The 72089-nt window shown below is 35.0% G+C and overlaps 4 protein-coding genes across 15 annotated transcripts in view; 1 reads left to right on the forward strand and 3 right to left on the reverse strand.

The window, feature by feature from the left end:
• The window catches only part of tmc2b (transmembrane channel-like 2b), a gene marked incomplete in the record, with an annotated part of 24412 nt that extends 23712 nt beyond the window's left edge, over positions 1-700 (reverse strand). For both annotated transcript variants that reach the window (NM_001442202.1, NM_001442201.1), the window contains 1 exon segment: positions 588-700. In NM_001442202.1, the coding sequence (NP_001429131.1) occupies positions 588-630 (43 nt within the window).
• Positions 701-5405: 4705 nt separating this feature from the next.
• tmc1 (transmembrane channel-like 1) lies at positions 5406-36206 on the reverse strand. 6 transcript variants are annotated; one of them, NM_001441498.2, is given in 26 exon segments: positions 5406-6065; positions 6288-6727; positions 6924-7035; positions 9824-9902; positions 9978-10103; positions 11661-11900; positions 12002-12069; positions 12143-12271; positions 14128-14280; positions 14421-14600; positions 14678-14872; positions 15606-15750; positions 16135-16277; positions 16742-16801; positions 17481-17587; positions 17679-17760; positions 17837-17927; positions 18700-18897; positions 20069-20534; positions 20609-20629; positions 22102-22174; positions 22177-22184; positions 22186-22255; positions 26090-26120; positions 34524-34733; positions 36043-36206. In NM_001441498.2, coding segments are annotated over 24 exon segments (2931 nt in total). In that variant the 5' UTR covers positions 34541-34733; positions 36043-36206; the 3' UTR covers positions 5406-6065; positions 6288-6590.
• On the forward strand, positions 34763-48281 carry zfand5a (zinc finger, AN1-type domain 5a). 6 transcript variants are annotated; one of them, XM_087251609.1, is made up of 6 exons: positions 34763-35240; positions 37746-37904; positions 40973-41075; positions 41177-41280; positions 42174-42305; positions 46903-48279. In XM_087251609.1, the coding sequence occupies exons 2-6, from the start codon at positions 37748-37750 to the stop codon at positions 47049-47051; spliced, it is 645 nt and encodes a 214-aa protein (XP_087107735.1). In that variant the 5' UTR covers positions 34763-35240; positions 37746-37747; the 3' UTR covers positions 47052-48279.
• A 14009-nt stretch (positions 48282-62290) lies between these two features.
• The window catches only part of gda (guanine deaminase), a 14691-nt gene continuing 4892 nt past the window's right edge, over positions 62291-72089 (reverse strand). The window contains 7 exon segments of the mRNA NM_001020674.1: positions 62291-62907; positions 63009-63036; positions 65399-65517; positions 67562-67708; positions 67986-68053; positions 68168-68265; positions 71602-71709. Of these exon segments, the coding sequence (NP_001018510.1) occupies positions 62840-62907; positions 63009-63036; positions 65399-65517; positions 67562-67708; positions 67986-68053; positions 68168-68265; positions 71602-71709 (636 nt within the window). The 3' untranslated portion in view covers positions 62291-62839.

The following is a 72089-nucleotide window of genomic DNA, read 5'->3' on the forward strand; positions in this document are numbered from 1 at the left end:
ATATTGTTTTTTTATAAATATTTTTTTTATTTTTACAACTGTGACATTCAACATTTCTTAATAAATAACCTACTATATATTAAAAGCATTAAAAGTAATTAAAGTTATGCTATATTTTTTTTGTTTTCACAAGCTTTGCAGACGTAACAAAGCCTTAATTTTACTGTTAAATAATATTGTTAAATAATATTATTTAATATAGTTAAATAATAACATATAGCTTTCGTCATGAGCCACACTGTGGTCAAAATGACATAAACGTTTTCAAAGTGTAAATCCCTGTAAAAATGCTGGGTGCCATACACATATTTTTCATGTTGTCCCAACACAAAATGATAAAATTAACTTGAGTGTTTTTTTACAAATGTAAGTGGATTGAAAATAAAACCACTAAGTTGTCCCCCCAAAAAAGAATGGTGTTTATTCAGCACTTTTTAAGTAAGTAGTTTTAACATGCAAATAATTTAGCAAAAAAAAAAAAAAAACACACATGTAAGAGTCTGAAAGTAGCTCTGCACGCTCACTCAAAATTATTCAACAAACCAAGAAAATTATTCAACATCCTTCAGAAACATAAATATACTTACCATCATCCATGGTTATCTCAATATCACTTTTTCTGCGGGGCATCTTGCCAGTATAAGATGTGCTACTGAGACTCGCGGAGCATCTAGTGCTGATGGCACAGCTGACTGTCAGTGGGTCTCTGTTAACAGGTGCTTTGCTTCTACAGGAGGAATCAAATGACTCCTTGACTACAGTAAATGGTAGTCAAGGTCTAAAGCCGAGCTGCGAAAGCCAGGAAACAAAACGCCAGGATACAGGGCAGATCAAAGATTACAATAATCAAAGTGGCTCTCATGATATCTAAACACAAGGATTGAAGATGAGATGTCCTGTTCTGGTATCTGCATCAAATAAAATGTATAAAACTGATTTTATATATAAAAATGTACATTAAATGCGAGCAAAGTGTATGTCATAATGTTTCAAATAATGTTTGTCAAAGCAAAATATCAAAGTGTGGGTGAAATAGTGTGCCTTCATTCATTGTAACAGATGTGTTCATGTTGAAGAATCTGAAGGATCTGAGAATCCTTGTAATCCTTCTTGTGTTTCAAGAAAAAACATGTATTTGCGTAGTGTTTTATTTTCATTTGCTTACATTAATTTATTCCTCATTTAATTATTTTATTTAATCATGAGTTTATCAGTCATTTATATAATTAACGTTACATAATTTTATTGATTATTAGTTAATGATTTGATTATTATTATTTATTTTATAATGTTTTTATATTTTATTATTACTACTTGTTGCAGGACGATGGCAGGGGGTCCATTGGTGACTTCCAAAAGTCAAATAAATGTAATTGAAGTATTAGAATTACCATATTTAATCCAATACTTACAGAATATAAAAAATTGTAGTTAATAGTTACATTAAAAAAAAAAAACATGCAAATGAAAAGCCTATAACTTTTCATTTGTTTTTGTTTTTTTCACAGAATTGTGTGTTTACATTAGATTAACAACATAGCAATAGTGTCAGATGCAGAAGATTGATTTTATAGCACCAGGTTAAACTTTCTGACACCGTTATGGCAATTAAATATTAAATATAGGCCGCAACTGAACATTGAGAATGATCTCTGATTGGCGAACTAAATCAAGAATAGACTTGTGCTGAAAGCATTGTGCCCACCTGTCTCTTTAGGTGAGGTTATTATTAAATTAAACTAATCAATAAATGACTCTAAAACATTATATGATTGTTGTATTGTCAATATGCTCATGTTTATATAAGCCTATTGTTGTGTGCACAACGTTTGTATATTTATAACCGCGTATATACAGTTGAAGTCAGAATTATTAGCCCCTCCTTTGATTTTTTAAAAATATTTCCTAAATGATGTTTAACAGAGCAAGGAAATTTTCACAGTATGTCAGATAATATTTTTTCTTATGGAGAAAGTCTTATTTGTTTTATTTCGGCAAGAATGAAAACATTTTAAGGTCAAAATTATTAGCCCCTTTAAGCGATATGTTTTTTCCATAGTCCACAGAACAAACCATCATTATACAATAACTTGCCTAATTAACCTAGTTGAGCATTCAAATGTCACTTTAAGCTGTATAGAAGTGTCTTAAAAAAATATCTAGTAAAATATTATTTACAGTCATTATGGCAAAGATAAAATAAATCAGCAATTAGAAATGAGTTATTAAAACTATTATGTGTAGAAATGTGTTAAACAAAATCTGCCCTCTGTTAAATTAGGGAAAAAATAAACAGGGGGTCTAACAATTCTGACTTCAACTGTATATATATATATGTATATATATATAGTCGCAAGCCATTGGCATTGTTATTTTGGGGGTCGTGGGCTAACATTTTGGCAGCCCCTGCTCTTGAGTATATCTGAATGCTGCAATCTAGAAAATCACTCTAGACTTCAAATAACTGACTAAGACTTCAAATAACTGCCTAAGATTTCTGAATAAGTCTTCAGAAATTGAACATGAATATAATCACATTTTCTGAATTTTGTAAGCATCAATTACTTAAATCTAATGTGAAAAGCTTATTATTTTTCCTTAAATAAAATTCATTATTAAATAAGGCAATAAATGTTTAATAACTCTTTTGAGTTTAGTATGAGTTGTTTTTCTGGTTCTGATTCAAGTTTTTTCAATTCATTCATTCAGAGAGCTATACTTACATTTTAGTTTTTAAGACATGTTGAAATGCTTCTTTAAAAAGTGTGTAAATACAACAGGAATGTAATGAAATGTAAAGTTCAGGCACATTTAAGGACAGTAACCTTCTTGTTTAGACACAGTGGCCAAATACTATTCATTGTTTTGAGTTAATTATGTAGGAAGGTCTACTACTACTATAACATCCGATAACAGAACTACATTCAAACAGATCAAATGTCCAGCATATAAAAGTAGTTGTGCAGTCCTCATCAAGGTTCACCAGAAGTTTCATAATACACACCGAAGGTACAACTAATGACTAACTGAATAATTCAATAGAATAAATCATTTGTTAATACTGTTATGAGTCTAATAGACTCCCTATTTATTGATGTATTCAATTTACCTCACACAAAAACATAATATAGAGAAGCATCTTAAATTAACAATGGCTCCCTAAATGAACAAATAAACAAAATCTAAAATTACTCCCATTAATACTTAACGAAGTCTGTCCATGCATTATGCATGACCATTTGCAATGTTAATGAAACTTATTTGCCTTTTATCTAATACATAATGGTAGTGATTTGATAGGATTATCTTAAGGTTTTTAAGACAGTAAGACGTCTTCGATTTATTCACTAAGCTCGTGCTCAAATAGTATTTTGTTATCCTCTGGTGGGTTTAAAACAAGTGTCCTCCCATAAATGGTACACAGCGTAACCCCAAACAGAGCAGCGTGGGCCGTGCAATAAGTGAATGACACGCATCTTAGCTGCCAAGTTTGTGGTTGCTGGAAAAGAATCCAGGACATCAGACACCCCTAGAGCTGAGAGCTGATTTCAGAATACTGTACAGCGCATGGAAATGTGTGGGACACCTGACACATTGATCAAGATAAAAGCGGCATGATTTGACAATGAGGAAATAATGAAATGGTGACAACATCTCCATCTGTCAACACAGTCAGTCAGCTCAAAAGAGATTTAGTTCTCAGATCTATGGAGGTTTTGGTTAAAGGTTTCAGTAAAAGCTGAAATATGCAAGCAAATGATTTTAGAACTAGTTTTGCTTTTGTGATGACTTTTACACAGCTGTAAAGCAGCATGTTTGTCTTTTTATATAAGAGATATTGAGATTGGTTTGGCTTTAACTTATTTTTGTGAATCGTTTTGATAGTGTTTCAGCTGTTTTTCTTAAGTAAATGCTGTTTGTTTGGTCATTTGTTATGTAATGCATTGACATTCATGCATTTTTAAGTGCAGCACAGATGCCTAAACACTTTCCACTGTAAATAAGAGCCACGTGGTCTTCTTTTGTGTGTTATGTTTCAAGTCAATTTGTCAAATGTTAATACATTTTTTTCATTTAGGATCACAACAATGCATACAAAGCCAATGCTTCAAAATAGATGTCTTAAATTTCTATTACATCCATGATAAAATGTACAAAAGCATGCACATCACTTTTAACTGGGTGCTCAGCCAAAACGCAAAAAGTGCAAATTATATATTCAAAAAGCTCCAAAAATGCTAATTTATTAAATTAAAAAGGCTGACACAAAGCGTGTAATGTTTCGAGCACACGGCTCTTCATTAGACAGTGTTCATCACAGTAAGGTGCTCCTTTTTGTACACTTCCGGATCACATGATCTCCTATTATCTCACAACAAGAAAAAACAGGGAAAAAATAAAAATAAATAAAATCGACAAAATATAGCCAAAAAATCTTTACCCAAACACCTAATTTAACACTAAAGAATTATTAAAGAAAAGGATGAATGTCAATTTTGTTGTTTATGTTGTTATATTATTTTTTTCTATTTCCTTGTTATATTCTGTTTTCTATAATTTGTGATGCAATATTATGGTTTGTTACTATATTTTCGCTTTGAATGTCTAAGGGGTGTCCACACTCGGTCCTGGAGGGCCAGTGTCCTGGAGAGTTTAGCTCCAACCCTAATCAAACACACCTGAACAAGCTAATCAAGCTCTTACTAAGTATACTAGAAACTTCCAGGCAGGTGTGTTGAATCAAGTTGAGCTAAAGTCAGCAGGACACCAGCCCTCCAGGACCGACTTCGGACACCCCTGATCCAAGTTGTATAATTTTTAAATGTGTATTTTTTTTTTTTTCTTGTGAGATAATAGGAGATCATGTGATCCGAAAATGTACAAAACGCAGCACCTTACTGTGATGAACACTGTCTGATGAAGAGCTGTGTGCTTGAAACGTTACATGCTTTGTGTCAGCCTTTTTAATATTGTCAATTGTTTCAATAAATGTAAAAATATGACTTATGTTTTAAAGCAGTTGCATACAAAAGAAATAGTATTATATAAACATAAACATTATTATTATTACAGTATTTTCATTGACACTTGTGTGGCATTTTGGCATAACATTAATCTTAACTTGATAGTGCCATGCTGAATTTTAGAAGAGCACACAGAATAAGGTTAAATTGATAAGTTGTTTTACATACATACATACATACATACATACATACATACATACATATATACATATATATATATACAACAATTTGTTTTCCTGAAAATAACAAAAATGTTATCTGACAACCAGTGTTGGGGGTAATGCATAACAAGTAACGCATGTTACGTAATAAAATTACTTTTCTAAGTAACGAGTAAAGTAATACATTGTTTTCTAAAATTAAGTAATAATATTTTAGTTATTATTTAGTTCAGTTTATTAGCTTATTAAAATAATAGCTGAATTAAAATGAACACAGTCACGTTGAATCCCACACTCAATAAGAGAATACATGAACAGCCAGAAACTAAGATGGCAGAGCCTTACATGTCTGCGATGGAAGTATTCTCATTATTCTGAGATCATCCAAAAGGAAAAGGGGATTGTCTCAATGAACAGTGATTTTACTTCACTAATAAGACAAAACGTACAAAAGTAGTGAACACATTGCTTTACACTTTCATTAATCTATATGTAATGCATGTACAGCTTGAGGCTCAGAAGATAAGATCATCCTACATTATTATTTTTATGAGTTTTTTTTTAAGTAGATTGAGGTTATACAGTGTGTTGTTAATTGCAGAGGTCTTATTTTTTAAAAACACTTCTGACAACTGGCTGACAAAATGTTTACAATGTAATATGAATAAAAAGTACTTTATATTAAAATATGTTTTATAATTATTTTATTTGAACTATATGCCAAAAATATGAAAATGAAAACTAAAATATCTGATTCAAACGACGAATAGTTATTTAATGATAATAATGAACAAATGCTCACTTTAGCTGCTGTAGTTTAATGTCTGCTTGCACCTGGCACATAAAACAGCAGTCAAGAAAATCTAAAACTAAAAAAAAATCATATATATATATATATATGTGTATATATATATATATATATATATATATATATATATATATATATATATATATTTATATGTATATATATATATATATATATATATATATATATATATATATATATATATGTATATATTTATATATATATATATATATATATATTTTTTTTTTTTTTTTTTTTTAATTTTATTTATATATATATATATATATATATATATATATATATATATAAAAGACCTTAAGTCAATTTAAGGAACAAATCAAGAGCCTCGTAGCTTGACCCTGCATTTGGCTTGTGTGTAACAAGAGCAGTCATTTCTGTTCCGCAGTGACAGAGATAAGACTTATCATTCTAGGGTTACATAGCCAAGAAGATCTGGAGCTTCACTGACAAATGCTTGACATGCTGTAGGCTTGCCCGAAGGATTTACACCATAATACAGCATCAGCCAGGCATATGCTCATGTAAATAAGTGCTAAATGTTGTGATTGTGACAAACACACTGAAATCTATGTGTGATTTTTATCTCTTCTTCGAATTTTTCTGTGGCTGCTGCGGGTGACCTGGAAGATGTCCAGATGATGTGTGGCCACGGGACGCAGGGGGTCTGGATGTGTGGGATGAGGAAACGTGAGATTCAGGATTCTCTTCATTCACTCCTGAGAAAGAGTAGACACAAAGAGACCTTTAACTTATATAAAGAAACAGGGGCATGTTGATTTAAGACTGTGGCCCGTTGTCTAAGCAAAGCACATTGACACTTCAACATTAACGGAAAGTTTCCCTGCATCGGTTCCAAGCTGCTGTCTAGTGCATTGACTGATGGGAGCTGTGACCCATCCTGTGTGCTCTCACCCAAATCTGAGATGCTGTTTCTGCGTTGCTCTCCAGCTTTTCTTGCCTGCTCCAAGTCACTGGCTGCTTTTAAGGCTGCAAGTTTGTTCTTTTTCTTGTTTTCCTCATTTTGCTGTCAATACAAAATTGGATATATGACTAAACATGACCTGTTGATTTTTTTAACAGTAGCAAAGAGATCAAAGTTCAGCGCTGCAATTTATTTATTTATATATTAGTGCTGGGTCAAGATTAATTAGTTTGTTTTGTCATAATATGTGTGTGTGTGTGTGTGTGTGTGTGTGTGTGTGTGTGTGTGTGTGTGTGTGTGTGTGTGTGTGTGTGTGTGTGTGTGTGTGTGTGTGTGTGTGTGTGTGTGTGTGTTTTTGTGTGTTTTTGTGTGTGTGTGTGTGTGTGTGTGTGTTTTAAATATTTTGAGGTCAGAATTACAAGTCCCCCTGTTTATTTTTCCCTTATTTCTGTTTAACGGAGAGAAGATTTTTTCAACATATTTTTAAACATGATAGTTTTAATAACCGATTTATTTTTTTTTTTTTTGCCATGATGACAGTACATAATATTTTACTAGATTCCATAGGCCTGTGACCATCAACAATCAAACCATCACACAGGTCACTTCATATAAATATCTTGATGTCTTCTTTGATAATTCACTGAAATGGAATACACATGTAAACAACCTCTGCACTAAGCATTAGCAACATCTGTATTTCTTACGACGTCTGAGAATTCATGGAGTAGATCAAAAATGTATGATCATATTTTAGCAGCCTGTTTTTGAGAGCTTAATAAGACGTTTGGCAACTTGTCTGTGCAGCTGAGAATCAAAGTAGTCAGTTTGATTCACACTGCTTGGAAAATTATTGGTGTATCAGAACAGATGTCACTACAGCATATTTATCAACATGACACATTAAAACATGCTAAACAAATCTATATGGACTTATCACATGTTCTGCATAAAGAGTATTAGTTGTTACATTCGGGGAAAAGGTTCAAAGTACCTTGCTGTGGAATAAACAGATATAAAAGCTCTTTGTATCCTGTGAGTGTAAAGCTATTAAATAGTGGTAGCTTAGACTGAGAGTATCTCTGTTTTTCTTTATTTATGTGTATGTATGGAGGTGGGTATCCAACTTTTTGGGGGTGGGGGTAAAGATTTATTTATTTATATACTTATCTGTTTTTTGTAAGTTTGTATTAGTTTTCTATTTACAGTTGCAGTCAGAATGATTAGCCCCCCTGTATTATTAGCCCCCCTGTTTATTTTTTCCCCAATTTCTGTTTAACGGAGAGAAGATTTTTTTCAACACATTTCTAAACTTAATACTTTTAATAACTCATCTCAAATAACTGATTTATTTTATCTTTGCCATGATTACAGTAAATAATATACTAGGTTTATTAGGTTAACTAGGCAGGTTAGGGTAAAACAATGGTTTGTTCTGTAGCCTTACTAGCCGATCAAAGCATTTATTGCTTAAAGGGGCTAATATATTTGACCTTAAAATGGTTTTTAAAAAAATTTAAAACTGCTTTTATTCTAGCCAACATAAAACAAATAAGACCTTCTCCAGAAGAAAAAATATTATCAGACATACTGTGAAAATTTCCTTGCTCTGTTAAACATCATTTGGGAAATATTCATTCATTCATTTTCTTTTCGGCTCAGTCCCTTAATAATGGGTATAAGTGTATGTCCTTGGAATGTGGCGGAAACCGGAGCACCAGTAGAAAAAACACGCCAACACTGGGAGAACATGCAAACTCCAAAAAGAAATGGCAACTGATCCAGTGACCTTCTTGTTGTGAGGCGATCGAGCTACCCACTGCGCCACCATGATGCCCAATTGGGAAATAATTAAAAGAGAAAATTCAAAGGGAGGCTAATAATTCTGACTTCAACTGTATGTGTGATACAGAAACATACATATAAATAAAGCAATACAAAAGATTTTTACATAGATATTTAAATTGATATATAACTTGTATCCTATACATATTTCCATATATTTTATATCTGAATATAAAACAGTTCTCAAATATATGCATGCATGTGTATTTATCTATACAAAATGAATTAACACAGCACACACACACATATGTTATGTCAAAACAAACTTTTACTTTGGATGCGATTAATCATGATTGATTTTTTCCCAGCACTTACATAAATCTGTATTTAGATCAGAGAGGCCCAAAGTAGGGCCCACGGGCCAAAGTTGGCCCATTGTAACCTTTGACTTGGCCCACCATTCCATTTGAAAACAGAGTGAGAAGGATGGAGAGGGATGGGGCCAACGCCTTTAAAAGAGACCATCATTTCTAATTTGACGTAACCTCTTTTTGTATGTTTGTTTGTTTTATTACTTAACTACAATAAAAGCAAACTGAAATAAAATGTTTTAATTAAATTATGTATTTATATATTTATTTTTAAAAATGTAAATAATGTCACTCGACTGATAGAGGACTATGCAGAAGACATCAGTGGGCAAACCAAGACAAAATAGTGTAACTCCATTCTGTCATAAATTAGATTGTTTTTGTTTTTACAGCAATAAGTTCATTATATAATGTAAAAAATGTGCTGTATTGGTTAATATAAAGCAACGTTTTCAAGTTATTTTTAAATGTTATTTAATAAATTAGGAAATTACAGAGGAGAACTATAGTTAAATTCGGCCCACCACCCTCAATCAAGTTTGGTTTCAGGCTCTTCATAATAAAAAGTTTGGGCACCCCTGATTTAGATAATAAATTATAATAAATATCGTTCAACAAAAAATGTGTTTGAGATCAGAATTTGCATCTTAATGTTAGTGCTTCCACCTAGTGGTGCGTTTACAAAAGTTCATCTTCTAATATTTTCCCGTTTGAAATCTAAGGTTTGAACTTACTGCTTGAAGTTTCTTTTTCAGCTCCATGTTTACTCTTTTATACGTTTTCGAAGTGGACTGCAGGTAATATATTGCGAGACTAAAATGAGAGAAAAAAGTACATATTCAATGGCACATTTTTACAGAAGTATACGGGTGTAATTATTTCACTTACACCAAAAGAAGAAGGAACGGCAGCACCAGACCGGGGTTTGAGGCATAACTGAACACTTTACTGAACCAGGCAGGGAAATCTGTCTCCAGAGTCTCCTGGATCACATCAAACATGCGGGGTTTCCCACTGCAAGAACATACAAAATCAGTTTGCCCAAAAAACCTTTAAAGAACAACTAACCCTAATCCATTTGAATTATGTAAATGGACACCATTTTATACTATTATTGTTATTATTATTATTAAGGCACTTCTAATAACGCTAATAATAAATAATTATTACATTAACCTCTTCTTTTAGCTAATTAATTGAATACAAAAATCTAATTTTGCCATTGATTTTCATAGCCTACCCCAAAAAAGTAAACAAAAAATCAATTGAAAGATTTAAGGGAATGAAATATATATATATATATATATATATATATATATATATATATATATATATATATATATATATATATATATATATATATATATATATATAATCTACTAAATGATTTAGTGATGGTTTTATGTGTTTTAAATGAGCGAAAACTGAATAGCTTAAAATGAAAGGGAATTTTTTGTAATCCAGTCTAAATCCAAAGCACAAAATCCTAAATTTAGCAAGGGGGAAAACTATCATTCATCCATTCTCCTTCAGCTTAGTCCCTTTATTAATGTGGGGTGACCAAAACGAAATGAACCGCCAACTTATAGCATCTTTTTTAAACAGCGGATGCTCTTCCAGCTGCTACCCAGCACTGGGAAACACTCACATGCACACATATAGCACGTCTTTGGGCTAGGTGGGAATTCGGGGCACCCGGAGGAAACCCATGCAAACATGGGGAGAACGTGCAAACTTCACACAGAAATGCAAACTGAGCCAGCTAGGAACCAGCAACTTTCTTGCTATGAGACAACGGCGCTAACCACTGAGCCACCATGACACCCGAAAAAAGATCATTTAAAATGAAAATCTTTCTCTTTTGTAATAACTCATTTCAAACTATTACTAAAACCTAAAATTACTTAAAACAAAAAAAAAAAACACTTCTCAGAAGAGCATAGATCAACGTCAAAAATGTTCACTTCTGCTGCTGTTTATAACTAGCATGAAAACCAACAATCATGCAAGTCTATAAAATCTATCTTCAATCTATCTAACCTTAAATATATATATATATATATATATATATATATATATATATATATATATATATATATATATATATATATATATATATATACATACATATAAAGCATGAGTTAACGCGACAAATATGTAACATACCCATTATAATTATTTCTTTCTTTATATTTAAATATTTTTTCCTGTTCTCCATGCTACACATGTATTTGTAAATCATAAAATAATTTTAAAAACTATATAATAATAATTAATATAAAAAACAATAGTTAATAGTTATATATATGTAATAGTTATATAATAATATTTATTATATAAAATAACTAACAATTATGAGCAGAAATAAGGATGTGAGAACCTCTAACACTTGCCCTCTACTGCACCCTAGTGTTAAGATTTACCGATTGCAAAACTTGGAATTGGAAACATCCCTCAACTTCTTTTTCATCACCTCTGTTACTCCATACTTTAAAATAATTGACATGTTTGAAATGACCAATATGTCAAACACTACTTTCCTAATGCATATAAACTAATTGATTTCAGAACCTGAAGGGCCCGCAGTCGAAGGAGGGAGGAATGGAGACAATGGTGTATATGGCTGGTAATGTAGAGAGAAAAAGAATGACCAGCAGCATGGCCATGTAGAAGTTATTGGAGCCTGAAGCTTTGAAGACGCGTTCCTGAGGCACATTACAGCACATCACTGCCCAACACTGCAGGTACATAGACACGTGAAGACGAAGAAGATTTAGTGCTGGAAGACATGGAGCGTAGAATGCACCCATCCTGAAACAAACACACAGATTAACAAAGATTTGATTATATGCTGGTTTTCATTTCTGAAAAAGGAGAAAGCAAATGCAACATAATATGGAGATAATTCTTACCAGATCATTCCCTGGTTAAAGATCAGCCCCAGAACATTCCCACTAACATCAAACTCTGAGTAGGATGGCTAATGAAGAAAGCAAATGTAATTATGGAAGTCGTGATGCATATGTTGCTATGTGTGGTGGACACTCACTCACAAAGCCATACTCCAGATCCCAGCACCAGCAGTTGTTCAGGAATCGCACCAGTACGGCACGCATAAAATCCCCAATCAGCAGAGTGATGTAAGTCGTCATTGTGTCAGAAATGATAAGACGAACAAACTCCTGTAGAAATAAGAGATGTTAATGTAAATGGATAGTTCACCCAAAAATTAAAAGGTACTCACCATTTACTCACCATCAAAACCTTGTGAATTTTTTTATTCTGTTGTTAAACACAAAAGAAGATATTTTGAAGATTGTTAGAATGCTTTTTTTACATCACATGAACAAAAAATACTATGAAAGTCAAAGGCAGTTTTGAAAACTGGTTATCTTCTTTTGTGTTCAACAGATGAAGAAAACTCAAACAGGTTTGGAACAATTGGAGGGTCAAAGGTTTTTATTTGTTTTAATTTTAAAATTTTATTTTTGCCTGTTTTCAAACTTGTATTATTTGGTAAAATGTAGACTCAACGCTTGATCAGTTTAAAAATGCTTTAAATTAGATTTGAATGTCCCTAAATTTGTGAATATAAACACAATCACTAATTTATTTTTAAAATAGCATGATTTTGCTAAACAAAAACAATTTGCTGTTCAATTTTGGGGAGAGTTTCTGAAACCTCTTTGTTCAGACATTATTTTTGCAATTACATTCAGTGACACTAGATGTGCAGTAAGGTCCCATGGCCAACCTAAAGGTTTACCCTTCAGAGTGACAGCTTCTAATGGATTTTTGCAAAGGGATAATCATTTCTGAATGAAACACAATTTGCGACACCAAACAACTTCCCTGCACAAAGGTTCATGGGGGCCCGAAGTGTCTATCAGTTGTGCCCTTAGAAATCTTTAATCCTCAGTTTTAAGTCATAATTGTTTTCACTCCTAATGCCGAGTTCAGACTGCATGATTTTAGCCCTGATTTTGACTTGCCAACAGGTTTTGAGAAATTGCCGACAAATGCCTGAAAATACAGGCTCATTCACAGTATGATCTATCAAGGACGTGATATGAGAGAATCACAGATGAGTCGTCGACACCCGTGAGATATATAGCCAGCGTAATATCTGGAGCTGTTGGCGATTCAAATCAGGCTGTGTGAAATCAGTTTTGACTGAAAATAACATCCGCGATCACCTACAGCAAATGAGAGAGCAGCATTCACTAGTGTGGGTGCCTGCAGGTCAGCGGGAGAATGGGAGAGAAGTTAAAAGCGCTCATTTTCAGTTTATTTGGACCCAAGAAATGGAGAAAAAACTTGTGTAAAAGTCAACGCGATCCGCTGAGGTTTAAACCGGGCATCAGAATGTGGAAGAAGGGCTATCTGAGTGACTTGGTGGGTTTGCTGGGGTCAAACAGACTGATCTGAGTATTTCAGAAACTGGTGGGATTCATACTGTACAACCATCTACAACGTTTTCAAAGCTAGTAATCATCGTCTGTTAACATACAACACATAAAACCTTGAAGCAGATGAGCTACAGCAGCAGAGAAGAGCACAGTGGTGACATCCTGTCAGATAAAAACAGCAAAATAGGACAATAATTCTCTTAAGCTCTCAAAAAATGGACAGGAAAAAGACTGTAAAAAATATCATCTGGTCTGATGAGTCTCAATTTCCAGCAGGATTCACATGAGGAAATGTAACTACTTTACGCACATATCAGAAAAGTGGCTAATTTGCACAAAATCATACAATTTTATTTGTATGAAAAAACATATACGTTTTTTAGAGAGGCACGCCCCCAAACCACTGGAGGATGAACATAGAGATCATAGAAAGTAACATGAATTAGTCACAAAAAATCAAAATATTTTAAAATTCACCAACATCTCTTTGAGTTATGCCTTGCCAAGTTTTGCTTTGTTGCTTGTTATTTGGTACTTTTCAAAGCTGCTTCGGGACATATTGTGTTCAAGTTTTTGAAAAGAGCAATACAATTAAATCTGAACTGAACTGAAGCACTCTTCTCAAGTACCTGTCCCACCATGGTCTCCCAGCAAGGCCCTCTGGGAACATCAGCAGGGTGCACAGTGAGCGGAGGAGCAGTCGAGTTGTCTGGCACAGTCCCATTGTACAAGTTGGCCTGCCAGATTGTCATATTCTTCTTCACAATCTCCTCTTCTGCCCTCTTGAAAATTGACAGTTAGGAGGATAAATCACCCTCATAAGAAGATGATTCATTTAACACAGATTCTGTAGGATCTAGTATTCTGTACAAAAGACAGACTGAAGATGAGACTGTGAGTGCTTTGTTAAATGAAGGTGTACCTTTAGTTGGATGGCATCCATGAGGGCGATGATAAATGTGTACAGGTTCCCCAAAAAAAGAGCAAAGATGCGTCCCAGCTGCCACTGGAGGGCAATGCGTGGGTGATAGTTCTCCAAAGTGCTGATCACATCGAACAGCATCGGGCAGAACATTCCCAACAGAGACATCACCATGTTGACCTGAGGGTTAATGCACTAGTTATTTCTTTGCCGTTGAAGCAGAGGATTACCATCGTGCTCTGCTTCATGGGTCTCACCTCATTCCTCTCCCACCAGCCGTAGTTCTCCAGGCCCTCCAGTGCAAACTTCTGAGACCTGCGTACTACAAAGTAGATCAAGTACCCGCTCCCTGCCAGACAGCAGAGCACCAGGAAGTTGGCCAGCACTCTGAGGAATCTTGTCAGGTGGATGTTGTCATCTTTTCTGCTCTCTTGCTCCTCCACAATAGCCTCCTGTTAAATTGCTGAATTTATTATGAAGCCAAGAGAGGCGAAATTAAAGTGGCTGCCTCAGTTCTTGTATTATCAACACAGGCTCAATGGGAAAATGTGCCATGGTGTACATTCATGGGAACCAAGAAATATGTGCTTGCGGTAACATATACCAGTATTTTATGTAAAAAAACAAACACCAAAGGGCAGTGACTGCTTACCTCCATATGGACACCTTTTCTGATGTGACTGGTTTGCTCAGTAGCTCATTGCGAATGGTGCTCGACTTGGGAGGCGGAAAAGTGCAGATCAGATGGATTGTTCCAGAAACCAGGAAAAAAGAAACCCAAAAACCCAGAAAACTCTTGGGTTTAGGGAAGGAGTGTTCTGGTCAGTTATGATTGAGAAGGATGTTAATATGTGCAGAAATATATACAGTGGCCTCTGGTGGATTTACGAGAAATGGCACATATAAAAAACATGCACCAGTAACATTTTTGAGACTGTCAAAAATGTACATGGCGCCCTCTATTGGACTTCTGAAAACAAAAACTGCAAGAAAAAGTGGTCCAGGGTAAAATATTTGTCAGTTCTCAAAAATGTACTCCTGGGCACATATTTCCAATAGAGCTATTTCTGCCAGTGCTTTTTTGATTGTATATATTTTTTAGAGCTTTATTTCAAATAATAAGACTTGTTCATTATTCGCCGAATGGACCTCTAGAAAGCATGAAGAAAATTAAGAAAACCAGACCTTAAAGCTGGTGGTGATAGAAGCAAACTTGTTGTCTGCTGTCTCAGGGTTTCCAATAAGGTAATCCCAGCTTGTGAATGTCTTCCAGCTGAAATTAAAGCTGGTATCATCTCCGCCACCTTCTTCATTTGCGTTGCGAGCCATGCTGTTGGGCAAGAATTTGCTTTTACATTCATGTACTAAGAGGTAAAAAGTATGCTTATGGACATATCTGGACATGAAAAGTAGAAACACTGAATCCATAAAACAACAGAAAAAAGTAGTGGCAATTCATTATCATAGTTTTGTACTGTAATTTACATACCTGACCTAGACAATATATTATTTTAATTAGGTTGCATAAAAAGTACCAAAAGCACCAAAAGTTGATGGACCAGACATCAAGGTTCCATAAACCAATCCAATAGTGTAAATACACCAAAAAAACACAAGCTTTACATGCTTAATGTTCAAATATACCCATACAACTGTTAATTAACAGATACATTTACAATGAAGGTTAAACATAGAGCAGACTGTCCTCACTCACGTCCTGATCACCACCATGTAGCTGTAGGCCACTGTGCCCACTCCAACCAGGAAGTAGGACAGTGGCATGCGAAACTTCAGCCACCCAATGGCCCGCTGGCTGTTATAGTAGCCATAGAAGAGGACAGAGTACTTAGCATAGCCCTATAAAAAAAAAAAAAAATAAAAAAAACAGACTTAGAGTATGATCCAAGATCTACTGTTTTATTTATTATGTGTAGTATCTATAATCTGCATGATTTTGTCATTTTAATAAAGTCTCTTATGCTTTTATGGCTACATTTTTTAATTCAAAAATAATACATTTTTATAAAAATCCTCAAATAACAGATAAATATTGTTATTATCAATGTTAAAATTCAGTATTTTTTGAGTAACTGTAATATTTGTATTTGTCTGGATTCTTTGATTAATTTAACTTTCAAAAGGATAGGATTTATTTATTTTTATTCATTTGTAACCGTTTTTCATGTAACATTTGATCAATTTAATCAATCCTTGCTAACTTTATAGTAATATACCATTTTTACAGTTTGAATTGTATCATAATATATAATCGATTTCTTTACCCCAAAATCCCATAAGACTGCAAAATTCATAGCACTGGCCTCTTCCTCTCTGGGCACTGTTTTCCTTGGTAAACTGCCATATGGTTTTCCCATAAGAGCCTAGACAGCAAATAAAAAAAAAAAAATAAAGACATCCAAGAAAGTTTGGTTGTATTATGCATATGGAAATAAATAAAGTGGTGTAAATTACTATTATTATTATTATTTTTTTTAATATTGTAGTAGTAGTAGTTGTTGTTGTTGTTGTTATTATTAATAATAATAATAAGAAGAAGAAGAAGAAGAATTTTTATTTATGATGCACTTTTCCTAAACTCCAAGCGCTACAAGAGACACAATAACAAAGAAAAATGCAGAGAATTACAAGCTTGCCTAAGATCCCAGTGACAAGACAGAAGTAGATAAACACCAAAATAATAAAACAATAAAAAAATAAATTAACAACATGCTACAAACTGCATAAAAGTGACAGTGATGATCACAAATTAAATGCTTTGCTAAAAAGATGTGTCTTAAGAAGCTTCTTAAAACAATTTAAAGAAACGGCATTCCTGATGATTATGGCTAATGTATTCCATAATTTAGGTGCACAGTAAGAAAAAACCCTACCTCCCATTTATCTACAGCACAGCGTTGATAGAGTCCACATGCAGAACGAAGACAGTGAGTAGGTGTAGAAAAACTCATCAGATCACAAATGTAATCTGGAGTTAACCCATGAATTGCTATTCATATATTATGTAATTTAAACCTTTGCAGAATCTGATATATTTCTCACCTCTGGAACCATGACCAGCCCAAATGTCAGTCCAAACAAAATCATATTGATGCCATACATCCACCTCAAGAATATGAAGTATGAAGCCACCGAAGAGCCAAAATGGCCTAAAAGAAGATTTTCAAAAATGTTAACGTAGAGTTTAAAAAAATAACACAGAAAGAAAAAGAAGGAAGCTAAAACTGAGAATTGTCATACTTTCGATTTCTTTTATCTTCATCTCCCACGGGATGCAGGCAGTCTTGAAGTTCTCAAAATCACGCTGAAACTTCATCCATTTCTTAGAGTACAAAAAGATAAATAATGATCCCTCTGAAGCTGTCAGACCAATTCATACTCGGATTCATACTCCTCACCTTCATCATCATGACCTTGTAGGCATAAAGTTTCCTGCCTTTGCCTTTCCCCAAAGCACCTTCATATTTCTCCACAAACTCCTGCGACTCCCTGAGACAGACAAAAAACTAATAATTACTACTTATAACACCTTCACAATCTTTAACTGAACATGAAAGAAGATATTTTGAAGAATGCTGGAAAACTATATGTTAGTCATTGGCTAACCATTATTCTTCCAAATATATTTATGTTCTTTAAACTACAAAACTCAAGCCAAATGTCAAATATTCCTGAATTCTCCCTGAATTTCAAGGACTAGAAAGCTGAATTTTCATGGCCTACTATAAGAAAGTTTTTACATCGCATCAGATTGGGACACAATGATAAAGACTGCATGTTAGTTAAATTGCCTAAGCCCTTTAACTCTATTGATTTGCCTTTACTGTAACAGTAGTCAGCTATATTAATTGTTTAAACAAACTATAGCAAAAGTTTGCTATATTTTCCATTTTCTATACTTGCTGATTATATTTGCTATATCTTCTATTTTGTTCCACCTAAAATATGCTATACAGCAAACATTATATAATGCAATAAAAGCATGCAACAAAAATGACATTTTGATAAATGGAAAGTCAAATTTAAAATTGAAACATTTGGAATTTAACTCACTGGAACCCTGCAGGTTTAGAACAAGTGAGGTAAATGAGTAAATTATGACAGAATTTCCATTTTTGTGTGTCATCCAGGGTCGAATTTACTTTCTTTTGTAACTTAGGCAAAGAACATATTTACACTTGCTAAAAATGCCACAACACAAATGCAGCCCTGGTGGCATGTCTATAAGGCAGGTATACACATGTGTATCAGCAAGACGTACCTGAGGACCACTAGTTTCCTTCTCATGGGCCAGGGTTTTCCTTTTAGTTGTGTGATGAGCTTTTTTCTTTCCTCCACAGCTTCTTTTAAATTTTCCAGCTCCTCTGGAGTCAGAGAACCCAAAACTCCCACTGCCGGACTGTTCTTTGACTCAGATTCAGAAGCAGATTCAGACTCAGATTTAGACTCCGACTCTGAGCTGGGAGGGACAATTTTTATTATAACTTCAAGATTACTTTTCAAGATATAATGTTTAATTAAGTGTTACTTTATGTTTCTTTGTAATAATTTGTGAAATGTACAAGGAGTGATAGTATTTTTTTACTTATTTTTTTCAGTTTACTAACTGCAAATACAAATTTTTCAACAAATTACATTAACAAAACTTTCAGAAAAAAAAATGTATTGACAAATGTACATAAACTTACTCAACTTAATTTATTTCTAGAGCGCTTTTAACCAACCACAATGGGTACCAAACTGCTGTACATAAAAACACATAATACATGCAAACATGCAAGAAGCCAAAATACATAAACTCACAACACATGATGAAAAGATAAAGAAAATAAGTGTGTTTTCAGCGACCTCTGAAGTGACTCCAAAGTAGAAGATGTTCTTATAGGGAAATGAAACCCCCCTCTTTTGGTTCAAGTCTACCTCCGAATTTTATTTTAAATGCTCCGAGATGGGCGTGGACGGTAGAGCAGGGGAAAATAAGGTAAGCAAACAACTGTCAGCTGGCACAAACCGCGAGGAGAACCAAGATTTTATAGTTTACAAAGTTAAAATGCAAAGAAATAAACAGTAAGTAAACTAATTCCCTGCTACATTTGCTATTCAAAATTTCATATACACAAACTACAATTTGTTCTATCATTATAAAGATAATCATGTTTATATAAACACTATAAATGAGGAGGACTTCTCTCCTCCTGAATCCCAGGGCTGAATGCAGACACAGTGGATAGCAGTGCAGCAGGTCTCTTTCCCTTTCGATTCCAACCATTAACCCTGCCGGGAATCTGCAGGATTTTAAACATATGACGAACACAGCAGCACACATGTAGGCGATATTTCTGAATGGTAACGAACTTAACTAATAACTGTGTGGTAAACCGGAGCACCTGTAGGAAACCCACACCAACATGGAAAGTACATGCAAACTCCACACGAAATGCCAACTAAGCCAGCCGGGACTTGAACCAACGACCTTTTTGCTGTGAAGCAACAGTGCTAACCACTGAGCTACTGTGTTGCCCAACTTAAATAAGTTTAAAATTATATTTATAGAGTTTTTTGGGTGGTTTGATAGCAGTTGATAACATAATTAGAACTTCGCTTAAAAACTGGAAATGTAACAAACTTACGTAGTCTCTGGCTTCTTTCTTTTCTTTCTTCTCTTTTCTTCCTTCAAATGCTGTTTTGTCTTTTCATGATTTGTCTCGTCCTCTTCATTTTTAACATGTTTCCTTTTCTTTTTCCTCACATCCTTCTCCTTCTCCTCCTCCAGTTTTAAAGTCTTGTTTTTTTCATTTTTCATGTTCTTTTTCTCTTTGCTGGATTTATCCTCAGCATCCTCTTCTCCTGCATTCTTTCGTCTTTGCCTTTTTCCATGTTTCTCTCCTGCTTTCCTTGCAGTTCTGTGGCCTTTCTCATGTTTCTTTTCTGCTTTTTTACTTTCCCCCTCGTTTGTTCTTTTCTCTGAAGCTTTTCTCCTAGTTTCACCATTTCTCTCCCTCCTTCGTTTGCCATCTCGACTAGCCTGCTTTATCTTGCCTCTCTCACAATTTTCCTCCACTTCCACATAATAAACACAGGATTCTTTGTCCTTTCCTTAAAGAAGATATTTCTTAACTCACCGTATATAAATACATGAAAAACGATCGCAGAAAATAAAATCTTCCTACCTTCATCCACCTCAATGCTCACTGTAAATGTAAACGAAATGAAAAAAGTGAGACAAAATAAAACAGTAACAGTTTTATGATAAGACATCATGAAGTCCTCAAAGGTCAAACATGTAGGGTTCCCAGCAGCTGTTGAGCGTCTCCTGTATTGTTTGTGTCCACAGTGTAACCAGACCGGTAAGTGCTGACCGGGTCATTACATGCTTAGTTGTGTTGTACAATAGACACAATACAGGCTCTTTATCTTTAGTGTCAGTGCAAACTATCCTCTCAAAGGGGTCAAAGGGCAAGAGAATGAAAGCAATGTTCATAAGTTTGCATGCATAGACTTAAAGTTCATATGTGATGATGACTAGTACAGCGTAGTAAGTTGAATTGAGAATTATTAGCCCCCAGTTTATTTTTTTCCCGATTTCGGTTTAACAGAGAAAACATTTTTTATCATTTCTAAACATAATAGTTTTAATAATGCATTTCTAATAACTGACTTCCTTTATCTTTGCCATGATGACAGTACATAATATTTTACTAGACATTTTTCAAGACACTAGTATTTTGCTTAAAATGAATATTAAAAGCTTAAGGTTAATTCGGTTAACTATGCAGGTTAGGGTCATTAGGCAAAATATAACAATGGTTTGTTCTGTAGACTATCAAAAATATAATAATATTGAACTTAAAATGGTTTCTAAAAAATTAAAAACTGCTTTTATTCTAGCCGAAATAAAAAACAAAGAAGACTTTCTCTAGAACAAAAAAAAAATTATCAGACATACAGTGAACATTTCCTTGCTCTGTTAAACATAATTTGGGAAATATATCTTTTAAAAAAAGAAATCAAAGGGTGGCTAATAATTCTGACTTCAACTGTATTTGAAGTAGGTTTGCATTAAAATGATATTATGATTACTTTCCGGCATGAAGTGACTATTCAAAATAGGCAATTTGATCAGAGCCAACATTCAGATTTGAAATACTGAGTCTGAGGACAACAAAGAGCTTTCGCTTTATTGCAGATGCCTATAATATCAAAACTTATAATGTTGAAATTATTATTTTTAATCAATCATGGCTTAAAGCAAGACACTGCAGTTGGATAGGATAAAAAAATAACTAATATATCGCCATGCGTCCCGGGGTTATTGCTTACTTCAAGAATTGCAAAAAATTTTTTAAATGTTGTTTACATATGCAAATGATTCCATTTCATGCATTTCTGTATAACACGAAAAAAATCTGAACAGCGGATTAAGTCATCGTCAAAATTGTTGTTTAAGTTGTTTTTTTAAATATTAGAATAAAATGTTATTACAAAGAGGATTTTGGGTATTTCTATACCAATTCAAAAAGCCTAATATCTCACAGAGGTGCATGAACAAACATGCAGTGCTTTGCATTTACATTTTAAATAAAATGAATTGAACATATCATCAGCATTTTGTTTTTACAATATATATTAAATGCACATAGACAATAATAACAATAATCTTTACCGTCACTTTCAGATGCGATGAGTTTATGCCGTGGCATCCTTCTCCTGAGTAGCCTTGCATGTGGTTGACCGTGTGTGTGCGTGATGATGATGATGATGATGATGATGATGATGATGATGTCGCAGCAGTAGACCATGGCCTGACTGAACAGAGCCTGCCGGTGATGAGTAGCGTGCATGAAGAGTTCACTTTTTACTAGCATTCAGGGACCTCAACCAGGAACAATAACCATTCGAAACTCTAGAGCCTCTCCATTTCACCCCTTTGAATTATTGAACAGAATTATGACTCTTTTTTTCAAAAAGAATGGGGGTCACACAAAACCATGCCAAAATAGAGGATGATAGTCTAATGAGCGGCTATAGAAAGAACGAAGAGACGATAATAGATTAGTGGCGCAGGGAAAGCAGAGTCATTGTCAGCTGAACTTTCACTTAAACAAACAATACACTGCAATACACTGTAAAATGCTGGGTTGCTAAATTTTTGCTCTAACACAACTAGGTTAAGTTTTAAATAAGGACACGGTGGCTCAGTGGTTAGTACTGTCACCTCACAGCAAGAAGGTCACTGATTCGAGCCCTGGCTGGGTCAACAAGCATTTTTGTGTGGAGTTTGCATGTTCTCCCCATGTTTGCGTGGGTTTCCTCCGAGTGCTCCGGTTTCCCCCAAAATCCAAAGACATGCGCTAAAGGTGAATTGAATAAACTAAATTAAATTTTTTGGTCAAAGTGTATGTGTGTGAATGAGAGTGTATGGATGTTTCCCATTACTGGGTTGCAGCTGGAAGGGCATCCACTGTGTAAAACATATGCTGGATAAGCACTGCTGGCCGTGTGTTCACTTGAGGCCGCGTGGTTAGGCCATGGGACCCATAATATAGTCATTAAGCTGTGAAACATTTTTTCTGCTCTTTTATGCTTTATTGAACATAAATAATCATACACTGAAAGAACACAAAGACTGATGACCATTAAATAGCATTCCAAAGCATTTTAATTGGGATTAGATTAGTGATATGAGCCAGAACAGCTGTTTAAAAATAAATTGCATGCTTGTAATAGCCTATCTTTTGCCGTTTATAATGACGTGATGTACAAATATTTTTCCTTTGGTGAGTGACAATTCATTTTATAACACATAGCTAGTAAGTTAACGTTTATAGGTAATTTCAAAGGAAAATTACTAATAGTTTGATTTTTATCTCACAGTACAGCTAATATTTTACCTGCAACTGATAGCCAAGATGCAGAGACATTTACGGTATGCATTTTTTTATTCCATTAACTTTTAGGGTTAAATAAAAACACAATATAGCCTAAAAATAAACAAAGTTAACGTGTGTTGCTATTAATGCATAAACTTGTTAATTTCAACCTAAGTGATCGTGTTTCAAAAACATTTAAAGTTAAACAGCCCTATTTTACACTGTCGGCCGGTTTGTAACCTACACGGTAATAGTGTGGTGAATCTCCTAAGGGAGATATAAGAAAGAAGGTGAATTTATCTTTGGATCATCTCCGGTTACAAGATTTTTTTTATATAGTTAATTAAATTATCCATTTATTGAATTTTATTAACGTCTGCCCCAACCCTAAAACCAACCCTCGCACTGGCAGTGATGTAAAGTCAGTACTTATTGTAAGGTAGTTGTATTTTTGGAATAATATACATATAAAAATATATAAATTAAATATTAACATACGTTAACTTCCGGCCTCAGTCAGGGACGTCGAGAACCAAAGATTCGATTCTGATTCTAAACAATCGACTGAAAAAAATTCTAAACATTCGATTTGGGCTGTTATGAGGCGCTGAATTTTCTCTTGAGCTCAGACAGCTGATGTGAGAGCAGTTGGCCGTGAAAGTCATGTGCATCATTGCAGCGTGTCTAGGTCTTCGCGGGTTTTTGCGTACAACAGCGGTTCCCGCCTTGGGCTTTACGTGTCTGCTGCTCCGTTATGCTGCGGAATGGCATCCGGTAGTCAGTACTGGCCTGGCTGGCACCCGGTTTACTCGCTGCACTCCCTGGGAAGAGGCGCCCGTGTACACTTTGACAGTGATTACTAAAGGCTCCAGTGACTCTCATGGAAACACTGGAAGCCGCGATCGACAAATGCAGATAACAATCCCTGCAAATTGATATCTCGGAAATCATGGAGGCAATAGAGAAAAAGCAATCGCAAGAGGAAAGGGGACCAATGGAGAAAACCAAAGGGTAACGCTTTACAATAATAGTACATGAATAACTAATATAATAATATATCAATTCAACATTACATCATTTTGAACCAATGATGAGGTGTGCCACTTATGCCCTAATCATAAACTTTAACTACAACACAAGTCACATGAGTTCATGTGTGAATAATAGCTACCTCAATTACTTGTTAGTTTATGTTTGTTAATTATAGTATCGGTTAGCATTGTAGTTTTAGGTAAATGTAACTAACATGAACTTGTGACGTGACCTGTTAATGTATCTTTTTCATCACTTTACTTGGAGGGGCACATTATCATTTTCTTGAACTGTTGTGTTTATAGTTGAGCACATCCTTCTAGTGCAGGGGTGGCCAACCCTGTTCTTGGAGAGCCACCTTCCTGCAGACTTCAGTTGCAACCCATATCAAACACACCTGCCTGTAATTATCACGTGGTGTTCAGGTCCTAATTAATTGGTTCAGGTGTGTTTGATATGGGTAGCAACTGAAATCTGCAGGAAGGTGGCTCTCCAGGAACAGGGTTGGCCCTGTTCTAGTGCATGTTTACATTGAAAAACAATAGAAAAGTGTTCTGTCTACACCAAACAGAACAGTTAAAACTAGGTTAGTGCATGCCTTAACTCATCGTTAGTTCATAAAAAGTAATAGTAGTTTACATTTTAGTACATAAATATTCAGGCACTGTTATTGTAAAGTGTTACCCATGTCATATACAGTAAGCATTAAATAGGTGACATGATGGCACTTGGTGAGCACTCATGAACATCATGAGTCCTGGTTGGGCCAGGAGACCTTTCTGTGCAGAATTTTCTGACTGTGGGTGCTTCGGTTTCTTCAACAGTCCAAAGATATGCAGTGTGTGTTCTAGAGAGTGTGTGTAATCATATATATATATATATATATATATATATATATATATATATATATATATATATATATATATATATATATATATATATATATATATATATATATATATATATATATATATATATATATATATATGCCATCACTCTGTCAGGCTTTTCAGGACTTCAACAAAAAATCATACATGCTTACTTGTCAGGAATAGCCACTCAATTCAGCCACACTTATTATTAGATACACTTTTGTGTTGTCAGATGATACAGTCTAATACAGGGTCATGAAAACAGCCTGGAATTTAAAAATTGAATAATAATAAATAATACTAATGGTAGAGGGTGGAAGTTGGTGATGTCTGCAAATGAGCCCCCTCTGTGGTAGGAGGTGGGAGGGCACAGAGGGCCTACATTGTGCAGACTTTTAAAATCAATTAGTAGAATGAACAAACATTTTAATTTTATATCAGTTCTTCGCCACCATGACTTTATTTAATCAACATAATCTAAGTGTACATTACATAAGAGAAGCAATGCAAAAATAAAAAGCAAAGCAGACAATGTCACTCTGCTTCATATTTAAAGCAGCTATTATACTAATTGCCTTTGTAATGATATTCTGGTCTCAAAAAATGAATGTTTCAAGACTGTTGAAATCTGTCTTCTTTCCATTCAAGATTTTTAACAGTTCCTAAACTGTTTTCTGCAAAAAGAGACTCTGCATTTTGACTGTATAAATCATCCTAAACAAAAATGGACGTCCATTTCTTCAAAGATATCAAAATATTTCTTCAATGATTCTTCACCCGAAAATGTTAAAATTTTACAAAGAAAGCTTTACTTTTATGAATGCTGAGTTAATGCACTTGTGAATGTCAACTAAGTCAGGGAAAGATATAACCTTACCAGGAACAAGTCTTCTTGATGATTCTCTTTCCTACAAAAGATTAAAAAAATATCATATAAATAAAAATGCATAGTGAGACCATGTTGTTGTTTTTTTATCAGTTATTATTATTATTTACAGTGACCTAAGACTGCTATCTAAAATGGAGCAAAATATATTTATGAGGAGTATTTCAGATATTTTCAATTCATTATTTTTAGTTACAACTGCATTATTAATCTACAATTTCCAAATTATTCCTAATTTTCAGGGATTTGACTGTCTATAAAAACTTTCACATGCAGGTACAGTTTGAATATCATTACTATGAGGTACTATAATATTTAGCATATACTTGATATTGTGTGGAACAAAAGAATATTGCTACAATAATAATTAATAAAAAACATTACATTATGTAACAGACTAAATATGATGAAATGTATATATTTACTTATATTTCTATTAATATTAATCTAATTAGTTAAATTAAAAATGTCCCTAAATTATTTCTTTTGCCTGATTTTGAAACAACCAACTGTCGTGTGCTAAACCTCCCTAATTTGGGACCAAATGGTAACTGCTCAAATAAAATGGCCTTGAACTTTAAACTAGCTTAATCTGCCCTGCAATGTGACTGGGTAGATTATTATACTACTTAAGAGCTATACAGTGCCAACAATGTACAGTATGTAGCAGAGCAAATGCTCCCATATGATAAAAACAGAATTTCTAGAGGCATCTCCGGAGAAATTCATTTGAAGAAGATAGATTTTACTCGTATATGCCTGAGGTGTCCTTAGGGAGTGAGCTGCACTGAATGGAAGAAGCATAGAAATAGAGGTATTAGAGTTGTGGAAAAAGAGTGTATAGCCTCTATAAAAAGATCTTTATATGCGGCCATATTTATAGTGAATCTCATTAAGAATTTTTATTATTATCTTTGTCGTGTTGTGCCTAAATTATCCCAGCTGTATCTAATAATGGGTATTAAAGCCCATTCACACCAAGGATGATAATGTTACCCCTACAGATGTGCAGTGGAGATCAAAATTAGAGAACAACCTATACTTCCTGAATTTTGAGGTAACTTTTAGTTCTGTTTGAAGCTGTCCAAACAGGAGTAAAGGAGTTTTATTAATGTTGAGAGTTAACTTCTGAATATCCTGAAGCACAGTATAAAAACTTAAAGGGATGGTTCACCCAAAAATTTTAATTCTGTCACCATTCACTCAAAATTCACTTGTTCTCAAACCTGAGTTGTTTCTTCTGCTGACCACAAAGAAAAAGTGATGGGAGTAATGAGTTAGAAAAGTAAAGCATTACAGAAATTATGTTTTCTCTGATGTAACGCATGCAGTTAATGATCATTTTTTTCGGTAATATTTGTCTCGTTACATGTCAAAGGAAAAAACAGTAAGACCACAAGCTCTATGTTTGCCACTTATGTGGACATACCTACAGCAGAAATTATAAGATTACAGGATGTAAAACTGATGATTTTGCTGAAATGTTTATTTCTGATAGATGGATTTTTCTGATAGATCATGGACCGCATAAGCTTAATCAGTATGGGTTTATGAATTCAATTGGCCAAAGTACATTTTCCAAATTCCAAAATGCAAAACAAGCAATCTAGGCTCTGCAAACTAGGTTCAGTCACACAATGCCAAAAAGACATTGAATTAAATATAGCTAAATATCATTACAAAAAAAACTGAGATATATCCCATTCCACTTTTTTAATCAGAACTATTTATCACTGCAAGATGTCCTTTTAAAGTTCTAATGATTTTAGTACCTTATATTTCAGCATGTGGATATTTCTCAGGCAACACTAAAAGGGCACTTTTTAAGTGGTGAAGCACATAAGAGGTATGGGAAAATTAATTTCATAATTACATATGCATGTAATTACATTTTTACTTTTTAGTAGCTAAGTTATGTCACAAATTTTAGGTCCACGATTGTTTATAATTTACTTTAACAGTATGTGTAAGATATCAGAGTTGTTTTATATGCAGATGAGTATCTTTTGTTTTGGAAAAATTTACCAAAACCTATGTGGTTGATTAAAACAGAAATCAATCAATTGAAATTGTGGTGTGATGTAAACAAATTGTCATTGAATATAAATAAAACAAAGGTTATGTTATTTGGGAAATTAAAAAGTAGTCATAATTTTTATATTATATAATTAATTTATATTTAAAAATTGAAAATGAAATAATAGAAAGAGTATATGCAATTAAGTTTCTTAGTGTTGTATTGGACCATAAAATTAGTTGGAAACCGCAAATAAGTAATGTGATATCAAAATTAGTGAAAACTGTAGCAATAGTGTATAAAACAAAATTTATCATGGACAATATATCATTGTATGTATTATATAACACACTTATGTTGCCATATATGTATTATTGTGTTGAAATTTAGGGGAATACATGTATAACTCACGACCCTTATGTACAGTGCAGAATGCAAAAGTAATTAGACTGATGAAAAATGTGGGGTATTTGGAGCATACAAATCTTTTATTTTTTAAACTGTAGATACTTAAGTTCAATGCTTTGGTTAAATGTAAAACAGCACAATTTATGTTTAAAGCTAGGAATAAATTATTTCTGAAGTACATACAAAAGTTTTTTGAATAATGGCAAGTGGGATATAATCTGAGAGAAAAACTCAATTTTAGGAGGTTGAAAACAAGGACCACTTTAGAAAGTTTGTGTATGTCTATAAGTGGTGTAACAGTATGGAACAGTCAAGAAAAGACTCTCAAACAATGTCAGAATATTAATCAATTTAAAAAGTTGTGTGTATATATATATATATATATATATATATATATATATATATATATACTTACACAACTTTTTAAATTGATTAATATTCTAATTAATAAAATAAGAAATAGGTTTAGGTAATAGCCGAATGATGTGTGTGGTAATAGGGTGGGAAAATAATAAGCTTGTGCTTCATCCTGCTCCATTTTCGACCATGTTGAAATGTATTTTATGTTAAAGAATGTTTATGTATGAAATTCCTGTTCGAAAATAAATAAATCAAATCAAATGTATAAGAGACTGAAAGACTGGACTACATCTCATTGAAATTATTGTAAGAAGGGGTAGATTACAAGTGATGGTTAACAAAGAAATGTGAAAGACTCTCCAAACCACTAAATAAAAAACCAAAAGCGTTTGTATTCATTGCCATTCACATCCTGACCACCCGATGCCACTAAAGATACACATTTGAGCTTGTTCTACTGAAATGAATGAGCAATCTAGGGGAATTCAAATGATGTCAGGCTACATTCATTGCTTGACCCAGTTCTTCGGCACATTACTCAGTCAGTCAGCAGATATTCATGTTTATAGAGTGTATATGCAGAAAATGTGCCACTAGTGTCCTGTTAGTGTCATTCTGTTGGCCTACAGTCTATATCTGTACTTGTACGAGAGCTGAATTGTTTTTCTCGGCTAAGTTTAGCAGCACCGTTAGGGGATTCCTTCTTCTGAGAATCGACAACAGCCTTAACTGTATTCTGAGCATGTATACTTCACTCATACACTGACACACCTTTGATCAGAGGAACATGAAACGTTACCATTTTTCCACTCGTGTCTCATAAAAATGGATATTCAAGTTTGCTTAAACAGTAGAGCACTACTTTGGACTTTATGATCAGTGCAAGTACAATACAGATTTCAATGAGAACAAAAAGTGCTGTTTAGCGTCAACAGACGTGACTAAAACTATGAGCTGGCAGCTTTGTTTTGATTTGTGATTGTTGTGAGTCACAGTCTAACCACATTACAACGTCCTTTATGTTGTCATCATTCTTAGCCACCCTCAGGTAATCATGTGATCTGAACTATTAGCTGCATTCCATTACTCTGAAGAATCCCCAGTCAGGATATTTAATACACTCTGAGTAGATGAAGGTGTATATTTATAGAAGGGCTGGTGCCCTGTAACTCTCACAATTTCATTCAGGCTGTATTCTTGGTACTGGAAAGTATTTTTGGATGATTCATTTATGTTGTGCAGTCCTCCGTGTCAGTTTGCTTAAACTCTTGTGACAGGGCATGTTAATACTAAGCCTATGATTATATGTAGATGAGTGTACGTCTAAAATGTGAAGACAGCTTTTTAGTGTCACATTGTTCATGTTTGTGTACATCACGTTTCTGGTAGAGGATTACATATCTTCACACTCAAGAACGCTGCTGGACAACTTTCCTCTGAATTTGACTTACAGAACCAAAATGTGAAAACAACTGTAGCTACAGTTTGTAATAATAAGAGGATTTAGTCGCCTTTAAAAGGATAAATTCAATATATTGTCATATTATACTACCTTAATGTGATTGCTGAAGTCATGTTTAAAAATATCTTTATGAAAGAGCAAACTGAAAACAGTGTCAGAATGCTGGGTACTTTTGAGCTAATTTTCCCTTTAAAGAGGCAGTAGGTTTTAAAAAAAGAAAGCATGCTTGAAACAACTACAAGGGCAGGAAGAAGCTGTCAAACTAAAGCTGGGCAGTTGCAGTATAACGGTTTTGATCAAAATAGGTTAAAATAGCTCATCTTAAGTAATTAAAATATGTTCTGTCAGCCTAAAATGCTACTAATCTGGCATTGCTTTACTGGTAGTAGTATCACCTCCCTTCTGTGTTATTTTGGTATCACTAAGATACAACAACAAAAATGGTTGCTGGTTTGAGCCTTGGCTGGGTCATTTGGCATTTCTAAGTGGAATTATGTTTTCATAGTAAGTTCATTATAAAATGCTATATATATATATATATATATATATATATATATATATATATATATATATATATATATATATATATATATATGTGTGTGTGTGTGTGTGTGTATGTATATATATATATGTGTGTATACACACACACACACACACACATATATATATATATATATATATATATATATATATATATATATATATATATATATATATATATACATACATACATACATACATACACACACACACACACACACACACACACACACACACACACACACACACATATATATATATATATATATATATACACATATATATATATTTATATATATATATATATATATATATATATACACACACACACACATATATATATATATATATATATATATATATATATATATATATATATATATATATATATATATATATATATATATACACACATATACATATATATATATATATATATATATATATATATATATATATATATATATATATATATATATATATATATATATATATATATATACATACATACATACAATTTACCATGGGAAACTATATTGTAATACAGTCTGGTATATTTCCTTTGGCCCACCGATCAAGTTTAGTTTTTGGCCCTTCACAAGAAAAAGTTTGGGCACCCCTGGCCTAAACAAAGCAATATAATATTCAGTCACTTCTGTGTATTTCAGTCACTTCTGTGTATATATGTGTATTTATGTGTATGTCGTGTATGATGTGTATGTTGTGTGTATGACTTGTGTGTATCACTGTGGACGGCAAAACAAGAATCTCATTGTAGAGGGAAACATGTTTCCTTACTGTGCACATGACAATAAACAGTTGAATTGAATTGTTGAATTGAATATATTTCTGTTCACTATGTTCCATTAACGATGAAACAAAGGCACATATAACTGAACCATTTTCCAAGAACAGTATCCAAATCACATGCAAAATGCCTAACTGGTCCATAAAGAGCTGTTATATGTATAAGAAAATCATATTGTATTAGATATCACAAAACAGATATCCTTAGAGTTTCTGCAAAATGCATAATAAATGCATAAGCTTCTGTGTGCTCAAGGATCAATACAGATAAGGCAACATTTATTGCACATATTTACTTTGGGGATGCTCTACTGTTATCTATGCAGTGTAATAAAAATGCAAAAATCACATGGTGTTTCTTTGCTTTGTTCTCTGGGCTGGGATCTCTACTTAAGCCCTGACACAACAAAAACACTAGTTTCAAGGTGAAACGTGCCATAGATTAAGCTTGTACGTCATGTTTGCTCACACACATCACATGTATAAGAACACACACACACACACACACACAAATACAGTGCGACTAACCCAAACTCAAACTAGTTCAGGCAGATTTATTTTCCCTAAAATTTGCTGTTTTTAAACTCGTCCCCCTCCTCCACCTCTTTGAACTCTTCTTCTCGAAAACAACCAGGCGGTGTCTGCCTCTGCTCATGTGCGAAGCCACCCTCAGGACACACAGAGTTGAGTTACACCACCGAAAGGAATCTCTCTCTCTCACATAAGCTTGAAGACTCACGGTCGGTACAGTTCACGTGAGCTGACACTGTAAGTTATGAATACAGTGAAAAACACATGAGCTGTCAACCTCTCCATGCACAGAGGTGAGGAGGATATGAATGACTTCCTAGAAAAAGTTAAAGCCTACAGCAGTTTTTGTTCACAACAGCAAAGGGTTCGGTCACACTTAGTTCTGATTTTCTTAGCATTGCCTTTTTAAAATCCATGTGAAATCCAATTTAAAGCAATTATTTTGCTAGCACACATTGTTATTCTTTAGGCAAACAACTCATCTGTATAAGTTAATCCACTAAAAAACATGCATACTTTTTTTTTGGTAATTTTAAATCAAAGTCTGATCATTTGCTTCCACATTTGACAGCTTCAGCCACAATATACTAATCCCCACCCCTCTTACTTTAGTTTGCTTCAAGAGAATGATGGACAAAAAGAAAGCTCCGTCCCCTACTCAATATTCAGTTTTAGTTGGAAGCACATAACATATTAAGGTAAAGTTGGTTTTATATTCACACATTCGTTCAGTGACAACTTGTGACATGCACCATATTTTGTTTACCATGTTACTTTGATTATTTGGTCTGAAATAACATGCAAGTATGACTTAAAAACAATATCAGCACTAATTGACTATGGATATTGTTGTACTCTGATAGTCATTGGCTGTCAATATGATTTAACTATTTAGAATTTTCAAAGAATACATTAATGAAAATATATTATTAAGGAGAAAGTGCGAATGTGCGAATATAAAACCAACTTTTCCTCAATCAATAACATACTGAAATAAAAGTCTCAGTGACTTCCAATTCACACAGACTTCAAGGTCAAACCTGAAGGTACAAAAAAAAAACTTGTATGTTTTATCTTTTTTTGGAACTTATCAAACAGCCAAAATAATGTGGTGGGTGATGTGGCTAAATCTGCATGCTGTAATTGAGTTGAAGTTGGTTTTATATTTGTACATTCATTAATTTTAACAGTCCCTATATTGTTTACTATGTAATGTTATAATTTTGTACTAAGTCATAGATTGTAGATAGTTGTTGGCTGCTAATATGATTTTACTATTTAGAATTTTCAAATAAAACTTTTGTGAAAATATATTATCATTGAGAAAGTCCAAATGTATAAATATTTAACCAACTTTACCTCAATCATGCTGCATGTGCATACATTATGGTACTTTGTTTAAGTTAAAACTAGTAAAAAGCTTAGAAATTGTGTAAAGGAGACGTAACAGTGCTAATAGGAACTCCATCTCACATACAAATGAAGATCTGCTGTAAACAAACACGTCTCATTTGGTTTGAATGTGAGAGCTCAATGTTCTCATTCAAGTCCCAAATCTAACACAAACCCACAGTATTCGCCATAGTTTTGTGGCTCTCATTTTCTGTTTAACTCCTTTCATGTTTAAGCATATTAATGCGAATTTAAATTGAAAACCAAAGCCAAACATACTGTTGGCCAACACATAGAGCGTCCTCTAAGATAGTGGTCAAACAGGAGACAAAATAAATGACTTCCTTTTCTTTTTGTTATAGATCACTTCAGTGTGGTCATGTCATTGGCCCATGAACATTACCTGCTTGTTATTAAACTATTTCATAACTGTAACAAGAGGCAATTCAATCGTAATCTAATGTTATAACAGCTATCATGACATTATGTATCAATATGCAGCTCTTTTTGGATTTTCTGAAGCTATAGAATTAAAAATGTAAAACAGGAAATTCTCAAATACGCTGGGACCATTGTTTTTGTTTATATGCCTCAAAATGGTCTATATGACTGACCAAAACATTTTGTATGCATTATTACCAAGTGTAAAGAGGGCTTGTCAATTGTAAACACACCCTAACATGCATCACTGTGTAAATGCACCATTTGAGATGCAGTTCTCTTGCCACCTTTGTAGTGTAAAGATGGCATTAGAGTGTCAACAACGCATGCCAAATGTTGTGGTGTCAAAAGCAAAAAAAAGAGCTGTGAAATGTAAAAACAAATGAAGGATAACAAATTGATCATTGTTAGCCACATTAAAGGAGGCTAATAAAGTTAGTGTATCATTCATATCACACAATAAATACCTATTAAACGTCTCCATTTCATGAACCTGTTTACTTTGTGGGTGCCTTCAGTCTTCGGAGACTTTTATCAAGAAGGTATGATTTCGTCATCGTGTAGGTGGCAATCCTTTAAAGAGGATTGTTTCTTTGACGAGCACACCCCGCCCCGATAGTCGACTGACCAATGAACAGCTCCCAATATGTGATGACATCATCAGCAACTCCCCTTTACTAAAGAAGGAAACAAACAGAGTGAAAGAAGAGAGAGCTCAGCAGCGAAGGGGAAAGGAATTCACTTATTTACATCACCGACACAAAGCCTCGAGAGGACGACAATCTCCCTTTCGAAGAGTTCCTGTTCGTTAACCGACCGATTAGATTATAAAAGCCTCCAAGGTAAGCGCAACGACGTTTGTTTGAGTTTTATTTTTGCTGTAACCGCGAGAGATTTGACGCTGTGATCACGAAAAGACTGGCTGACCCCGAAAAAAAATGAGAGATTAACGATTATCGATTCAGGACGTGTAGCTCACTTGGTTAAACAGATCGCTTGGACGTATAAAAGCCAGGATTATTCGAGGATTTTGGTTATTTTTTCGGTTTGACGGGTGGTTCCCTAAAAAAAGAAAAGTGAACCAAGTTGTCAGCAGCACCTTCACGAACATCACAAGCCCCAGAACGTGACTCGCCTGGGCTCAAAACAAAGACCCGGTCAATCGCTAACTTTATTTTTACTTTGTAAGTACGTCGATTGATTTGTCGTGCCTCTTGTTTATTTAACGTTACTTTAAGTAACGTTGACTAAAGTACATCGGTGTTTTTTTAAAACAGAACCCCATCAAACGGATTAATCGTATCTTCGTTGTGCTGTGGACTGTTTATTGTTCAATCCTGTCCGTATTTTAAGGAAATCTCTTTTAATTTGTGTGTGTGCGTGTTTGTTGCTATGTGGTACTAGTTACTTGGTCAAACAACTGGCTAAGCCTGTTAGCTTTTTGTTTCAGGCTTGTTCAATGGACAGATTGTCTGGAGAGGAAATCCTGGAGCAAAAGGACAAAGAAGGAAGATTAAACAAAGCCAATGCTGCTCTGTAGTTGTGGTGTTTGCAATGTGTTTGGATGTGTCATGATATTTAATGTCTTGCTATTTTTGGCTGTTCTAGTTCAGCCTGTCCTCTAAAAATCCACCCAGTTTAGTTTGAGAGATTCGACTGTCTACCTAGATACACACGAGCCCCAAAAATGCTGTCTAGATAGTAAGCTCGGTTGGTTTTGGGGTAACGTAAACGTTACAGCCACTTGTTTACATCGCGGGCAGGACTGTCCTGTAAATGGACTACTCGGTGACCTGTAATTCTCGGTTTAAAGTTATGTTAACCGCCAGCAATTACTGACGAGCGGTTATTGATCAGTGTTGTCTGTCAGCTGGTGTCGGTGCTCTCTGACTCGCATGGTTGAACACGTGAACGCTGTCCTAACAGCTTGTATGCTGCTTTTGCTTACAAATAAAAGATTAGAGATGGAATGTCTTAATGTCTCACCTTTACTGCCTCCTGAAATTGCATATCACGCTTGACACCCACTCATTTGGTTAGTCATGGTTTAGTGGGGGATCTTGTGTCGTGCCGTTTCATGTGTGGAGTAATCAGGGAGTCAGACAGGCGGATTAGGACTGGAGAGAGTTTACTTCCGTTTGGATGTGGTTGAGAATAGATGCCGTGGAAGTCGGTATTAGTCTGGTCATTTGGTTGCCTTGACTGTAATTACTCTGTCCTGATGAGGGTGGTTGAGGAGCTTGTGTCTTTATTTTTGGCTGAGATAAAACAAGGCCTTTTAATTATAGAGGTATTTCCTGTGTGTTCAGGCTTAGGCTCTGGAGAAGTTTAAACCCTTCAGCTTTAAAGCTGCACAAGGGTAACATTTGGCTAATTGAAAGTTAAACGCATGAAGATATGAATTGCACTTTTCATGAGTTATTGACATGTGAGCAATTCCAGCGTTATGGATGTGACATGTGAAAAATATCAATCTTTATACATTTTTTATATTTTAAATGAGAAAAAATAAGCATGCGTTATGGGTGTGACAAAAAAAGTGAGTTTACAATATACAACAAAATCTGTAGAAATTCTGTGAATCAAGCTGCACAACCCAAAAGAAACAATGCTAATCAAAAGGATAAGAGTTGGCTCACTATAGAACAAAAAGAATTGATTTGATTTTCTTTGACATTTTTGCATTTATGAGGAAAAAGCTTCGTTATAGATGTGAAATCTCTCCGTTGTGAATGTGACAGATGTGAAATTGCCACTTGTGTGACTTTGGTAAACCAAATATAATTGTTTGAAAACAAAGACATGTTTGAGTATTTTAAAGCACTGTAAAATACAAGCTTACACAAAGAAACACAGAAACTGTTTTGCTATTTCGGCGAAAACTTAATTTTTTTCATGTCAAGGTTGACATTTGCATGGAATTGCTACATTTGGGCAACTTGGGAGAAAAGTTCCTTTGTTTTACTACATGGAGCAGGTTCTGGCATCATGGGTTCCACCATGTTGCGGTCACATGACCAGCTAAATTAGTTACTATCAATTTTGGGGGTGGGAAAGGAAAGGTGTTTATATATATTTTGTAGTAGTTATTTTTGAAGTTAATCTTCTTAACCAGTGTTAAGATGATAAATTTAGAAAGACTAGGGATGTAGCCTTGAGAGAGAAGTATAAAATGACAGATAACAAACTTTGTTTATTTTCTTCAAATCACCTTCAAAGTTTTACCTGTTTGTCACCAAGAAGTTTTTAATACTCAAAAATGTGTTTGCATCATAGCTTATACTTTATATTTATTTTTAAAAGTACAGTTGATTCAAAACGAACATCTTTACATGCATGTATGTGTTATACACAATGGCAGTGAAACCTTTTCACCCTTTTTAAAATGTGTCAAAAGTTACTGAGACACCTTACCTGGATTTAACATGCTTTCAATGAAATTAAAACCAGCTTTGTAAACTTAATATGATGCGGGCACCAAAATGGGACGTCCTGTCTTTGACCCATGTGTTCATACCCACACTGCTAACGGGCCAGACAATTTAACAGCTAGTCTTGCAACAAAAACCTGCTCAATGCACCTTTAAAACAATGATCTCCTCTCCTCAAGCATGTAAGCTGAAGACAATGCTACCATTGTTAACAAGACCACTCTTGTCCTGTCTCCGTTTTCCTTTGTGATATATTAGCAATGGCCCAAGAGACAAACCAGAGCCCCGTGCCTATACTGTGTACCACAGGCTGTGGTTTCTATGGCAACCCTAGGACCAATGGCATGTGCTCGGTGTGCTATAAGGAGCACCTGAACAGACAGCAAAGCAGTGATCGCAGTCCCATGAGCCCCCTGGGTAAGTCACTCTGAAACATTAACCTGCTTGTCTAACCTCCTGGGTAGTGCTCTCTATGGTTACAGACCACACAAACAACATGGTTATACTATGGTATAAGGGCTCTCATTCATTGCATCTCTTGGAGACGGTGATTTTATAATTGCTATAACAGACAAGAGTTAGTGCTTGTTAGGCATTTCAGACCCCACCAGTACCCAGAGATGGCATGCTGCTCTGAGGCTATGTTTATACCAATGTGTTTTCATTTTATAATGAACAACCTTTGCTATGGGCATACGGGCATCCAAAGTACTCTAAGGTTTTTGACCCTTGAAGACTTTTGGAAATGTTGCAGACCCCATTTAGTCTTGAAAACTCAGGTGAGGTGAGTCCATGTAGGACCAAAATGCAGACTTATGAAAATGAAGGTATGACTTCCTGCATTGGCCTACTGATCGAGTCTTTTGGATCATTGCATATCCTTCCCTGATTCATCAAGACCCACTCAAATGACCATTACACTGAGTTTTGTTTGAAAATTCTTTTTTAAATTTTTTTTTTGACACTCACATCAAGTTAAAAAGCAGCAGAAGTCAAATATAGGTGTTTTTGTTTGTTATTCATGTTTGAGTTTACACAAATACTGTTGTATGACCAAATATGATGCTCAGCCGAGCATCTTGCACTTACACAATATACTATGGTATTGCCAAATTGGCCTGAAAGCCTGCAGTCAAACTTTTATTAGGTCTGGTTGCACCAAATGATTGCTCTGCCAAATTATAATGTTTTAAATGGACATTAGAGCATGAGTGAAATCCAAAGCTTTGTTTGCATAAAATATTCACAATGCAACATTTGGTTGCCAAACTATTATGAAAACGGTTGTCTTCGTTCAGAAAGAGTGAAATCCAAAGCTTTGTTTGCATAAAATATGCACAATGCAACATTTGGTTGCCAAACTATTATGAAAACGGTTGTCTTCGTTCAGAAAGAGAGCTCTAATTAAATTTGGATATGATGAGGGTCAAAACAAAGCAAAAATATGACCCGATAACTGTAAACAATCAGCATGCTGGTTTATACTGCTTCCAGCCATAGTCAAAGCACGGTCTGAAGTGGATTTCACACCAGACACAGAAAGTGCTGCACTATGAAACCCGTTCGTTTCAATGCACTATGCAAAGGTTGGTTTGTTGCTGTGTTGACCAAAGTGTAAGATCTCAATTAGATCTCAACATTGCCCTCTGTGGTAAAGCAAGCAAAGTCTTGACAGGATATTTTTATGTCATGGGTCTTAAACTCGATTCCTGGAGGCCCGCAGCTCTGCACAGTTTTGTTCCAAGTCTAATCAAATACAGCTAATGCAGTGTTCAAGTCTACTATGGACTATTAAGCAGTAGAGCTGCACAATTAATCGTAAAAAGATTGCCATCTCGATTCGACCCCCTACACGATCTTAATCCAGCATCTCTACGATTCTGTCATTCATATTTTCAAGTTCAGGAGAGAAGCAACAGTGGCCGCACAAATCTTCACATTGTTTTACATACATATTTCAGCAATGTGAAAATAAGTCGCATGCTGTATTTATAAGATATAAATCACCTAAAAAATATTATTTATTTCTATATGTAATGTATTTGCGACCGCAAAATCACACGTGATGTGAGCTGACCGTCAGCTGTTACCAGAGGCCGGGTGCGCGCACACCTCTGAATAAACTAATGAAGTCTACTTTAGTAAACGGGACCTGCATATGCTGTGAATAACAGGTAATAAAGTTGTAAATAACATTCAGTTTGTGGCACAGAGTGATCGTTCGGGAGCCGCGCGGGAAGTAAACCGCTCTTAGTGGTGAAAATGAAACTGAAAGCACTGTGATGCGAAATGTAGCTGACTGATTCCAGCCCTAAAAGTATCCAAAACCCGCCGAAATGCAAAAATACCCACCCAGTCTTCTGTATTCAAGAAAATCACATCATTGACAGATTTTAAGCAGAAAATGACAGATTGTAAGCATATGTCTCAAACACAATAATTCAACATCAGTCTTATCAGCATTTAATGACCAGGACAAATCTAAAGACTGTTCAAGTCCACCATTCCAAGTATATACAAATTTTAGCAGTTTAACCAACAGTACAGCTACACAAAGCCTATTGCTGTTTTACCACATGTTTGAGAATGACAGTAATAATAGCCCACTCATATTAACCTTTATTTAACATCTACAGAATCGTGAGAAAATCGTGATCTTTATTTTAGGCAAAAAAAAATGCGATTCTCATTTTATCCAGAATCGTGCAGCTCTATTAAGCAGGTGTATGTTGGAGGTGGTTGAACCTCAAATATGCCAAGCGATGGCTCTCCATGAATTGAGTTTGACACCATTGTTCTATGTAGTACTTGTTCCTGCCGCTTGCAATATTGTCGTGGTCACGCTGGTAAAAATTATGCCTCTCCACTCGTTCTCATCAATAGCATGGATCATTTTGTTGGCGTACGTTTCTTGAAATCGTTAAATGAAAGGAGTTCAATTTATACATATTATAATATTTGGTAAAATAATACAGGTACAAAGCAGTTTTGATTTTTGGCCAACTGTATCTAGAATTTCCAGTTTCAGTCCAGAATTTTAATTTCAGTGTATTTTTAGTAAAAATGTCTTTTTGAGAAAAAAATGTTCTTAATAATTTAAATGTTTCTTTTCTCCATTTAATACTAGTTAACAACATTTTTAAGTTTATAAACAATGCTGTCATAATTTGTTTAATATACTAATTGTTTATCGGCTGCAATATTGTGCTACAGCCATGTAGATATGGATGAATACATTTTCTGAAATGGCAGTATGGACGAAGATTGTTTTCATTATAAGAAACTGTCTAAATGAGAATTCACTAGTGTAAACAGTAGTTTTCAAGCCTCATCTTTTGGTTTCAAGTCCAGTGTTGGGCCTGTCCCTGAGGAACTGTAATAAGCTACTCTTGTTTTATGGGCAGCACTTGTTTTGTGTCACAGACCTTTTGTACACTGTAACACAGCTGCACCTGTGTGATTTGTGTCTTTGTGTTTTGTTGAAGCAGCTGGCAGTCCCTCAGCAGAGGCCTCCGCTATACAGAGACTAGAAGCCAGCATAAACAAAGCAGAGACCTTACCTGCACCCAGCACAGAAACCATGAGAGAGTGAGTTATTCACGTCTTTTCCTGCTCCATGTTTGAATGATCACCTGTGTTTCACGAAAAGCCGGTGTGTGCTCAGACCCAACCTGTTTGTTTTTTTGTAGAAGTATTCCTTCAAGCTCCTTACCGGTGACACAGAAAATGACTGAAATGAGTATTTCCAGAGAGGAAAAGGCCCTCTCACCTAAAGCAGAGACAGTCGAACCAGGTAATTGCAATAAAATATGATCAATTGTATTTGCATTTTGTTTTTTGGCCAAGTGCATGCAGAAGTTTCGGTTTAGCCCAGAATTTTCTGTGCATCCACATTAAAATTGGACTATTCCTTACATTTTTTCCCCCCCTTTGTTTATTATGAATACTCTTAAATGTTTGTTTTATTAAGTAGCTATATGTATAAAATTCTATTTTATAATTGATCTAGTTAGTAATCATTGAAGTCATATAGCATAACAAATTATTTCTGTACAAATTGAACAAATTACTTGTTCTGACATGTATTCATTAAAAAAAAGGCTCAAACTGATTGTAAACTTAGACTTAACTTGCTTAAGAGGTGACCAATATAACAATTCCTTTGTCTTATCATCATATCTGCAACCCTTCAGGTGTGCAAGTGTGTTTATTTACAAGACTATCTATCTTCAATGTGAAAGTCAAATGTGAGGCAGTGTGGTGTTTGTGGTCGATGGGCCTTCAGACAATAAGCTCCATTTGCTTTGTTCCTCTTTGTAACTAAATGGACTTTTCTGCTGATTGCTGAAGTGTTTCAATATGCCTTTGGAAGTATTTTAAGACCATCATTCTTTAGACAGATAACACTTCTATTGTCAGCCCAGACCCAAGAGCAAGCAGAGCCATCTTTGGCCCTGCTCCAGTTTCAATGTGAGCTGTTTACTGATGACAGTCTTGAATTTATGCAGTGTTAAGACATTTGGGGTTTGTGGCAGAGCTTATTTTAGGGATCAGCCCTTTTAAAATTGCGACCATAGTCATTTTCTTTTAAAGCCTAGAAATCGGCCTTAGACTGCTTCCAGAATGCACCCATGCCATATTGCAACGGTTCAATTTCAATCATTTTACTTCCCTTTCTTCCCACAGTTATAACACAGCCCACCTCCTCCTACTCCCCCATCCCCGTGGCTCAAGCCAATGATGATGCCAAGAGTCCAGATTCCTCCAAACCCAAGAAAAATAGATGCTTTACCTGCCGGAAGAGAGTCGGCCTAACAGGTGAGATCTTTTAAGAAGAGACTTTAAAGGAAATATTTTATATTGTGAATCCTTCAAAAATAATAGAATTTTTATCAAAAGTAAACCATTTTAGAATTTATCTTGTGTATTATTTAATGCTGTTGATGTCTTTTTATTGTTATATATATTTTAGGGCTGTCAAATGATTAAAAAAATTAACGTGATTAATCACACTTTTTTTTGTAAGTAATCATGATTAAAAACGAAACAAAATTAATCATGATTAATCACAAAAAGCCGTATTTATTACAGAAATAAAAACACAGCCATGTAAGTGACATTTCAATTTCAAAACAATCCATGCCAATAACAAAAATGCTTTCCATGTTGGATTCTTAGTGGACTACAAACACACACACACTCACTCACAGACAACCCACGCAGTGCCGGTGAGCTAGAGGGATCCCTTCAGATTCATCAACAAGCACGATCACGCTCATCAAATTTGCTTAAACTAAGCGTTCTAAAGTATGGCTGTATTTCACAAGCAAAGATTCTGACACACCAACGTGAAGCAGACGCTTTACAAAAGGGAGAAAACGCTTCACACTTAATGAAACATTTGAGGGCTCATGGGCTCAGCTTAGGAGGAAAAAAGGGCTAAGATAATCTAAGATAATACTGATAAACAGTCAACCATGTAAACAGTGATTTTTGATTACCTTAAAGGATCATGCGAATCCCGAAATGTTTTTTATTTCCGTTTTTGTTAATTCCATTAAAACATCCTGAATGAAAATATGCTGAATGAAAGTGAACTGCTGAACTGTAGTTAAAGTCTAAATATTAAAAAATGAAACACGAAATTATATGAAACTCTGTTGGAAATGCAGGTTAGCCTAGTGATGCCACATTAATTGCTTTATACTGAAACTTTTTCTGCTAAAAGCACTTCCTTGGTCTTATCCATATTTATTTGCACGTTAAACACACGCAGGGCCAGCGCAAGCTGAACTGGCACTCTAGGCAAACGGCAATCACGTCGTTTTATTCGTAGTGGATAATTTTGTGAGGACCAGGGGGTTCGCTCACTATTCTGCTGCCCAAGGTTGCCTCTATGGATGTGCCAGCCCTGAACACACGTCGGCCACAACTGGAAATAAAAAAAACTGTGTTATTTGCTTTTTTTAACGCGTTAAATATTTGAAATTAATCACGTGTGTTAACGAGCTAATTTTGACTGCCCTAATATTTTTTTTCTGTAATTAAAGAAAACTTATATTTATGAAATGTAAATTTAGCTGATCAGGTTTGGCAATGAAATAGCCAGAAAAGCTGACATGGCAATAAATTCATAACTCTTGATTTATACCAATAAAAGGATGTCAAATTCTTCCCACAGAGATCAGACCCTTTTATATGTGGGGTAATTATTAAATAAGTGGCATTAGGAGTGGAATACATAACAAATAATAAATTGTATGAAATACATCCTGACATTTCAAACTGATTTTTAATACCTTTTAAGGCAAGATTTGATCGAGTGATTTTTATCACATCATAATGGACATGCAATGCTCACTTATGATTGTATTGCATAAAGGTGAAGACCTCACTCGGTGATTGTTCTGCAAAATATCTCTTACTGTAAAACAGTAATGTCTGCCGAAGGTTTTTTTTTTAATGAAGTAAACTCACTTGGAGATATAGAGCAAGATTTACCAGTAAAAGTTTTATAATTTTATAATAAGATGTGTTATAATAATAAATTAATGTTATAATGTCTTATCTAATTTATTTAGTTTATTTATTTGTTTTTATTTAATGAATTGTTTTAACCAAAAAAATAGCATTTATCGCTGACATGGCATTAAATAAAAATATATGCTCTATAAATTAAAGCTTAAGGTGTTTTGTTACAGTGCCTTTAGAAAAATCATCATAATACCATGTGAAAGTCTATACCTTTACTCGCATTACAGTCTGCTTTCAAAAGACCTTCGGGATAAAGTTGTAGAAAGGTACAGGATAGGAGACGGCTGTAAAAACCTTTCAAAGGCTGGAAAAGTTATTTGGAATGTGATTTAATTTCAGGCTGTATGACAGTAATTTTTCAACTGTGTATGATAATTTACTATAGGGACTGTATATACAAATAATGTAATCTTCATCATCCAAAATTAGAAGATATTTCAATTCCTTTAATTAAGTGGTTGTATCTTGCTAGCAGAACTGTGTTTAGAGAACAAATTAGAAAACAGCAATGATTGTAGCTCAATGACTGATTACAACAAACATTTCTGAAGGTTAATCCAGTCATAAATTAGCAGTAAATATGCAGGTCCTCACTCAAGATGCTGTATGGCTGGACAGATCCTTGCTCTGATCAGTTATAAACTGAAGAGCAATTACAGTTTCAGCTCTGAACTGGGTGCCTATTGAAATTATGTTCTTTCACTTGCCTTTCTGGCCGACTTGAATGTGTGACATTTTAAAGATGCAACATTTGAGAAATCACAGATTTGGGACAACTGACTTTTGTCACGGATGAAAGGGTCATCCATTTGACCTTCATCTAGAGAGTGCTGTCGGAAGGTTTCAGTCACTTGAGAATGGCTCGCTTTCTTCCAAAGTGTAAAGTTAAGCTGCCAATTACAGGGATAGTTCACCCAAAAATGAAAATGTACTCCCCCTCAAGTGGTTTCAACCCTTTGAGTTTCTTTATTCTATTGAACACAAAAGAAGTTTTTTAAAAGAAACCTTTTGTTAGAAACCTATAACCATTGACCTACGTAAGAGGAAAAACAAATACTATGGAAGTCAATGGTTACTGTTTGTTCCTCGTAACTGGCTTGCTTGTTTTGGGACTTGTGGAGCTGCGCATCAATAGATTTGCTCTTCAGTGTTTGGATTTTCAAAAGTGAATATTAAACCACACTCAACTGAACCAATTCTAAAAACTAAACTGACAATTTCAATTTACTAGAACTTCTATGTTAAGCTGTTTTGACACAATTTATTTGAAAAAGCACTATAGACATAAACATGAATTTTAAAAAAAATGTAATTGAATTACTGGTTTTCAGTATTTTTTTAAATATCTTCTTTTGTGCTCGACAGAATAAAGCAACCCAAACAAGTTTGTGACAAGTGGACAATGACAGAATTTTCATGTGTCGGCTGCAATATCCCTTTAAATAGGGTTTGTGGGATACATAAGGAAATTACCACCATATAAACATTTGACACTAACAACTAGGAGGTGTCTGAAAGTGTTTCTATTTTTGACCAATGTTCAATGTCAATTATCTCAATTTTTATACTGTACTTCAGAATATATGTAACTCAAAAAATATACCTAAAACTACTGTTAGGATGACTTTAACTAGGACTAAGCAGTGATTCTGAGTTTGTAATTGTAGATTGCTCTCTAATTTTGATCTCCGCTGTATGTCTGTAGCTATGTTTTCATCCAAAGTCGTGAATTAAATTTATGCGCATTCCCAACATTGGATCGCATGAAAGACATGAGAATAAAGCAGCATTTCCATCCATTGATTCAAAGAAAACAAATGGTCACTTTTTAATTAACTGACGCCAAAAGTAAAAACGGAATTTATCGAGGTAGGAGAAACTGCATGAATCTCTTACTTATTTAATAAACGACTTGCGCCTCAAAAGACAAATGCAGACACGCTATGAATGCATAGTGGCGTATAAAGGCATAACAAATGGAGCACACATACTCTTGACAGTTCTGGAGGTAATTATTAATAATATAACAACACTAATACTGAGATGGTTAAGGTGTTTTAAATGACCAAAACAACATTTGAGATGTTTTATATGTTCAGTCTGCTGGTTTGTCCATTCACACACATTTTTATCATCATATGATCTCTAGCTACGTTTTAATCCACCTATTTTATATAATAAAAAACGGTTAAAAAAACGGTTAATGAAATGCCAAGATGCGTATAAACTACGATGGAAACCATTTAAAAAGTCATGTGATTTTGTTATAAGAGATCATGTGATGATAAAAATGTGTGTGAATGGACAAACCAGCGTGCTGAGCACATTGTAAAACATCTGAAATGATGTTTTGGTCATTTTAAAACACCTTAACCATCTCAGTATTAGTGTTATTATTATATTAATTACCTTCAGAACTGTCAAGAGCATCTGTGCTCCACGTCTCATGCCCTTCACGCAGCTTCTCCTACCGTAGCAAATTCTGTTTTCACTCTTGATATTTGGTGCCAGTTAAACAGGGATTATCAATTTTGATCTTTTTGACCCATTGCATGGAAACGCTGCTTTATTTGAACATCTTTTATGCAATATTCCAGTTATGTGCATAAATTTAATTCACATCTTTGGATGGAAACATAGCTTCTTTTAACAAAATCACATACTGCATTTTGCTTGGTAAAAGTGTTTCCACTTTAGTGTCAAATAGAAAGTTTATCCTACTCAGTTATGCGCAGACACTTTTAATGCACAATTTTCAAAATTAATGCGCATCTTGCCGTTTCCATTAACAATTTTTATGAGAATCTTCGAAATGCGCATAAAAATAGGTGGATGAACACAGCTTGTGATCCGAGGCCTTATGCTTTCTCCTATTTTGCAGGTTTTGACTGTCGATGTGGTAATCTGTTCTGTGGAATTCATCGGTACTCAGACAAGCACAACTGCACATACGATTACAAGGCGGAAGCCGCCGCCAAGATCCGCAAGGAAAATCCTGTAGTGGTGGCCGATAAAATCCAGAGAATATAAGCTTTTACCCTTTTCTCCAAGAACACTGGTGGATTAAATGGACTTGAAAAACGGACTCGTGTTTTTCGATCACCTTAAGAAGAAAATGAGAGAACTGTACCGTCTGAGGCTCATGCATGAACGAAATAGCAGATTATTTTTGTTTGTTTTCTATTAGGTATTAATTTCTTTCGGATTTGTTTTCTCTTCTCGCCGTGGTGTTTTATGCTAGTTATTCTCGCATATTCTTTTGTTTCCTAAAGCATAGGACACCTTTCAGGAATTTTTAGCTGTTATTATTGTTATTGTTTTTTTGCCTGTTCTCGCCCTCGTGCAATGGGAGTGGCAGATACTCTGTGCCAAACCGTGGCCGTGTAGTTTCTGAGTCTTCAGCCTTGTTATGAATGATGGCAGGTTTGTCAGGAGGTGCGTCAGAGCTCTCGCTGACGATGTGCGCTGCATGTGCTGGTCTGTTAAACTGCAGTTCTACAGGAATGTAGGGCCGCCCAGTCGTCAATGCCGTTCATTTAGCATTAACTTTAGAATGTGAACTTGCTACTGTGACATCATACCTTTTGAATGAACGTATGAGACTCATCGGAAGTCCTTTTTTTAATTACTATGTTGTTGTTATCAATTCGCATTCTAGATTCAACAACATCCATTTTGTCTGCGTTTTAGTATCAGAGGTCTGGGAGTTTTATTTTTGTTCCTTTTGTGTGAATGTCATGTAGACTTTTTAAAATAAGGCTGTGAGGTGGTACAGTCCTTTTCTGTGTGAGTGTATTTGTGCGTACGGGGGGGATTTTTTGCGCACAGGCCCTTCTTCCTGTTGTCAAAGTGAGATGAGCTAACCCTCCTCATTAGGTGCATTTACAACACCGCAATAGTATACGCATTGATTCAGACCCGAGTCTGTGAAACGTTGGTTCTTTTCGTCTCTTTTGAAATGCACCCACAATGCACCTGTCATTTTGTGTGTGTGTGTGTGTGTCTGACTGCATATGTTAACGTAAGCGAGTCTGAGTGCATGTATTGTGTATATAAACGTCTTCTGTAGGGAGTGAGGTTTTCTTAAAAGCAAATGTATCTGTTGAGAGTATGTTTGAGGTTTGTTTTCAGCCTTTAGTTATATGCAAATTTGTATGGAAAACACCTTGCTATGTTCATATTTATGTATTGCATTTAATCCTTTTACCTGGCATTAAAGAAAAAAGTATTGTAAATAAAAATATACAGAGAGAGAAAATGTGGCATCCTGTTCTGCTGCTTGTATTATTGTTTAGAGGGAAATTTTCAACACGGTGCATATAGTTAAATTTAGGTGAGTGATTGACAGATGCCCAAAGCTTTTCTTTTTATAGACAGAGTTGAAAATAGAATAGAGATTTAGTAATAGAAGGTCAAGGTCCCAGTTGTTCTAGCGCATTATACAGAGCATGTTTTTTTTTTTAAAGGGCACCTATTTTAAGAATTTAGGATTTTTGTGTCTCCAGAATGTGTCTGTAAAGTTTCAGCTTAAAACACCCATCACATTATTTATTATACCTTTCAGAAGTTTGTCATTTTCTGCTCTGAACATCTTGTAGCTGTTTTTGTTGCCTTTGCCTTTAATGCTGGCTTTCTCCACCCACTGTTCCCACTTGGCTGTCGGAGTGTTTCCTCTTTCACACTAGCAGCGACTTCGTAGCAGAATGTTGCTCTGGTGGCGACCTGCTGCAAACGCAGGTCTGTGAAAGTCTATACTGCACTAATACAACTGGCATCTAAATCATTTGAGCTCTACTGGTGCTCCAATTGGCAGTCGCTCAAGAAAATCGCTCTTCATTTGCATAAAGTTGAAGGATTCTCACTTTTGTACATTTACTCAACACGCCCACCCGGTCGCTCACGTAGATGGAGGTCGCAGGAAACTGCTTACTCTCCATTGAAATGAATGGTCGCTTGTTGATTTGCAGCTGCGAGTTGGTCGTAGTGTGAATGAGGCTTGTGCCTCAATCTCCGCCTAGGCTGCATCAGCTAAACAGCACAGTGATGGACATGAAGGAAGCAGATCTTGCATAAGATTTGTGAGAAATACTACATTAAGAACTTTCCCAATGATTATTTGATGTATTTGTTGTGGAGTTAATTCAAGCCTTTCTGCAATGATGAGTCACACACAATGCCGTTACAAAGTTCACGCTCAGACAGACACACTGCACGCAAGTTTACCTTTGCACTGATTTTGCACAGCAAATGTTACAGGACACACAATAATATCCACTGCTGTATGGATATCCATTATGTCAATGTACAAAAAAACCTGATTTAACCTCCACAAACCGGGATTGAACAGTCTTCTTTTATAGTTGTACTGACATGTGGCTGTGGTGATAAAGACGGAAAATCGCTGTAATTCATTACAAACCTGTTCTAAACTTGTAAAACTCTTTCTTGGTCACATTTGATGATGATTGATGATAACAGCGAGTTAAACAGAACTTTTAATCCCAGTTGTTTTGCGCAAGTCCTGTCTTTTTAATATGATTATACACGTTACTACAGAGACATGTTAATACATGGGGCGGGGAAACCGCACTCCTACCTCCCGTTGTGGTGGGCCTCAAAACGGGAGGGATTTGCATCCTATTTTACAATAAGAATTTAAAAAAAATAGACTTATTGTCTTTATATCACCCCAATATGACTGTGGACACACTATACCTACACACAGTTCTGTCCAAAAGATTTTCATCATAGGTGCCCTTTAAGTATATCGAAAATATAATAAAGAGCATTATTAGTGTTAACTTTTAAAAAAATATGCGTTTTTAGCTGTTTCCTAAAAACTTCTAGCAACTTAGCTGCCAACAATTCAGAGCCACGTGTTTTGTTTCGTTTTTTTAAACCAGAAGGCCCAAACTCTAGATTCCTTTGACAGCTCAATGGCTTTCAGAAGTTATTTGTTTTGCACACCTGTCCCGGCTGCTAACGCAAAGACATCCTGTTTTGGCAGCAGCTGTCCTGACAACCTTTAGCACTTCTGTACTCGCAAACAAAGCAGATTTGACAATCCCCACCTGACCGAGGAACAGCTGGAGAGGTGTGTGTCACCCCTCTGAGGAGCGACAACAGGTGGTGAGGACCCTCAGTGTCAAGCAGAACATTCACATACATTTTTTTTTAAGGAACATCAGTTTGTGTGTGGTTGTGCAGTTGTTTTGTGTTGTAGTCAGACTCTGACTAGTCTCTCAGTTAGTGTTTTGAGAGGGGTGAGCGTTAATCTGCCCTGATGACATCACAGTGACGGCTTTTGACAGATGTTGACTACACAACAGTGTGTAGACAGCACAAAGGCCGAGGGTACAGAGGTATTCTGAGGGCACACTGAGGCTTAGAACAGGACAGTATGCTATTCTTTTTATTTTAAACTAACTGTAGGTCAGATTTGGACAAGCCCAACCATTAGAATAAAACTCTCTATTACATGTTTAACCTAAGTGTTGGATTTTCTATGTTTGACCCAAAGTTGGGTTAAAACAAAACAGGATTTTTTTGTTGCCATAAACAGGACCTTTTGCATCTGTCCTATTAGTTTTATGCTGCGGTTACACTAGAGTGAGCATGCGGAATTCTGTTGTACGGCGCTGCAAAAAGGGGCGGGATTAAACAAGAGGATTACACATTAAAATAGCAAACGATTGGTACATGTTTACATTTCTGTCCAGAGGGGTCATGTTTTGAACTTCGATTGGTCTCATGCAATCAAGTGATGCAATTTCACAGGTAAGAGTTCATATGCATATGAATGGAAGTCTAAAAGTGCAGTATGACCACAGCTTAGACAGGCTACTTATAGTGAGTTTATATTAATCTGATTGGCTTACTAATGATTGCGGATGGGAGACCAGCCGCAATCAATTATATCACATACTCTGAGTCCTCTCGAAATTAGTTTGTGAAACTTTACCTAAACTACAGAGCTGTGGTCCTATGAACTGAGTTTAAGGCTAATGCTTTACAGGTATCAAATGTTTATCATTTTAAAAGGTACCACCTCTGTGATAGCTTTTTTACCTTTAAAGACCCTTTTCACGTTTCCAGGTTTCTCAGTAGCGGAAGTCGTCATTGTTGGGTTAACTTGGAGCGCATTGAATGGGATAGCACTGAAAAATGGTTCCTTGAGTTTACTACATTTTTTTAAAGTGGTTGTAAACAATTTATTTAGGATGAATTTAAACAAACAAATTAGGTTGAACATTACTAAATTTAATTTGTTTAACCATTTTGCAGATTTTTTTTTTTTTTTTTGTGAACAATTTTTTTTACAATCCTATTTGTTGAAATAATGAAAGATAAACTCCACCATTGTGTTATCAAGACTTTGAGAAAATGGAAAAAAAAAATAGTGTGAGCCTGATAACGGCAGCCAGAATAAAGTCAAATGTACTGTCCTGCCCCATAAACACTGCATTTCAAAAGTTTTAAATAATATAAAGATGATTTAATATATACAGTTGATTTTATTTTTTTAATATTTCCCAAATGATGTTTAACAGAGCAGGGAAATTTACACAGTATGTCTGATAATATTTTTTTCTTCTGGAGAAAGTCTTATTTGTTTTATTTTGGCTAGAATAAAAACAGTTTTTAATTATTTAAAAAACATTTTAAGGACAACATTATTACCCCCTTTAAGCTATATATTTTTCCATAATCTACAGAACAAACTATCATTATACAATAACTTGCCTAATTACCCTAACCTGCCCAGTTAGCCCAATTAACCTCGTTAAGCCTTTAAATGTCACTTTAGAGGTGTTTTGAAAAATATGTAGTGAAATATGATTTACTGTCATCATGGCAAAGATAAAATAAATCAGTTACAGTATTAGAAATGAGTTATTAAAACTTATGTTTAGAAATGTGTTGAAACAATCTGCTTTCCGTTTAACAGAAATTGGGGAAAAAATAAACAGGGGGGCTAATAATTCTGACTTCAACTGTATAAATACATAAAAATGTTCATACATTTTAAAAAAAAAGCTTTCAAGTATTTGAGATGGTGATCATCATTAAACAAGTCATAACAGTGTTGTTAAAAGAGTCAATTTCTGAGAATGTAAATAAGGATTTGCATCTTGATGCCTTCTCATCTCACAATATGTCCCTTCGTAGGCTACATTTTCCAGTTTTCAGAAACACCCCTTGAGTATTGTATTTAGAGCAGAAGTATATGTGACCTGTGGCTGAAATAACAGCAGGACATAAGAATTGTTCAGTGGGGGAGTAGACAGGTTCTTTCACAGAGTTCGATGTGTTCTTTACGTTAATCCTTGTGTGAGTCAGAGACTGAAAATTGACTGCTCAGTCATGGGTTCAGCTTGGGAGATGAGGGCGATGCTCGAAACCACAAAAGAAAGTGCAAGAGTTTCGTATGAAAGCAATTATGGAACTTGGGCTGGAAGGAATGAAACGGGAATGGCATTATAATCATACAAGGATGTAAATTTTAGGCAGTCTTGAGCGGGAGGATAAAAGAATTAAAAGAGGGAAGAAAAGTTAGATTTCAATACATTAACCATTTTCAGTTTGTCTGGATTTGAAATGTATATTTTGAGTAAAGTGTATATTTTTTTATATGTTTTACATGAGCATATTATGGTAAACGTAATAAATGCTTTCAGATATTTTCATATTAATTGATATTAAAATTAATTAAGAGGAGGCTTAATTTAATTGGAAAATAATTCTCACAAACAATAAAGTGAAAATTAGGCTTAAAATAGTAGGAAGTAAACATATTGTATAATGATTAATCAAGAAAAAAAGTTAATTAAAATTTAATTGTTGGTGAAATGTAATGGCTGGTGTGCACTTTTAACATGTTTACTGTAGGATCGGGATGATAATCGTTTTCAAGATTTACCGTGGTTTGGAAAAATCAAGAATTTAAAACTGACATAACTTTATGTTATAATGTTTTTACAGTATGTACACTTTTTTTATTTACGTGTTTTTTACAATTATTTTATTACATTTTTTAGGGCAACATAATCTCTAGCTGAAAAGAAACCACTACAATATATTTTAAATGCTTCTTAATATAAATATATAGTGTGTTCAATAATTAAAAATGTTGTTGTCTTTTACCCAGACATTAAAAAACAACATATTTTTAAAGCAGTGATCACAACACGGTGATACTTTGAAACCGTCATATTTTTATCTGAGGTTATCATACCATCAGAATCTTATACCGACCCATGCCTATAGTTTTCTGTATGTTTACATTAGTAAACTATTTAAGAGATAGTTTTACATTTTAATAATTTACATTGATTGGTTTTTCATATGGGTGTCAAATTAAATTTAAGTTCAATATTTGAATATCAATTGATCTGGCTGTAATTATTTGTAATTTCTTCTCAGACTCAAAATGTTTTTTAAAGACTCCTGTTTTATTCGATCTGCATTTAAAAGTGTAAAGGAATATTGTAAATGAGTGAACTGAAGTTCCAGTGTTTGAGGTTGTTTGTTAAATGTGTACACCTGAATTAGCTAAGTTACCTTAAAGAAAGACTAGGCAAGAGGAGTGGGATACTCAGGAAAATAATAAATTACATGAAATCCAGCCTGAAATTACACACAGAGGTATAAGACATTTTAAGAAACGAGCTGATCAAGTAATTTTTACCAGATGTCGTATTGGACATACAAGATTAACACATAATTTTTTACTCAAAAATGAAGACCCTACCCAATGTTTACACTGTAAAACCCTATGGACTGTAAAACACATTTTACTGGACTGCCCTGCTTTTAATGACTCCAGAAAGACTTTTTATAATGAGAACTCTCTTAAGGACATTTTTTAACAAAATCAAACCAGAAAAAGTATAAGAATTTTTAACATGTATTAACCAGAAAAATCTCATTTAAACTGTATATTCCATTATTTATTTTTTACTGTTGATGTTTGTTAATTACTGAAATGCTCTTGCCATGAAAATAGCCTTAGTAGCTGACATGGCAATAAATATATAATGAATGAATGAATAAAGAAAGACTATTTATTTTAGTGAACCTAAGTTAGATACATAAAGATAAATAATGTTGTTTAGTTTAATCAACCCATTCATAATTTAGCTTTAATCTATTTAGTTATTGAACTCTAAAATTAAATACATTAAAGCTAAATTACGAATCTTATGTTGATCTATTGTCTTCCCGAGTTCGAGTGGGTTTCCTCCTGGTGCTCCAGTTTGCCCCACAAGTTCAAAAACATGTGGTACACGTGAATTGGGTGTGCTAAATTGTCCTTAGTGTATGCGTGTGTATCCATGTTTACTAGTGAAGGTTAATTCAGCTGTGTTGACCCTAGATTAACAAAGAGACTAAGTCGAAAAGAAAATGCATGTATGTTGACCTACTGACTCCCTTTCATTCAGTTTATTTAAGCGAGCTGTTTAAATTTGAAAAATTACTTTTTTATTATCCAACTCTTTTAATTTTAATAACATAAATCAATTGTTTGATTTAAACATAGCATAGTTACATTGTTTGGAAAACTAAAGCCATAATCCATTTTTTGAGTGTTCAGGGTAGAGTGATTATAGCCTGGCTGTCACAAAGCCAAAGGAGATGATGACAGAAGCAATGGACTTCAGTGTTCCCAGGTCTGCCTGTGATCTCACACAGTCCCTCTCCACCAAACAACACCTTGCTCAACTCCAGTTCACAGAAAAGCACAAACTTGCATCTTCTCGGTTTCTCAACTTCACCGGAAGGTTCCATGATGTTCCCTGCTGTGTGCTGAGCATTTGTTCCTCGAGGCGTAGTCAGGAAGACGGTAATCAGTTAACAGTACAGAGCAAAAACACCCTTTAAAAACTTGTGTGTCTGGGTGTGACTCACAAAGTAGCTTGTGTTCAGTCAGTCAGTCAAATGATATGGAGAAGCCGCATTATGACAGGTACAGTAACATCTTTGACTCATTCGGTGTTATATAAGGAGTCATCCGCCTTCATGTAGTGTATTTTGTGGTCAAAACTGTTTTTAAGGACAGTGTTGGGTCTAAGTGTGTTACGTGTGTGTATGCCAGTCACAAATATTTAAATTAGCTTGTGTATGGCAAGCCATATTCCCAAATAATCAGTCTTCATAACTTTTTGAAATTAAAAATTCCAATTCCAGTGGTTAAAATGGTAATACTAGGATGTAATTTTCACTTGCAATGTTAAATTTCCACTTGTTAAAAGGTATTTTCTTAATATCAACAATGGACATAATGACTCACATGTACACAATGTCAAAGCATTGCTAACTTGACATTAATGTTGTAGTCTCCGTCTTAATTAAATGTCACGCCAAGCATTGGATAAACCTCTGATGCATATGGCTCACTTTTTTGGAAACGCTTTTGCAAACCCTTAATCGTTCTCTAATTGGTTTAAATATACAGGATTTTCAGTTAGGTGTGCAGCAATCTTAACCAGTCTGCCTGGAAACAAGTCTGAGTGTATAAAAAAGCTGTGTTGTTTACACTGTTCTCATAATAAACATACATTTTAAGACATTCATGTATCAATGATCTACTGCCTGCACACCCATTTTGTTATTGTGAGGATTAAATTAAGATGATGAGCATTTATCAATTTGACTTAAATGCGGGAGTATTAAAAGTATACAATACTCACTGCATAAATGCTTTAACCTGTGGTGTCGACAAACATGCAAGTATGTGTAAATCAGGGTTTCTGCAGGTCTCATCAAATCACATTAAAGACTTTTTAAGACCATTATGAATTAAATGTCAGACTTGTACAGGGCTAAAGTGTTCGGATTTTTACTTGCCACATAAATAGAAATTCAAACTACTTAAATAATGTGTCAAAACAAGCAAACCAAACATACTTTTCTTTGACAAGCTTTAAAAACTATAATAACCTAAATGTACAACAGCCTTTCCAGGTCAGTGTCCTCACCACATATGGTCCACAAATACATGGAGAACTTACAAATGTTATTGTGAGGAACCATATTGTTAAATAGAGTTTTGTTCAGAGTTTCACTGAGATGTGTTGTTGGTGACTGCATGGGTGTTGGCTTGATTGGGGAGCTTTACATGGACATTGGAAAATTAAGATTGAAATCATTTGAAATTATTTAAGACTTAGAAATCAATATTTCAGCCAATTTAGGACTACTGCGCTACCACCAAACTTTTGAAGACATTGTTAATGAACAAGTTATTTGAAATTGTGTCTCAGGTTGTTATTCTGAGGGCATTTCCACATCCACAAATGTAGCGCGGCATAAAATAAAAAAATGCTGTGGTTAAATAATTTCCATATTTTAAAGACAAGACATGGAACATATGAATTTCATGCAGTGCTTCTTGTCCGGTCTGAGATCTACTTTATATCATATATCAATCAGGCAGTGAAGATTATTGATTTTTAAAGAAACCTGATTGTAAAACTACAATAGTGTACAGGCCCGTAGCCAGGGGGTTTCAGGTGGTTCGGAACACCACCTTTCACTGACAAAGGCCAAAAATTTGTCCTTAACACATTCATTCATTTTCTTTTTGGCTTAGTCCCTTTGTTATTCCGGGGTCGCCACAGCTAAATATACCGCCAACTTATCCAGCACAGGGTTTCACGCAGCGGATGCCCTTACACCTGCAACCCATCTCTGGGAAACATCCATACACACTCATTTACACTCATGCACTAAGGACAATTTAGCCTACCCAATTCACCTGTACCACATGTCTTTGGACTGTGGGGGAAACCAGAGCGCCAGAGGAAACCCACGCAAACGCAGGGAGAACATGCAAACTCCACACAGAAACGCCAACTGACACAGCTGAGGCTCGAACCAGCGACCTTCTTGCTGTGAGGCGACAGCATTACCTTCTGCGCCACTGCGTCACCCCTATACATACTCATTTGTCCTATTTTCACTTTTATGGCATCATATATAGTGAAAATAACCCATAGAAAAAGTCATTAAGACCAAACGGAATCCTCTGTTGGCTGTCGCTTCATTGTGGCTAATCAGTTTTGGCCAATGCAAACAATTATTTCCAACAACCAGCTGCAAGAAAACATACAATCTGCATAAGTGAAGTCATCTTTCTCTACTGTGTTGTTTTTAAATGGAGGAAAAATTTTACAAGTAACTTTTATTCAAAATCTTGGAACCTAATGGTGGTTAAAGCACCATATTAAATCGAATTTAAATGGTATTTTGCCTATTATTGTTTAATCTAAATCTTTAGGAAATATCTTTGGTAGCTAGCTACATTAAAAAGTGTGGTTTTCATGGCCATCCCACAAGCTAATCCAGCTAAAATAGTGCTTAAAATGTAGTACTTACATTTCACAATTAAATAGAAAATGAGGTGAATAACTGCAGAAAGGTCCACTTTTTGAGAAAAAAAAATGACCCCTTTCACCAGGCTGGCTACGGCATACGGTGTATGTTCACCAGTGTTTGAGCTGGCTTTTTGAAAATTAAAAGTCCTTAAGCGTATACCTTATCATTTCCTCCGCTGGTTAAGCTTTGATATCAAAAATTTTGTTTCTGTTGACGATGGCATCGTTGTTTTTATATTTTAACTAGAGGAAATGTAATTCCTGATATCGAAACAGTCACTCTTACAAGTACTACTTCAGTTCTATATATCAAGATGATTAAGAAACTGAATTGTTGACGTCACAATTTCATATTCAGGGAATGAAATCGTCAACGCGGCTTGCCATACTCCTGTGGTCTAAACCAGGAAACTCCCAGCCAGACTGATCCAGCTCTGACTGATTCAGCACTTCTGACGGCAGGAAGTGGGCGGGGCTTGTGTGGGTTTTATGACGTCACAGCCTATGACACACACACAGACCTGCCTCATTCACATGCTGCCGCCGCGTCTGTGTGCTAAGCCCCGCCCTCTCACATGTGCTTCACTCATGCCTGTTCTGTTCCTCTCGCTCAGTCTCATTCTCTCTCCCTACTGTGAGCCTCTTTGTCTTCCTCTCTCCCGTGTTTATACACTCTCTCCGTCTGCCTGCTCTCTGACAGCTGCACTTAATGCTGTTTGCTGGATGTCTGTATTTCAAGCCCTTGGGCTAGGGGTAAAAAAACAGAGAGTTTCGCTTGTCGCAGAAAGCTGCATTTTATTTACCACATATACCACATATTTACTGCTGTAAAATAGAATCACTGCGAATAACACTGAGGAACAACACTGCAAATTAAAATAACCTAATTGTGATTTATAGTCTGTTGTTGTTTGTCATAGTGAGAATATAATATAGTTAAGATTTATATGGAAGGGTATTGGTGCCAAAATCATTACAATAAGACATTTGATCACGTTAAGCGATGTCAAGCGAAGCAGCCAACAGAATTGCAGTATTTGTATTTAAGATCGTATTTTAATGTTATTGCTTTACTTTGATATATCAATGCTAACACTCACTCTTCTTTTTTTCATTTTTTTTTCATTAAACTTTGAAGATGCCTCAGTGGTTAGCACTGTCATCTCACAGCAAGAAGCTCACTGGTTCGAGTTCTGGCTGGGTCAGTTGGCATTCCCGTGTGGAGTTTGTATGTTCTCCCCTCGTATTGGGTTTCCTCCAGTTGCTCTGGTTTCCCTCGCGGTCCAAAGACATGTGGTAAATAACAAAATTGGCTGTAATGTATGTGTGTATATGAGTGTGTATAGATGTTTCCCAGTACTGGGTTGCAGCTGAAAGGGCATCCACTGTGTAAAACATATGCTGGAAAAGTTGGCGGTTCCTTCTGCTGTGGTGACCCCGGATGAATAAAGGGACTGAGCCAAAGGAAAATTACTGAATGAAGATTTGTATGGAAGGGCATTGGTGCCAAAAATCTTTACAATAAGTATGACATTTGATCGTGTCAATATGTCAAGTGAAACAGCCAATGAAATGGCAGTATTTAAGATCGTATTTTTTAATATTATTTGTATTGCTTTTACATTGATATATCAACACTAACAATCACTTTTCTATTTGTTTGTTTTTGTTTTTCATTCAACTTTGAGGACAGCATGGTGGCTCAGTGGTTAGCACTGTCGCCTCACAGCAAGAAGGTCACTGTTTCTAGTCCCGGCTGGTACAGTTGGTATTTCTTTTTGGAGTTTGCATGTTCTCCCCATGTTCGCATGGTTTTCCTCTGGGTTCTCAGGTTTTCCTGACAGTCCAAAGACGTGTGTGTGTGTGTGTGTGTGTGTGTGTGAATGAATGTTAGTGTATAGGTGTTTCCCAGTAATGTGTTGCAGCTGGAATCCATTGTGTAAAACATATGCTGGATAAGTTGGCGGTTCACTTTGCTGTGGCGACCCCTGATAAATAAAGGAACTAAGCTGAAGGAAAATCAGTGAATTAAACTTTGACCTATGAAATATGCTTAACCATAAATCTCTCTCTATGAAATTATGAAGAACACTAAGGTATCATCATATTATTTACATGTCCATGTTCTGTTATTGCTTCAAATCTCTTTGTAAAGCATAATAATGTCCTAAAACTGTCCCTCATAGGGTACATTCTGTTCTGAGAAGCAGTAAACATGTTTTCTGTAAAGAAACACCTAAAATGTTGAAGGCTCGGGAATTCTGTCTGAGGTTTGCCTGTTATGACAGCATAATTTGTTTACTAAGCAGTGTGTTCAGATATTCATTTCCAAACACAAAAGACCGACCAGCCAGACAGACAAAGAGCTCAGAACGAGAATGCTGGCAATGTGGTGCTACAAACTTTAACTGACACAGATACAACATGTTATAAATAATGCTGTAACTGTTCCAAATCATTAAGAAACAAAACAACACACTAGCAGTAAATTATATAAAAAGTACCATCACGTTTAGAGGCATTTTAATTGATAATGTGTCAGATATGAAAACATTGGGACAAAATGAGTCAAATATGACTCACACTCACTAAATCGATTCAGATTTTATGGTTTTGTGTCTAAATCATTAGTGTGATTCATGTAAACGAGACATCATCACTGTAAGCCAGTAGACGGAAGTCAGAGTTGTTCAGTATAAAACAGTATCTAGCGCCTCCACGTGGTTAGAAACTAATTATTACCTCTTCAACTAAACAAATCACATAGAAATACATTTTACCAAAGACTCTGTGAAAACAAAATAAATGTAAACAGCAGTGCATATTTTAAATGATATTTTTTTATTTATTTTTATTTTGATAAACAGTTAAAGCCTGTAAAAACAGACTTTTTCAAAGTTAAAATATGGCTGGGTTAGTTGGCATTTCTGTGTGGAGTTTGCATGTTTTCCTCATGTTGGCGTGGGTTTCCTCCGGGTGCTTCCGTTTCCCTCAGTCCAAAGACATGCGGTAGGTGAATTAAATAAACTAAATTGTCCATAGCGCGTGTGTGTGTGTGTGTGTGTGCGTGTGTGTGTGTGTGTGTGTGTGTGTGTGTGTGCGCGCGCGCGCGCGCGTATGGTTGTTTCCCAGTACTTTGTTGATGCTGGAAGGGCATCCACTGTGTAAAACATATGCTGGATTAGTTGGTGGTTTATTTCGCGGTGGCGATCTTTGATAAAGGATCTAACCAGAAGGAAAATGAACGGATGAATGAAGTTCAAATATTCCCAAGTCTCTTATTAATTATGGGACCGAATGTAATATGTAAAAAATAACAAAATAATCAGAAAAGATGATTTTAAAATTGTTTCAGATTTACTTCTTTTAGTTTTAGTTTGACTTCTTATTTATAGCTAAATGTGTATTTAAAGTCCATCTATTGTCAGATTTTAGGCGCGTTCGACTTCATGCAGCGCTGCACAGATCGATCAAAATCGGTGCAAGCGGTGCATATTGGTTAGAAATTTTGTCCGGATTGATGCTGCACTGACGCTTCGTGACTGTCACATGCAGTGGTGGAAAGAGTGCTGAAAAATCATACTTAAGTAAAAGTACCATTAACTTGTAGTGTAAGTAGAGTAAAAGTATCTGTTGTAAATATTACTCAAAGTATGAGTAAAAAGTAGCCCTTTCAAAAGTACTCAAGAGTAGTGAGTATTACGCTGTTAAAAGCTGATGCGTTTACATGTAATTTGTGGATGAGTGTAAACATAACATTCTGTAGTGCAATTAGTTGTAGTCCTGCAGGCACACAACATCATAAGACATTAATATTAGGTTCGATTTAGGTTGTGATGTCAGGTGACCACAATTCAATATCTAGCCGCATCTAAGGATAACGTTATTTTGATATCCAATAACGACATCAAATGATGTTGATATTTAGTTGATTTTAGATTGTGTTGGAAAGTAACCAAAATCCAACGTTGAGCCAACATCTTAAACCAACGTCATATTGATGTCAAATACTGACATTTATTCATCAGGTATGGCAATCAAAATCCAATGTCTGATAGACGTCATACTGGTAACGTCCTCACAACGTCAAGCTGTAACATCATCAGACGTTGATATTTGGTTGGTTTTATGTTGGCCGCTGGCCTGACCTTGAGTTCTGACGTCAACATGATTTTCATTTCCAGACAAAGTGCAATGTCTCCACGACACTGGGGTACAACAGCATTCTATAATGTCATGTTGACGTCTTGCATCTGCTACATTACCCATCAACTAAAGTTTAAAATATGATATCGTAGTGGACCTCCCCTTTGGACACCTCTCACCCTGGTCACAGACTGTTGTCACTCCTGCCTTTCGGCAAGCGCTTCAGGCTACCTCAGACAAAAACCAGCAGACAGAGGAACAGCGTTTTCCCAGAGCTGTCTCCCTCTTGAACTCTGCCCCTCACTCTTAGGGTAAGAGGTGTGCGAGTTATTGTTGTCTATGAATGTGTCAGAAATATCGAAAACAAAACCAACTCCGCTCCTTTAGTGCCCCTCACAGATCCACGCTGGCATTTTTCCCCTTGGTGTTTAGATTTTGAAAAGAGAAAAAATTCCACCACCTCGTCTAAACTTTAGGGATACCGGGTATCAGATGTGCACAATCCATTTGCACAACGCTTTGGCCTGTTTCCCTCGGTTAAAAGCTTGACAAAGCCCCTGCACGTACCTACAGTTGCTAAGCCACGATTGGTGAGTGGCGGTTTTTGACTGCGGTCGGTTTAGCGAAGTGTACCCCGGTATTTTCAATAGAGCTTCTGCGCTAGCCTGCGGCTAATGACGGTACCCGTGTTTAAATAGTCTTTCGTCTCTTTTTACGCTTTAACAACAAAATGAATGCTTAAGTCTATTTAACTGATTATATTTTAATTACATTACAACATCAATGCTGTAAAAGGAACCTTATGAAATTAAAAATAGTCACATTGAGCTTTCACCGGAACTTTTTAATTTGGCTGAAAAACACTAAGCTGTCTTTGTACTTGAGCGTCATTAACAGTGAAAGAACAGGAAGATCCAGCAGCCAAGAGTCTCTGAGAAGATGTGATGAGTGATGAGATGAGGGTGATGATGATGATAATAACAGCAAATGAATGATCAAAAAGCATTATCTTTTATTGGTAGAAGCAATTAAAATTGATTAAAAGTTAATTAAATTAATATAAAATATTACAAGATGCATTCTATTACTTCTCTGTCCTTCATTAACACAACTAGTAAATGGATGACAATCATTTTATACAAAAATAAAAAGTATTAGAGCACCAGACAAGTCAATATGAAATGTATACTGAAGCAAGATGTGAACCACTTATGCTGTAAATCGACAATGTATTTAAATAAATCTGAACTGTGATTTTTTTTTTAGGTCTAAAGCTTGTCGTCATAAAAACAGCAACTAAGTATCTGGAAATGGAACCACCTGCCTTCCAGCCACATAGACTTCAGTAATGTTTCGATCATCACCTGTTTAAAACAAACACGCACAAGAATTCAGATAAAACAAGAGATCTAACATAACTAAATAAAAAATATAATATATAACACAAAAAAATTAAGCCATTTACCTAAATTTAAAAACTTCTCCAAAATGACCTGTAGACATGGAAACAAAATCAGCACATGAGATTGGACATTCTTTTCAGTACTACACAATAATAATTGTAAATTATGTAAAATATATTAAATAATATATCATGTAAATGATATTCATTAATATGGACTGTTTAATAACAATGGCCCCATTTACACCTGATATTAAGATATGATTTTGTCAGTTTTCTCAACCTATTGATCTATACTACACACTGTGGGACGAGATGATGAATTATGCAACACTCTCAGAAACAAAGGTGCACAAGCCGTCACTGTGGGATACCTTTTCAAAAGGTAAACATTTGTACTTGAAGGGTACCTAAAAGGTATATATTAATACCTACAAATATTAAGAGGAACACTTTTGTGCTTTTTAGGTACTTTATTTAGGTACCTTTATTTCTATGAGTGTAGGCAGAACGTATTTATTATCACCTAAAATGTTTTCCATGACCGTATGAACCCTGTCTCCTAACATTCCTTCAGTCAATATGTAGATGAATCAGATTGCCATTTTCTTAACCTTAGAAAAACTGACTTACGACTTGCATCAGACATCTGATGATTTCTGGCATATATGGAATCCTCTATGATAGTTTTTGGAAAATGTATAATGAAAGACATGTTTTGATTTATTTGTATTTTTTAGTTAATTTTACCCTTCACACAAGACTTTAATTACTAGCCAATGGATGATTGTAAAATAGATGGCTATATTATAGTATATGATGACATTAGACACCTATACCACGGTTCTGTCATTGCAAAAGAAAATAAAAGAAGAATGGGGTATGAAATTGGGGAAGGTGGCAGCATATGAAAAAAACAATTGCATGTACAAACTATTTGGGTGTTTATCAGAGAAGGTGCACAGGGAAAATATTTGGCGCTTTTGGAGAAACTGATGCCTTTGCAGTGATGCACATTTAAAAATAATTATTTCAATAAAATCTCTGTTTTTTTTTTGCTTAATTTATTTGTTTATTGGATTTATGATCACAACTTGCATATCTGTTATATATAACTGTAATACTTGTACATGCAGATATATAATCACACCCAACATTTAATGTGGTGGGCGTTGATGGTTCAGAAATACAATTTTGGAGATTAAGCACAAGAAAATGTTGGATTTAGTGTATCTGTAAAAAAATAAAAATAATGTTAACTTTGTTTTTTGGCTCGATTCGTATTTATATTTGATTAACCCTCCCCTGTTTTTCTTGGCTCTTTTCTTTGAGCGTGCATTTTAGTTCTTTTGTAGGTGGATGCACCTGCTTGTCCTTGAGGAATAATTGGGAGAAATTAAAAATATGCCAACGAGGAAAAAAAAGTATCTGAAACACTGTCCAAGTGGGAAAAGGGAAATGAGATGTTAAAATGACTTTATTAGATTTGTAAACTGAGGATACTGTTGAATCACTGAAGAAAACAAAAAGTATGAATCATAAACAAACAAAAAATCTATTAAAGTCCTCTTAGTATAAAAACCTTGTCTAGTAGTCTTTAAAGTTTGACATGCTAATACATATTTTTGTTTTATTTTTAATAGTTGTATGGTGAGAAAGGCTTAATATTGGTTACATTTTGGCAGTGCATCATTCCTCAAAAGATACGAATAAGCCAACCTAATGTGACCAACTCTGCATCTAGTATTCTGCAATGTGGATGTGTGCTCGATTGTTTTAGAACGTCTGATTTGGTTGCATATGGGAGAAATTTATAGAAATGATACACGGCGGTAAACGGTCAAACTTCCTGCCCTACAAACAAGTGTGTTCATGAGTATACATACAAAGTATAAAATATAATAAAAATATATATCAGTTTGCAACATCAAGCAGCAGATCAAGCTGTTTTAATGTCTAAAAATCAATTGAAGTGAATGAGACCTAAATTCTTGAGCTAAAAAGTTTACTGCACATACAGTATGTGAAGAATATCAAAACAATTTGGTCATGCATAGTATCAAAAAATTTTCATTTGAAGTGTCTATCACTTTAAATCATATATTTGGACAAAACTTTAAAGTCTAAACACTTAATAGTATTAATTTTGAACCATAGCATTCATTGTAGTTTCTGTTTGTGGCTATCAGAGCAGAAACAGAAATACTTTTCTGCCTTGTCAGACTGAAATATCAGAAAATGCTCAAACATACACTCTCTCTTCAAAGGAATCAGGAAAGTGTTCAAATTAATGGATCCAAACATCAGATGTAAACAGAAATGTGTCTCGCATCTCTACTTGTGAACAAATCAATCAATGCCAGATGTAAACAGAGCCTAAAAGCATTCAAGCACTTGCTGTTTTTCTCTCAGTATGGGATGGAATTAGGATGATCAGTAGGAGCTCATCAAACCTTTGGGCCTTCTCCAGGAAACGCATCGATCGGTCCATCAGGAATGCAAACATTCACTCGCAGGGCATCAAAGTCCTTTCCCACCTCAAAGTTTCCAATCTGATCATCCAATGAGAGAGCTGCAGGCAGAGTGGACAACAGCTAGGCAGGTTTATATAGTGCACTGCGCTAATATTACATAACATGTTTGTCGATGAGTTGGTTTACGGGCATGTGCATACTTTATTATACTTCTTTAGCCATCAATGCATATGGTTAAGTGTTACAAACTTTCCTTTATCAGAGTAAGGGTTAGTTCACCCAAAAAATTCAATTGTGTAGCTTGTATAGTTTCAAACTGTTAAAAAAGTTATAAGCTTCAAACTGGAACACTAGATATTTTAGAAGAAATCCGAGAGCTCTCTCGTCCTCCATAGACCGTAATGGTTACAAGACATTCAAAGTCAAGATAAACCCTGAAAACATTGTCAAAACAAAGTGGTTCAATTGTAATCATATACAGCTCTAAAAGCTCCTTTTGTGAGGGGAAATAAACGAAACATGATTCTGTTCCTCTATATCTTCTGTCCCACGTCAGGTCAGTGTGCATGTTTACTAAGACAAAATGATGTATTTATTTCCGTCGGCAGTGCAATATGCAGGTGTTGTATTGTAGTAGTAAACGCACATCCTTATCTGATACAGAAGACACTGGCGAGTGACTTGTTTCCATGGTATTTTTGGTGTACAAAATTGTTCATGGAGCTTCATATGATTAGTTGAACCACTGAAGTCACATAGAATGTTTTGACAAACTTTTTGGCTCTTTTATTTGACTTGTGACCATTGTGGTCTATGGATGATGAGGAAGCTCTCGGATATCATCTATACCTGTATTCAGAAGATGAACATGATTGGATTGACATTATGGTAAGTAGTAATTAATAACAGAATTAAAATTTTTGGGTGACCACATTTAAGCACCAACCAATCCTCACAGCTAGATTTTTGCACCTTTCACCAGTTTTGCACAGCATGTAAATGCATTAAATCTTAAATGTTAGTAACAATATGATCGTCTTGATGATATCTAAAAGCTAGAGTGCTCCAAAACAGTGACTACGTTTACATCGACATCGGTAATGGAACTATTTGCCTTAATCTGAATAATACCGTAATATGATTAAGGTGTTTACATGAGTTGCTTTTTGAATGTTCCTTTCATGATCCCATTTTACATGTTACAGCTCAAAATTTTATTAACGTCACTGTATCACCACACGATCCAAATTTCCTCTGGATTATATAATTTTGTGTTTCATTTTTAATTTGTCGACTTTAACTGCGGTTTGGCACTTTCACTTTCATTCAGGAACATTTCATGCATGCCCCTGTGACAAATGGGATATTGGGTATGAGTATGACCTGCTGGAAGACTGCTGTTTTAATGAAATTTGATGCCACATGGGGAAAAAACCACCACATTTCGCAATGCAGGTATATATGGTCCTTCACTGACACAGTAGGTGCAGAGAATAGTGTCAAACAGCTGTGTGTATGGAATATCCTATCACAAAATGAGGCGAAGTTTCTCCATGATGGTAATTGCAGTGTTTACATGTCTGTATTGCACTTCAATCATGTAACTAAAATCGGCATACTCCACATGTCTTAATTCGATTTCTGTTTAGTTCGATTATGACTTTAACCGCATTCAATTAATCAAATTGTTGTTTACATGGTCAACTCTTAATCAGAGTATTGTCTTAATCCTATTAAATGTGAATTATTGGTGTCCATGTAAATGTACTCAATAACACAGTTCGCCATTGGAAGATATAAACATCCAATGCTTTCAGTTTGTCACTTCTGCCCTAATAGATTGATTTTTTTTATACTTACATTGTTTCTTAATTTAACCAGTTTCTCATCAAATCTTGCTGCATATTTAAATGCATTTAATTCTCATGCAGTAGAAGTGCTAAAACACTGCATCTTGAGAGGATAATATATGAGCCATGTTTCCCGCTGACATGCAGCAATTAAAGAGTGTGTAATTGAAGCCACTTTACTCACAAATAAACTAAATGATTAATAAACTCTAATAAAGTTTATTTGCATATTTTTAGAGTTAAGTTTAAAGGAGTGTGCATGTAAACACTAGGTTAAGGGTTAAATTATTACCTTCACTGCCTCCAAGTGTGGCCAGTCTGAAGACCTCCTCAAAGGTCAGAGTCTGATGCTGAGGGTCCTGGATGGTCAAGGCTTTAGATGTGTCCAGAGTTCTTCTCATAGCATCTAGTATGGATGGAGAGTATCCTCCTGCTACATCTAGATATGAAAACCATAACATAGAAAATCAGTACACCGCTTCATCAAGAAGATAATGACAGATGCATTATGCATATCTAATCATCTACATGGCAACACATTAAATAATTATATATGTTCTATATTAAATTGGTAAGTGATTTGAGTTTACATTTATCACCTATTATCTTTAGCTAAGAATTAATAACTTACTGCAATATGGAAAGTTACATAGCAATAACTCATGTAGGATTCAGTAATGCAAACGCAAAAAACAAGCAAACAAACAAAAACATACCTGTTCCTAAACCTAGTTTCACTTTGTGGTTCAAAACATTGCGCACATCCAGCATCCCACTGCAAATCCTGGGAGAAGAAACAGATGATAAATGTATCACATTTATTATAATATATTGATTATAAGTACTAATAGTTAAAAACTAATAAACTAGTGAAAGCTATTAGTAAAGAAATACTCACGAAATGTTACTGTTAGGACAGTGAGAGATCGCAGATCCTGTTTCATGGAAGATCTTCAGTTCTTCATCAGTTAAGTAACACCCATGAGCCATTACAGTCTGCAACATTTACAACATCACCGTTAACATCATCATCATCATCAGTTTACATCATTTTATTTCAATCCTGCTTGAAGGGGCTATTTCTAAAATAAGGGGCTTTTAAAAAAAATCTTTGTGTGAACAACATATTTCAAAACACAAAAAAGAGACTTCCAAGTTAGTGTAACTGTACTACAGATGTCACAAGTTCAAATCCTGGCTTACAAGCCCTTATGTACTACACCAGGGGTTCCCAAACTTTTCAGCCTGCGACCCCCAAAATGACAATGCCAGTGACTCGTGACCCCCAATATTCTCTGAGGTGGTGGTTATAAATACAGACACCTTGTATGCAATGACGCACACACACACCAATAGACCCAAGTCTATTCTTTGTTTTTTTTTTTTATGTATGTCAGTGCTGTAAATGGGCTAGAAAGTTTAACCTGGTATTATAAAATCAGTCTGCTGCATCTGACGGTATTGCTGTGTCTTTAGTATAATGTAATTACCCGAGAAGTCGCAAAACTCGCAATCCAATAGAACTAGTAACTATAAGCTACTATAGTTACCAAATTGGTTTTAGTAACTATAAACAACAATTTTTTTCTCTTTAGTAGGTTATTGATAAAATACAGTAAGTCTTAAGGTTTAATAAAAATTTATTGATTTTTGAAAATCACCGTGCGACCCCCCTTCAGTGTCCCGCGACCCCTCGGGGGGTCCCGACCCCCAATTTGAGAACCTCTGTACTACACTATCACAATAAAGGTAAAAAAACTGCAAAAATATATATATTTTTATAATTAAGCATCTGTTCAATAAGAATGCATGTTAATACCTATTACAAATATATACCTTCCACATAATTATGGTCAATAGCATTAATCTGCTATTCAGATATGTATGCTGTGAACTACAGACACTTTTTGAAAACACAGTATTTAGTTAAGTATGGTAAGCTCAAAATGTTGACAGCTTTTTTTCATCCATGGCCAGTTTGCCATCAAGAAAGCTTTGTAATCAAGTGGACCATTAAAGAATATGACAAACATCCCACAGAAACCCTGTAAAATGCATCCATTCATCAGATGATGACCTCAAAACTCCTCAAGTGTTTTCAATTTTGTGTGCCATATGTTTCAGCCATTTCTCCTCCGGCCACTACTACTGAAAACTCCCTTAACCCTTTATAGGGTACTCATTAAAAAAAAAAAAAACTTGAGTATTACTGGGATTATTTCAACACTTTTGAACTTTACAACATAGGCTCATTCTGAAAACGTAGCCCTATATACATTTCTGGAGATCGTGAATTATGTAGCCAGAGCTATGAATGCTACAAGGTGGTATGATGTTGTTCTTTTTCTTGCTTACCTAACCGCTTACATCCGTATGGATGTTTTTTCGCTGTTACCAGTTTGTCCAGTAGCCCGACATGTACGTCGGCGGACTTGAGATGAAGAGCGAAGTTGAGCAAGACAAAGGGATTTGAGTCCGGTGAAGAACAGTTCCGGAAAGCAGGTGAGACAAAAACAATTGCCAAAAATAAAATAAGTAAACGGGTTGAAAATTTGGTAAATTCTGAAAATGTGGTAACAATAAGGGCGCTTTTCTTTTTCTGGATTGCTTTTAAAACACTCCGATTGGGTTTAGGGAAGGGAGTGGGCGGGTCAATCTGTGCTTTTTAAAACACTATTGGTTGGATTTAGGAAAGGTAGACGGTGGGAGGATCCATCGGGTGGTCAGTCAGTAAATCAGTCAGTCAACAACGGCCTCTGGTGGATTCACTTGAGAACAGCAGGCACGAATGGCAAATGTGAGATCTGAAAAAGCATACACAGAGGCCTCTGGTGGATTCGCGAAAAACAAAAACTGCAAAAAAACATAGCTCCTGGGACGTTTTTCACTCTCTCCAGAAATGTATATGAAAGAAAAAAGCAGTCTATAGAGATGACAGTGTTCATTTGTTCACCCTAAAACCCCACATTTATAATGCCTCTTAGTCGCTGACATTATCTTCAGCAGGTACTGTGAAAATCTAATGGCGGACAGCTACTTCACACTTAGGGCTATCTATGCTAATAAAAGATAGATTGTCATTAATGGGTGAGACTTTCCTCCTCTGATGACACATGCAAAGGAAGAAATGTCAATCACAGTGCTTCTGCAGACAGTTTTTTATTAAGTGTGATTATAAGAAATGAAATTGATATATTTTATTATTAGAGTATGGCTATATTCACACACTGTCACCACACGACTTTATTTAAACTCCTTATAGAAGTGATATTTCACCTAATAGGTCTCTTTTAATATGTAATGTGCATTTCTATAACATTTATTAACCATAAGCCCAAAGTGCTTGGTAATTGTACAAGAGGGTCTTTTCCCAAAAGTTGGCTGTTCTGATCTTCTCTTAACTAAAATGCTCAGATGTTTTGTTCCCCATGACTAATATGATAAGTATGAATCAATAATTAGATAAATACAAATAAATAATCTCATTTTGAAATATTAACTTTAATTAGTCTAAGTCAAAAAATAAGACTTGCACTTGGTTCTAGATCATTGAGGAAAATTATCTTGTACTCAGAATTCATCAGCAGAGAATGTGAAAAGTCAGACAAATGGCAATGCACTCTACTGTCCTGAACTCTTGATCACAAACTCATATTACAAAGCACATGACTCTGAAGCTCTCATGCCAGGCCTTTACAACCACAGGGCAACCAATAAAAAAACTAAATACTGCTAAAAAACTATTGGTCTACTAAATGTGCTCAGCATGAAATCTGTTTATTCACATAAATGTCCTAAATGAAACCTATGAAACTCTTTAAAGTCAAACAGCTGGATCTATTTGATTTATTTATTTATTTTCCATGTGCAATTTGGTTTAAACCCTTAATGAAGTTTTTTTTACACCTTAAAATAAAGATATATAAATAAAATAAATATAAAATGTGAAAAAACTATGTGAGTAATGTGAATAATCATTTACAACTGTAAAGTAGAAACTTTATTTTTTTATTTTTACAAAATTCACTTAAACTTTATATATTATATTATATTGTATTATTATAATATTATATTATATTTTATTATATTATTTAATTTGATCATATTATATCATATATTATATTATATTATAATTTTATCATAGATCATATTATGTAATATTATATTATATCATATTATATTATTTTATCATATTATATTACATTATATTATAAGCTATTTATATGTTGCAACAATACAGCTCGCAACATAATAAATCTTTAAAATGAAAATAATTGAATGTATTAGATTTGTAGTGTAAAGGTATTCAATTTAAACGAGACACAGTCTTACCCTATCTGTAAGCAGGTTGTACTTGAGGTAAACATCAGTATAGGATCTGCAGTCTGGAAACAATCTCTTCACAAGCTTCAGTTCTTCTTTGTTCTCACTGATGTGGCTCTGTTCAAACAAGTAGAGCACAACACTCGATTTGATTTAGGGGTATGATTAAATGATTTATCCCATACAACAAACAAATTGTTCCTCTTTAACTGGTTTTAAGAGATGCATAAGGAGTTACTTTAATGTTGTTCTGTAATTTTGTAAGAATTTTATGTGTATGTGACTGTAATTTTATTTGTGTGTATTATTATTCACTTGAAACTGTAATTTAGCATTTGTTGTGATGCAATTGTTTTGTCATTGCCCTTTGATTATTATTATTTAGCTAGAGGCTCTAAATAAGCCTTATGGGCTTGTGACTCTTCCTGCACATTATGGCTTATTTTTTTCTGTTTTATTCTAATATTTTTGTATTCTTGAGCAAAAAAATAAAGTAA

The sequence above is a fragment of the Danio rerio genome, chromosome 5 (genome assembly GCF_052040795.2).
Source record: "Danio rerio strain M-AB ecotype USA chromosome 5, GRCz13ab, whole genome shotgun sequence".
Taxonomy (NCBI): Eukaryota; Metazoa; Chordata; class Actinopteri; order Cypriniformes; family Danionidae; genus Danio; species Danio rerio.

Excerpts from the sequence above, each read along its gene's own strand:
- tmc1 (XM_087252563.1), bottom strand. Across the intron at positions 12,070-12,142 it reads GGGATCTGGAGTATGGCTTT|CCATCCTACTCAGAGTTTGA; the intron begins GTGAGTGAGTGT and ends TTTCTTCATTAG. Across the intron at positions 10,104-11,660 it reads TTCGACTGCGGGCCCTTCAG|TGGGAAACCCCGCATGTTTG; the intron begins GTTCTGAAATCA and ends ATGTTCTTGCAG.
- zfand5a (XM_087251609.1), top strand. The coding sequence starts at position 37,748 with ATGGCCCAAGAGACAAACCAGAGCCCCGTGCCTATACTGTGTACCACA. Across the intron at positions 41,281-42,173 it reads AGCAGAGACAGTCGAACCAG|TTATAACACAGCCCACCTCC; the intron begins GTAATTGCAATA and ends TTCTTCCCACAG. Across the intron at positions 42,306-46,902 it reads GAAGAGAGTCGGCCTAACAG|GTTTTGACTGTCGATGTGGT; the intron begins GTGAGATCTTTT and ends CCTATTTTGCAG.